This window comes from Lissotriton vulgaris, chromosome 1_1, assembly GCF_964263255.1.
Source record: "Lissotriton vulgaris chromosome 1_1, aLisVul1.2, whole genome shotgun sequence".
Taxonomy (NCBI): Eukaryota; Metazoa; Chordata; class Amphibia; order Caudata; family Salamandridae; genus Lissotriton; species Lissotriton vulgaris.
Genome location: NC_141685.1, coordinates 1,799,127,171 through 1,799,199,259, shown reverse-complemented (window position 1 = coordinate 1,799,199,259; position 72,089 = coordinate 1,799,127,171). Strand labels below are relative to the sequence as shown.

At 41.8% G+C, this 72,089-nt stretch overlaps 1 protein-coding gene and 1 long non-coding RNA gene across 3 annotated transcripts; both read left to right on the top strand.

The window, feature by feature from the left end:
* The first annotated feature begins 32,231 nt into the window (after positions 1-32,231).
* Positions 32,232-61,640, top strand: LOC147751225 (uncharacterized). 2 transcript variants are annotated; one of them, XR_015299962.1, is made up of 6 exons: positions 32,232-32,694; positions 33,377-33,477; positions 34,512-34,603; positions 35,727-35,800; positions 45,085-45,144; positions 61,368-61,640. It is a non-coding gene; the product is annotated as an uncharacterized LOC147751225 (long non-coding RNA). The 2 variants fall into 2 exon arrangements; XR_015299961.1 differs by lacking the exon at positions 32,232-32,694 and having other exon boundaries at positions 33,300-33,477.
* Positions 61,641-61,661: 21 nt separating this feature from the next.
* LOC147751224 (uncharacterized) lies at positions 61,662-64,401 on the top strand. Its single transcript, XM_086938026.1, has 3 exons — positions 61,662-61,805; positions 62,601-62,816; positions 64,144-64,401. Exons 1-3 carry the CDS (start codon positions 61,662-61,664, stop codon positions 64,399-64,401), a joined length of 618 nt encoding a protein of 205 aa, XP_086794152.1.
* The last annotated feature ends 7,688 nt before the right edge of the window (positions 64,402-72,089 follow it).

The following is a 72,089-nucleotide window of genomic DNA, read 5'->3' as shown; positions in this document are numbered from 1 at the left end:
GGTTTCAGAGCCAACCACAGCACCGAGACCGCCCTCATCGCAGCAACAGACGACATCCGAGCCCTGCTCGACAAAGGGGAAACAGCGGCACTCATCCTCCAGGACCTCTCTGCAGCGTTCGACACTGTCTGCCACCGCACACTAGTTCAGCGCCTCAGCAACATCGGCATCCAAGAAAAGGCACTGGAATGGATCATCTCGTTCCCCGCTGGAAGAACACAGAGTCCGCCTCCCCCCGTTTCGTTCCAAGGCTACCGAAGTCATCTGCGGCGTCCCGCAAGGATCCTCAATCAGCCCCACCCTCTTCAACATCTACATGAGACCTCTTGCAGCCATCGCACGCCAACACAACCTCAACATCATCTCCTACGCCGACGACACCCAGCTGATCCTCTCCCTCACCAGAGACCCCGACACCGCCAGAGCCAACCTGCACGAAGGGATGAAAGACGACGCAGACTGGATGAAGAACAGCCGCCTGAAACTGAACTCAGACAAGACGGAAGTCCTCATCCTGGGACCATCACCCTCCACCTGGGACGACTCCTGGTGGCCCCTCGCCCTGGGCACTGCACCCAAGCCAACAGACCACGCACGCAACCTGGGCTTCATCCTGGACTCCTCACTCTCGATGACCAGACAAGTCAACGCAGTCTCCTCATCATGCTTTCACACCCTGCGCATGCTTCGCAAGATCTTCCGATGGATCCCGACCGAAACCAGGAAGACGGTCACCCAAGCACTCGTCACCAGCCGACTGGACTACGGTAACACCCTCTATGCCGGAACCACAGCCAAGCTACAGAAAAGACTCCAATGCATCCAGAACGCCTCCGCCTGACTCATCCTGGACATCCCCTGACGCAGCCACATCTCCGGCCACCTGAGAGACCTGCACTGGCTCCCCGTCAACAAGAGGATCACGTTCCGGCTCCTCACCCACGCACACAAGTCTCTCCATGACCTGGGCGCCAAGTACCTCAACGACCGCCTAACCTTCTACACGCCCACCTCCAGCTACGGTCTACCAGCCACGCATCCGGAGAGCCACCGCCGGAGGAAGATCCTTCTCCTACCTGGCAGCCAAGACATGGAACTCCCTCCCCATCCACCTTCGGCTGACCCAGGACCACCTCGCCTTCAGGAAGCAACTCAAGACCTGGCTGTTCGAGCAGTAGCGGACCCTTTCCCCCAAGCGCCTTGAAACCCTTCCGGGTGAGTAGTGCGCTATACAAGTGGTATGATTGATTGATTGATTGATTGAGAACTTAAAGAACGTCTGCCTCTCGTGTTTGTAATTTATATTCTTGGTCACCAGCACGTAGGAGTACACGCCGTTGGCAACTGTCTTGCTGATGAAGCGGCAAAAACAGCTGTAGCGACATATGTAGTAGCAGTAGTTACAGGTTCTTAAAGTAAGATTGATGATGACATCTAGGCAGCCATTACTGCAACAGAGAAGGGAGGTAATTACCCTAGAGGTTTCCCTTCTAAATACTCTTATAACTTAAGTCCTGATAAACTTCCCTATGTGAGAATTAACGACGTTGATGACAGATTGATTCTCAATGTGGACGGCAGACTTTCCTTGATAACAGCCACTCATGGGGGGCATGGCCTCGGCTCATGCTGGCATTTCAGTGCCTGTCTCAATCTTACAGCAGTGTTACTGGTGGCACGGATTTTACAAACAAACGTGTGATTATGTCCTTCGTTGTGACATTTGCCAGCAGATCAAACCTTCAACTGCTGTGCTCCTGCACCAGACACAGTTGTACATATCTAATAAACCACTTGGGTTTGTTTATTTAGATCACTGCGGTCCTTTCTCCTCAGATACTGCGCATAAGTACATCTTAGTTTAGTTGCAGTGGATTCATGCACATGCTTTATTTGGCTCTGGCCACAACATAGTGCTGATGCTCGAACTGTCGTAAGGGATTTGTGTGCCTTTGTGGGAATTTTTGCATGTGGCACCCTTCACTTGAACCGGGGTCCAACGTTCGCCTCTAAGGCGTACAATGATGCCATGGGTTCATTGAGGGCCCAGGTAAAATTTTCATCTCCATACAGACATGAGGGTGCTAGCGTTGTGGAGCAAATGAACCGTGACTTAAAGCAGTCCTTGACAGCTAGGGTTTTAGGTACTGGCATAAACTGGCTGGCCCATCACTGTAGCGTTCAACGTGCACTTAATAATCTCCCTGGAAGGTCTCTGGGTGGGCGGACCCCATACGAAATGCTCTTTGGCATCAAAATGTTTGCTCCAGACCGTGATGGTCTAGACATGGCAGCGTCCGCACCTTTGACGTAGAAGATCATTCTGCTGTATTAAAGAACCTACAAAAGACTTGAGACAGTCTTGCAAAGGAACATTTGCCCTCCACAACTGTGTTGTCTGGCTACCCCGAGACGGTGACCTGGTCCGTGAAAAGGTGGAGAACAAGAAGGAGTTTGGCCCCTCTTATCGTGCACCAGTTCCTGTGCTTGGCGTGCAGGGTCCAAGAACAGTCATTTTATCCCCACTTCCTGGTCGCAAGGAAAACAGGTACATCTCCATTGACAATGTCAAATTACAGCGAGTGGCCGATTCTTCTTAGTATGACTCCAGCGGTCTCTTGTCCAGCAATGCCGAGAAAGTCTGTTTTGGCTCCGGCGTGTACCAACAGGCCTGACTTTGTAGTTACTAAACCTTTATTGATTCTACAGGCTGGTGATCCCCTTGATGATACTGAGTATACTTACCCCACAGATGTGTTGTTGCCTGGTGTACTCACAGACACTGCTAATCAGTCACGTTTTTCATTTGACACAGACTCTACAACGTCAAAGTCCCCTTCAAAAGTTTCTATTTTTGCTGTTTGGTTTCAAAGACATTTCTTGATATCCCCTTGGACTTACATTTGGTTGGTGCTTTTTTCAATTTTTGTATTCATGTCAGTTGGATTTGTAGTTGTATTTTTCTATCTTGTTAATGGACACCCCGCTCCCGCCTCCCAGCTGCTCCCCCTCCCACTCCACCCCTCCCACTATGCCATTTATGGCGGAGTCCGCGCGTGCGTGCAGCGTTCACTCGCAGCGTGCGTGCTCTTTGCGCGCCGATAGCGCCAAGGGCAAGCCCATCTGCTCCCGACCGCGCCCAGCGCCAGGACCCCTGGCCCCCGCAGATGCCAGCCCACCCACCGCACCCACGACGCCGCCACACTCAACGCACGCAACACCGGCCGGATCCCCGGCTGCTACCGAGCCACCCCAAGACGCACACACAGACCCTTCACCTGCCAATCCTGCAAATTCTCATGCATCAGGACCCATACCCCACCCGCCATGCCGAGCACCAACAGCAACCACCTGAAGTGCATCCTGCTCAACACCCGCTCCGTCCACAGACACGCCGTGGAACTCTGGAACCTGCTCGACACCACATCTCCAGACGTCGTCTTCCTCACGAAAACATGGATGAACGCCTCCTCAGCGCCCAACATCGCCATCGCCATCCCGGACGGATACAAGATCACCCGGAAGGACCGCGTCAACCAGACAGGCGGAGGCATCGCCATCGTCCACAAGAACACCATCTGTATCACGACCAACTCCAATGACACCCTCTCAGCCACTGAACATCTTAACTTCCAGATACACACCGACCCCAAGACCACACTCAGAGGCACCCTCCTCTACAGACCCCCAGGACCTCGCACACAATTCAGCGAAGACATCGCAGACTTCATCAGCCCGCACGCCCTCGCCTCCTCCGACTACATACTCCAAGGGGACCTCAACTTCCACCTGGAGAACAAGCAACTGGTGAACACCCCCACCCACTACGCCGGACACACGCTGGACCCAATCTTCTCCTCCAGCAAGTAGATCTCCTTCAGCCACTCCACCGGACTCCACTGGAAAGACCACAGCTGCGTCCACTTTAGCTTCAGAAGAACCACGATCACCACCACCAGCAACAGGTTCCCCGCAGGAACTGGAACAAGATCACCGCCGACCAGCTCACCACATCTCTGAACCGGAACCCTCCTGCCAGCTCAACGGACCCCAACCAAGCAGCCAACAACCTCGCACAGTGGATCACCAACTTTGCTGACGACCTCGCACCCCTGAAAAACCATCCCAGCAGGCCCAGCAGCAAGAAAGCCTCCTGGTTCAACGATGACCTAAAAAAATCCAAGAAGAACTGCTGCACCCTCGAGAAAGTCTGGCGCAAAGACCTGACCACAGACAACATGACCGCCCTCAAGCACGCCTCCCGCAAACACCACCAGCTGATCCACACCACCAAGAAGACAGCATTCAAGGAACGACTAGACCACAACTCACACAACAGCAAGGAACTCTTCAGCATCGTCAAAGAGCTCTCCGACCCCAGCGCAGGAAATAACGACATCACTCCCTCACAAGACCTCTGCGACTCTCTCGCCTCGTTCTTCCACAGCAAGATTGCCGACATACACAACAGCTTCGGAGCACAGACCACGCACCCAACCACCAAACCGACGCGCCCCACCAGCACCCTCCGTGCCTGGACCCCGGTCAGCACCGAAGACACCATCCACACGATGAACACCATTCACTCCGGATCACCAACCGACCCATGCCCCCACCACATCTTCAACAAGGCCGACTCCGTCATCGCACCACAACTCCGGGACATCATCAACTGCTCCTTCAACACCGCCACCTTCCCAAAGAGCTGGAAGCATGCCGAACTCAGCGCCCTCCTGAAGAAACCATCAGCAGACCCCACCGACCTCAAGAACTACAGCCCCATGTCGCTCCTCCCTTTTCCTGCCAAAGTCATTGAGAAGACCATCAACAGTCAGCTTGCAGCCTTCCTCGAGACGAACGGATCCCTCGACCACTCGCAGTCCGGCTTCCGAGCCAACCACAGCACCGAGACCGCCCTCATCGCAGCCACTGACAACATCCGAGCCCTGCTCGACAACAGGGAAACAGCTGCCCTCATCCTCCTGGACCTCTCCGCAGTGTTCGATACTGTCTGCCACTGCACCCTAGTACAGCGCCTCAGCAACATCGGAATCCAAGAGAAGGCACTAGAGTGGATCATCTCGTTCCTCGCCGGAAGAACCCAGAGAGTCCGCCTCCCCCGGTTCAGATCCGAGGCCACTGAAGTCATCTGCGGCATACCACAAGGATCATCACTCAGCCCCACCCTCTTCAACATCTACATGAGCCCCCTCGCATGCCATCGCTCGCCAACACAACCTCAACATCATCTCCTATGCCGACGACACCCAGCTGATCCTCTCCCTCACTAGCGACCCAGCCACCGCCAGAACCAACCTACACGAAGGGATAAAAGATGTAGGCGAGTGGATGATGTACAGCCGCCTGAAACTGAACTCAGACAAGACAGAAGTCCTCATCCTTGGACCATCCCACTCTGCCTGGGACGACTCCTGGTGGCTCCCTGCCCTGGGCAGGGCACCCAAACCAACGGACCACACATGCAACCTGGGCTTCATCCTGGACTCCTCCCTCTCGATGACCAGACAAGTCAACGCCGTCTCATCTTCATGTTTTAACATCCTACGCATGCTCCCACAGATCTTCTGATGGATCCCCACCGAAACCAGGAAGACGGTAACCCAAGCTCTCGTCACCAGCCGACTGGACTACGGAAACACCCTCTACACCGGAACCACAGCAAAACTACAGAAAAGACTCCAACGCATCCAGAACGCCTCCGCACGACTCATCCTGGACATCCCCCGACACAGCCACATCTCTGGACACTTGAGAGACCTGCACTGGCTCCCCATCAGTAAGAGAATCACGTTCCGACCCTCACCCACGCACACAAGCCCTCCACAACCTGGGCCCCAGGTACCTCAACAACCGCCTGACCTTCTACACTCCCACACGTCAGCCACGATCGACCAGCCATGCCCTCGCCGTCGCCCCACGCATCCGAAGAGCCACCATGAGAGGAAGATCCTTCTCCTACCTGGCAGCCAAGACTTGGAACTCCCTCCCCATCCACCTCCGTCTGACCCAAGATCACCTCTCCTTCAGGAAGCAACTCAAGACCTGGCTGTTCGATCAGTAGCAGACCCCCCTCCCCAAGCGACTTGAGACCCTCCAGGTGAGTAGTGTGCTATATAAATGCCTTGATTGATTGATTGATTAATTATGTTAAAGAAAGATCTACAATTCAGTTAATTGATGGAACTTTGGCACCCCACTCATCTCACAGAATGAAAAGGGACCTGACTTTTATCAACATCACAGCCTGGCCTGTATTAGATGGGATTGTGTGTGATGCTGTCAAATTTCAGATTCACTGCCCTACAGAGGTTATAAATGTCCGCAATGTACTTCGTGCTTCAATGGGGGATTTTGTAAAACAAAACATACGCTCTGACGATTGGGATGACCAAGCCATAGAGGCATTTTTTTCTGATTTGAAATATTATGCTGCTTTTGATGCTGAAGATTTTTAATTAGATTCGGCTATTTATGCAGACTTATTCTGCTACCAACACTATGGTAATCATGTTCTGCATAAAGCAAACACATTTAGAAATGTGGTTAATTATACACAATGGGAACATTGTCCAGCCCCACTTGATGGCAGCTCAAGAACTCTTTTGGAAAAGTTTAATTATTTTACTGATTTTAATCAAACTAATCCTGACACATTTTATTTTAGGATGACTGCTAAGTCCTCTTCCAAAGTTAGACTCACACACACAAAATGATTGTATTCAAAGTCCTTTATCGGTCAATTAGCTATAGGGGGATATGAGCTGTGGAAAGATACTATTGATCCTAAATCTGCTTGGGATTCCAAAAATTGACAAGTACAGGGCACAGCACTATATGTTGTTTTTGAATTTGACTATTTCACAAATGATTTGCTTTTGATTGGCTACAACTAAATAATTAAATGTTTCTTCTGTTCCTGATTTGGGGGACTATCCTGCATTGAACAATCACATCAATAGGTCCATTAATAAGTTGCAGTCCCTGTTACTAAATTACTCATTTAATATTTCTAGTTTGGATCCTGAAGGTTGGTTATTATGGCATAAAATGTCAGATTCATGCCAACATTGTGTTATGGGTCTGCCCCCTGGCTATACACAAGTTGGAGTGGATCCCCGTTTTTAAACCACATTTTGTTACTACCTATTCAGTAGGCAAGTTATGTCAGAACTGGCTTAAACATTCCACTTTAGCGTCAGTTAAACTTTATTTTTCCAAATTGTCTGACGAGGTTGATTTGAAAGACTTTGTTAAAGGCCCTGTTGGAGGCAGGTCAAAAAGATGGGTGTATGCTGTTTACAACAAAGTTTGGAAACTGTCTCAAATTGAGGTTGCTTCTAGATTAAAGGTTATTGATCAAGCCAATTTAGAAAAAGTGCATGCAGTCATTTAAAATAGCATTAATACTCTTTCTTCCCGAATGTATACATTAGATAATATTGTTTCATCTGTTGTTGATATTGTTCAGGATGAAGTGTCTGTTTTATACCATGGTAAAAATCAATTACGTTTAAGGGTGGGCGTAGTTCGCGAAGTAGCGCTACGCAAAGCTACGCGAAGTGCACTTCGCACTACGCGAACTTCACGTAGCACTACGCGAGCTATGTAGTAGCATGTTCGCACTGTGCAAGATGCGTTTTCAATGATTGCACAGTGCGGACAAGCATCCGCACTGTGCCATCATTGAAAATGGCATCTTGCACAGTGCGAGCTGTAGTTTTCTGCTGCTCGAGAAGATTTTTACTCGAGCGGCAGCTTTCTCAACGTGAACTGGTAGTTTCTCATTGCGAGCTGTTGCGAGCATGCGCAACCACTCGCAATGAGAAACCTGACCTCCCCGCGTTGAGAATCTCGCCGGGATGTCATTTTGCTTGCTCGCGGTCGCGAACATGACGTTGAGGACCTCGAACAAGCAAAAAATGACCGCTGCACTACGCTACGCTGCACTACGCGTGTTCGCACTGTGCTACGTGCAGCTCGCGTAGTGCGAAATTGCGCAAACTACGCGAGCGTAGCGTAGTGCTTCGCCCAGGGTTAATTACGTTCCATTATGCAGTTTGCATGGGACTACAAGAACACATCATTTTTACAGTTTAATTTGACTGAAAAACAACAATTTATGTCTATGAATGATGCTGAATATTCACTTTTGCATATTGAAAAGTTGGAACTTTTACCTTTTTCTGTTGCCAAGTCCAATGCAGCCGTATGGCTTATTCATGGGTTAATAACATTGCCTTTTCACCTGTTTAAATTCAGTTCATGCATGAAACACTATGCTATAGGCAGATTTGAACCATTGGGAACTGCCTATCTCCAGGAAGTTTGGTCTCTACCATTTACCTCTAGGTGCCTGAGGGAAGGTAAAGAGGTTTATATAAAGGGAGAAGAGTGCTTTCTACACCTGATCACTCACTGGTTTGCAAGAACATCCAATTGCACCGCTTGTGTAACAAGCAGGCACTGAATTTAGAATGCATTTTAAAGGGTAATCCAGTCCCAGATATAACACCAACATTCACGATGCTAGCTAAAGGTAGCTATTTAATTTTAAATAATGAAGATTTCTGGTGTATGCTGGCAGGGATTCCGTACATTGTGACCGTCTTTCAACGTGTAGTCTGCTGTAAGAATGTGCTTTTCCCGCCTCCGCATGGGAAGGTCGATGTTTCCATCTGGCCTTCCATTCCGACCTTGAAAGCAGAGTTCAACAAGATGAGTCATAGAAGTTGCCCCTACTTTATCCCATGAAACATTTGTCCTTCACATGGCAAACACCTGCACTGAGGTGCATGCGCTTTAAAATACTGATCTTCCACTGCATTTCAGCGCTTTGATTCACACTATATTCAATGCCTCGTTGACCACAGGCTTGGCTCCTTTTTTTAAAGTTGTAAGCTCTGGCCTTGTGACTTCATTCCAAGCTATATTTGGTATGATACCGGCATTTTTTCATTCTATTTTTTCCAGCCTCTTCGGCGGTTTACCGTTAATTCTCGCCTTGGCTGCCAGTTTACGCCTGTTAATTTGCTTGCTCAAAAATGGCTGCACAGTCTGTGTCACAAGACAACCTGTCCTGGCTGCTACAGCTTCGTAACCGGATGCTTGAATACTATGGAACGCTACTTCTGGTCACCTTGAGTGTAGATTGTCCTTTCGGTTTTCCTACTTTACATGCATGCAACCTGTTTTCCATTGCATGGATTGGTGTTTTGAATGGGCTCTGGATTTGTGTCTCTGCAATACCTACTGATGAGCTTCTTAGTATCTCATGAGTTAGACTGTTCTGGTATCGGGATTATGGCCTTTGCAGCAGCACATGGAGTTCTAAGGAATTGGAACATATGGGCTGCAGCCCATGACTTTCTGGCACGCAGTTATCTCGAAGAACACCCAAATTGTCCTCTGATGGTGCTAAAAGGCTCTGGCTGTCAACGAACATGTATGTTCCTTCACGTTATTGAATTGGATGGCTGAAATGTTTTCTGATGATAACAGTGACTTCCTCTTGGAGGGAGTTACAAATTACTGTGCCTATACGCTGTTGGATTGATTTGGCATTTGTCCACCTGCACAGCGGTCTATGCGCCAACAATTTTTACAGTTTTTTCCTAACAAATGTGGGGTAGTATACTCACCCTTATTGTTTTTTTCAATTTTTTAAGGCTATTCTGAAATGAATACTCCAAATTATACATTTTGGCAAATTTGAACTTAATTAGGTCTCACTCAAACTTGAACTCTGCGTTCCTAAATTTCCTTCCTTCTTGTACGTGTTCCGATCAGGGGAGGGTGTAGTGAAGGCAAGGCCGTGCGTGCACACATTGCTATGTTATCATAAGCTTGTTAGAAGTTTAAACACCATTTTGCCTTTTTTGTGGCACACAACACTGCATGTAACTGTTGTTGAAAGTTAGAATTCTTGAATTTCTTCAAATGAGATCTGCTTGTTTTTAACATCCCTAGACTTACATCACGACCTCAGTCTGTACAGTGCGTGCTGAAGCCTCCAAGGTTATCATAACAATGTAAGCTGTTATTCGGGCCGATCGGCCCACGCTCAAGACACAACATTCACACAGCTGCAGCTAACTGAAATTCTAGTGCCTTTAATAGTGCGCTGCTTGCATGATTAGGTCCCTTGTAGAAAATCCTTTTCCAGAGAGAGAAATCTTTTGTTGATCCTGATGTGATTCACTTCTGCTGATCTTAGAGGTATGGGGTTCCCCATTCAAGCCTAAGAGACCTTCTAAAACCTAATTCCTAGCTGGGGAGGGTGGTACACAAGACACTATAGAACATGTTTCTACTATCATTATAATATGATTTCTCCCTTTGTGTTTTATGGAATTGTAACAATGCTGATCGTATTACTTTTAATTATATGACTGCTTATATTAGCAAAAATACTGCATCTTAGAGCACGTGGTTAAAATAAACATTTTAAACTTTTCTGTGTCTCTATTTACTCACATTATGCAATGGTATGATAATACCAAGTGCTCTGGATTCCCACCATTCCTGAGAGTACCCGAAGTTGCATGTTCTGGGTTGTCTAATCATTGATATCTTCGCTATAGGAGGGAGAGCAAATTAGACACTGATGCTAGTTGGTTAGGGGCTCTGGGTACTGAGGTGAGTTTTTTGGTACACCGCAATTCACTGAGGTTCTGGGTATCTGTGCACAGTTTTGTCTATGAGCAGAATCCCCGCAACAAAACGTCTTCCGTTTTCAGTTTGCTGGCACTGTAACTTACATTATGGTTCACTATGGCATATGCTTTATGATTGTCTGTCTGTTTTTAAATTTTGGAATGAAGTTTGGATTATTATAAAAATGATATTTAATATTCAGGAAGATGTTTCATTCAAAATAATAATTAGCAAATCAGTTGTTCTTTCACAAAAAGTAAATGAATTAGAAGGTAAACTTTTCACCTTTTATTGTCAGCGGCTTTAAAATCCATTACAACATGTTGGAAAGATGTGTCATTACTGTCTGTTCACGCTTGGTGGTCTTGGGTTATATTTACTAGAGAAGAGGAGCTCAATTATCTTTACATGGTATTAATCATAATTTTATCTCATATCATTCTTTTTTGGAAACCTGTTGATATTTATTTATTTTCCTAAATATGTATAATTTCAATTTTCTACTGTTTTGTATAGTAATCCAGTGTTTTAAGTTTTAGTAACTCTCTTTCGTTACTAGTATAAAACATTTATAGTTACTCCCTTTCCCTCCTCCTCTTTTCTGTTTTATACATATTATATATTATTTTCATTGTTTACCTATTGCAATGAAATTGATTTTTTCAGGATTTCTCTAATACTATTGGGTATTTATTCAGTAATATTTGTTGTATGGTTTCTTGTTATTGTTGATTTATTATAAAAATTAAATAAACTATTTTGAACAAAGAAAGAGACAGTTCCATTATCTCTCAAGATGGAGGACTGTCCGTCGGCGGAACATGAGTCCTTTGCCATTGGTCCCGTGTCCACCATCGATGAACACCACTCTGTCAACAATGGTGTGGCAGACATTTGAATTTCTCCACAATCAGAGTTGGATAGATGGACCCTCATGATCGAGGACAGCAATGAAAGACAGGGGTTTTGATAGCAAACACGTATGCCAACACACCTGAACATAATTTATTGAACAACAACACTGTTTGCTGACTCTACAAAATACACTCCTCAAACCAGGCAAACCATTTACCATTCAGAAGCAGACCTTCGTCTTTTCTTTTTTAAACAATGTCTGGAAGAAGACAACTCAGGTTCCCTGTAAATGAGTTAACTGACAAGTGGACACGATAATTAGCGTTGAGCTACTGTTTTGTGGAGCACTGGTGCATACAACCATGAGCTAGAGAAATTAAATGTGGGCCCAATTTGTGGAAAAGGTGAATGCTGTTTCCAACACCAGACACATACAGGAGGAAATTCACATGTGGTGGAATGACCTGCAGGGAACAGTCTGTTCCCTCTCTTCGGAGGCACACCAAAAACTGTTTGGGAACTGGTGGTCGTTCCCCAAGTCCTCTCAACTCAATGCCCTATAAGGAGAAAGTGATCTTCATATTCCACAACGAAGTCATTGTGTGAATCCCAGGCAGAGTGGAGACTGGGAAGTACAAACATTACTTCTCACATGATATCTAATTCACTCTCTCTGTAATCACACACTCTTTAATATCAAAGTAAGCCTCTACACAAATGACAATCAGTTCATTCAAGTATGCTACCTGATGTCTGTCAAAAAACGTATATTCTTTATGTATTCATAATCTCAAATACACACACTCTGGCACACTTTTCTCATTAACACAGCTCATATAGGAAACACTATCAAACAGGTGCCATCTCACATTTGAACATCAAATCACCCTTTCCATATGTATGAACAAGATCTAGCAAGTTACTTATAATAATGTACACTCTACCCACTCTTATCAGATTCACACAACACACAGTATCTTTCTTAAACTGATGATTTATAAAAAAACAAATACTTTTCAATAATATACATTTCAACAGATAAATAAATACATGTCTCCCAGACTACAATGTTTCAGTACTCATTTTGGAAATTACAAATCATTCGATTTTCTGAATTTATTTTTATTATTTTTTCAAATGTTTGTACAGACAAAACAGAATTTAAATTATACCTAAAATTCAGGGAAATGTGTAGTTGAGTCATGATGAAATGTAGTTATTTTGACTAATAAGTATCACTCCACTCTTGTTTACATTATCATTTACAGCTTCAATACCGTGAAGATGACTTTAGGTGTGTCTCACTTTTGTCATAAATAGAGAATGTTAGTGTTCTAGATGTTCATTGTTACACTGTGGGAAGCTGCTGTTGTTTACTAGGGATTTAACTCACTGACTGCTGCTGGTGTTGGAAGTACATGTTTCAATCTGCCTGTCAGATTTATTATGGAAATGGATGAGGATGATCTTTAAGGACTCATGAAAAATGCGTCCTCATTTTAGCTTTCAAGAGTACTAACCATCATTTCTATGACAAAAGGAACACCCTCATTTTCATAATTTCTGAAGGAAATGCTTAAAGGTTTACAGATTTGATACCATCAAAATAGCTTTGGGTGTGTCACAGCTTTGCCATGAGTACAGACTGTTAGTTGTTCACTAGAACACATTGGAAAGATGCAGTGGAAAACTGTGGGAATCAACTGACAATTGTGATGTAAGTGCATGTTTTCACTTTGGGAGCACCTTCCATAACCTCTATGAGAAAACTATGACAAAAAAACTATTTTCTTTCAACCATGGTTCATCAAATGCCTACTGAGGGTCAGCCTTTTTACAGAATGAAATCACTTTGGAATAGACCGCAATTCTGGCGGGGGAAGATTATGGATTGACGCCGTACTGGAAAGCAAGCCAGCTGAAGTCTCCCGCATTTCAGGCAGTGAAAGATTGGAAACTGGCCATGACTTGAGGAGATGGAGAAGGGGAATCTAAGAGAGACTTAAAGATTTTTTTAAACGGTGAAACAAAAGATCTGCAGATGGATGTTAACGGCGCTGGTGATCGGCGCTCCGTGGCTGCTTCATATCTCCCGGGCCGCTTGCTTGTCAGTGAGGAGGTGAGGTTCAGTCAGCGGCTGGTTAGGGCTGCTGGCCACGGTGATTCTTTCTTAAGGCAGTAACATGGCCCCAACAAAGACAGCAGCAAGAGGTGCACGTGTAATTCGTTCACCGGTAAATGCTGGAGGAGGCTTGGCGGCAGCCACCGGCATGGAAGAATCCTCAGCAGCAACTCATAGCGTGGCTACCCTCTTTGGGACTTTGAAAGTGGGTAAGCCCATGCTAAAGCTACTGCATTCAGACAAGGCTGCTGACTCACTATTAACTGACAGATTGTAGGGGCAACCTGCGGGGGACATGATAGCAGAGGTATTCTTGGGGGCAATTTCAACCACTCAAGCTAACGGAGTGGAGAGACAGAAGGAGCTACAGAATGCAGAGATTGGCAAACCTAAACTTGAACTTGAACACAGCTTGGTTTGTCAAGGAGATACAAATGGGATGATATGTTACAAAGTGCAGAGGATAAAATGAATCAGACCGATTTCACAGCCAAGAATGGAAACATTATAGCTGATGGCTTTAATCCAAGTATTAGTGATTGTCAAACAGAGACTATTACTAACAAAGGATGCACAAAACCTACAAGGACTCTGAAGAAAACAGTATAAATCTCCGGCATACAACAACATACTGCCAATGTGGTGCACAGTAAGGCAGCTCAGAGGGTAGTCCTCTTCAAAAGTGGGTGCAAGCGAAGGGGGAAGTCAAGGCGATATTATCTCGGCTGTCAGGTGCAGGACTTATGGATAACGCCGGAATAAGTTACCCAACTGCGACCAGCCTGGGGTCTCTCAATGTACAGACTCCCAGTCCTGGATCTAGCCCTGGAGTAAAGAATGCATCAGCTATAGTTTCTTCTATCAATGGGAACAATGAGGTGATGGAAAAACAACAAAATCCTTTAGACACAAGAGATGGTAGGGAACAAGTACTTTTCTCTAATTCTGCAGGCCTTACAAGATCAGCAGATGGAAGCACAAGAGCATTACGCACAGGCCAGAGTGGATAATGTTAATATGCAACAAGCAATTAGGGATGTCACAGCCAAGATGGGGGCAATAACAAATGATATATCTGAATTACAACAAAGAGTCACAGACACAGAAGAAGTAATCACTTCAGTAGCCAGCTCATTGCAATCACATGACACACAGCTAAGTGCCCTGCAGTCAAAAGCAGAAGATATGGAGAATTGGCAACGCCGTAATAACCAAAGGGTATTCAGAGTACTTGAGGGTCAGGCGGCTGAGACACCGGGCATTTGTAGTCCAGCTATTTCAAAAGGCTTTCCCTGATCTTGCAGATTGAGACTGGAACTGCCAGCTACAACGCGTGCACAGACTACCAATGGGGGGCTTAAGCAGGGGAGCTCTGATCTGTTGTGTTGTGTACATGATCTGGCGCCAGGACGCCCCTTTGCTGGGGCAGCTGTTGCGCCTAATAAATGTTATTAACAGAACATAACATAACTCTATACCCCCGACCGCTGCTGATATTTTTTTGTCATTTTCTACTGAGGAAAGCTATATCTCTGAAAGCCCGCTCCAGCTCTCCGGTGAATGCAGATTCTTTGTCTATTTTTATGAGATCCGATCTATGCAGAGCCACTATAGATAGACGCTGGAGACTAAGACCGCAAATAGACCCGCTAAAAGCTGAAGGGGTGCACATTTTTCTACAAGAGCCTGCATGGTTAAAGGTTGTCCAAGGAGGGCAATCTCACTTTTTTCATACTGAGCAGGAGGCAAAGCAAGCATTATATAGATGGTAGTCAGAGGCTGTAGCCACAAAGACCTAGAGACAGTCTGTCTGCAGGCAGGCATGGAGCTAGTTATACACGCAGGGCAATTGCTGCTATGGACTTTTTGATATGTTTCATCATGTTCATTGGTTGTCTGTTTGTATTTACCATTTTTATCTCTTCTTTCTTTTATTTCCTAGCTATCTAAAGTACAGGGTTATGGTGGTGTGTGGGGGTCAATGAAGGTGGATGCATTTCCACTGCTGCCCATTCAACGGCTGCGTACAAAGAGGGTATATTCCTCTGGTACAATACAGGCGGGGTGGGCACGCAGAGAAGGGGGTGGAGGGGGAGGCGGAGGGAGCAGGTTAAAAAAACATGTGTCAGAAGGAATACAATGAAACACAGAGAAAGAGTGACATCAGATGTGAACAGGGAAGGCAGAAAATCAAATGGAGGGAATAAATACAACAAGTGGGAGGGGAGAAAGATTTTGGCATATACAAACTTAAGAGGCATAAATTGTATCTATTATGTTGCAGATAAGATGTATGGCTTGGAGCGTAGCTGGCCTGAATAATGGAATAAAGAGACAACTTGTTAGGGAAGGATTGAAAATGCAGAGACCTCAGATTGTGTTACTCACAGAGACACACTTAGCTTATAAGGATCATGGCTTACTCAGACATTTGGTGTATCAGACAATTAAATGTACGACACAGAATGCCTCTATAAGGGGGACAGCTATATTAGTGGATAAAAAGTTTGACTACAGAACCATTAAGGCTTTAGCTGATCAATGGGGGATATGGGCACTAGCGCATTTGGCGATAAAGGGAATGAAATATATTTTTTGCATAGTATATGGGCCTAATGTTGATGAACCTATGATTTTTGATTTCTTAAATATAGAATTGTTGGACTGGAAAGGGGTTTGTCTGATTCTGGGGGATTTTAATTGTGTAATGGATTACTCCATTGACTCAACGAACAGAGCAGCTACTACAAGAATGGGGAAAGTCAGATCCACAATACTAGAAATAGGGCAAATACATGGTTTAAAGGACGCATGGCGACAACTTTATCCAATTATCCCTGGATATACATATTATTTTGCCCTGCACAAGCAGTATTCTAGAATTGACATGGCATAGGAATCATAGAAAATCATGGATTCGGCAGATATAGAAGTGGGTCCCAGAACAACTTCTGACCATAATCCCATTTTGCTATCTTTTAAAATTGAAGTGGGTCATAATTCAGTTAGGGCGTTACTTGCTTACATATAGAAAGTACGTAGCTGCTGCTTATAAACAGCTTGAAGATTTTTTTATAGGTAATACAGAGACAGCTTCTCCCATATTGGTATGGGTTGCCACGAAGGCATTTATAAGTGGGGTTACCCAACAGTATATTTTACAACAGAATAAGGAGCGGGACAATTCAAATATAACAGCTATGCAAATATCACTAGCGGCTGAGATACAACATGCAGAAGAGGTCCAACAGCGATCTAGTGACCAAAATAAATTGTATATGTCTTTGGTAAATGCAAGGATAGTCATGAGTCGTTCATTAAGAGAGAAATTTGCTGTGAGTTTTAATAAGATGCGGTTCTCACAAAATGAATATGGTGAACGAATCGGGAAAGTTCTAGCTCATCAAATAGCTGACAGCAGGGCAAAAACTAGGATAAAGACTATAATGGGGACAAATGGAATATTACTTACATCACTGCAGGCAATTCTCGGAGTTCTATAAAAAATTATTTTCGATGCTGAAAAGGCTTTTGATAGAGTGGCCTGGAGGTATCTGTGGGCCACACTTATAGCCTTTGAATTTGGAGGGAAATTTTGTAAATGGGTACGAGCTCTGAATAATACACCTCAGGCAAAACTGCTTAATCTAGGCTTACAATCTGCACCTTTCTTTATATATGGTACACAGACAAAATATCGAGTTTTAAATTTCGATATACAATTATATCGAAGTTTAAATATCGATGGGACATAATATAGAAGGTAAGTAATATCGACAGTCTTAATATCGATATTAGTATGATATTAGTAATATCGAAGTTTTAAATATCGATGCCAATAATATCGAAATAAATAATTTCGATGTTACTAATATCAATTTTTAAATAAATTTTGTGTATATTATATTGTATTTATTATGTTTTATTATTTATTTTTAATGTAATTTAATTAAATATTGTCTTTTAATACTGTAGCGGGTTGTGTGTTTATAGGGGAATAGGGTGGGAAGTAATTTAATTATGTTAAATTAATTATTAATTAGTAGGAATTATTAATTAATTAATTGAGAATTCATTTTTAATTAATTTTAATTAATTGATTAATTGATTAATATGTTCTGTAGCGGGTTATGGGTTTATAGGGGAATAGGGTGGAAGTAATTTAATAATAATTAATTAATTAATATATGTTTGTAAATATTTTTAATTAATAATTAATTGGTAATTAATTAATATTAATTAGTTAATTAATTAATATAATTTTGTCCATATTTTTAATTATTAATTAGTTGGTAATTAATTAATATTAATTCGTTAATTACATTAATTAGAGTAATTTTTTTATATATATAATTTTTTGTTATTCTTAATTAATTAATTGGGAAAAAAGAATATTAATTAATAAATTAAATTAATTACAGCTAATGTGCTAATATATTTACTTTATTGTTATTGTTAATTAATAATTGATTGGTAATTAAATAATAATAATTAATTTTGGGTAAAGGAGTATTTTTAGGGTTCAGGGTCAGTTTTCAGTTTTTGGGTAAAGGGGTATTTTTAGGGTTCAGGGTCAGTTTTCAGTTCTTGGGTAAAGGGGTATTTTTTGGGTTCAGGGTCAGTTTTCAGTTCTTGGGTAAAGGGGTATTTTTAGGGTTCAGGGTCAGTTTTCAGTTTTTGGGTAAAGGGGTATTTTTAGGGTTCAGGGTCAGTTTTCAGTTTTTAGGTAAAGGGGTATTTTTAGGGTTCAGGGTCAGTTTTCAGTTCTTGGGTAAAGGGGTATTTTTTGGGTTCAGGGTCAGTTTTCAGTTCTTGGGTAAAGGGGTATTTTTTGGGTTCAGGGTCAGTTTTCAGTTTTTGGGTAAAGGGGTATTTTTAGGGTTCAGGGTCAGTTTTCGGTTTTTGGCTAAAGGGGTATTTTTAGGGTTCAGGGTCAGTTTGGGGTTTTTGGGGTACAGGGATATTTTTAGGGTTCAGGGTCAGTTTTGGGTTTTTGGGGTACAGGCGTACAGGGTAAAAATTAAATAAATGTAAATTAAATCAATTAAATGAAATTAAAAAAAATAAAATTACATTAAATTATTAAGTGTTTAATTTATTTTAAATGTATATGTATTAGTTTTAATTTTTTAATTATGTTTTAATATTTTTATTTAATGTTTGTAAAATTATATGTATTTTAAAATTATTTTTACATTATTATTGATACGTGTAAAAAACGATATTTTTAATTTCGATATTTTTGTACTACGATATTAATTTTTCGATATTTTTGTACTTACCTTTATGAAGATATGATTTCGATATTTTTGATTTCGATATTTTTGTGCCGATAATTTTGTATGTAGATATTTTGTCTGTCAATATTATGTCAGACATTCTTTATATATAGCTGCACTAGATAAGGATGCATTTATGCCCCCTGTTGTTTGCTCTTTATATTGAGCCATTCATCCGAGCCCTACATTTTAACACACAAATTGCACCACAGGTATCAAGAGAAAGTCAGCTAAAGGTAACTGCTTGCGCAGACGATGTAGCAGTTTTTACTACTGACCCAGAAGCAGTGATTAGCTGTGTAGAAGTGGAAGCAAGAAAATGTGGTCTTCTGTCAGGCGACAAGCTGAATATTCAAAAAACGCAAATGATTCTTAATTTTCACCCTGCTAGACATAGCATGAGTGTGTTCAGTAGCTACATATCTGGGGGTGCGTATCTCAGTGCAGATTGACCATATACACATCCTGAATAATGAGCCTCTGTTAGAAAGGACGACTAAAAGATTGAAAAGCTTGCACAAGCTACCTATTGGTTTAATAGGGAGGTGTAATATCATCAAAATGGAGGTATTTTCTAAGTTTTTATACCTGTTTCAATCAATTCCTCTCCTTGTTTCTAATGTTTTCTTTAGGAAATTAGAAGGTGCATTGGGTAGTTTTATTTGGGGCTACAAAAAAGCAAGACGTGCAATAGATTTATTGAAACATCCATATAATAAAGGTGTCCTGGGGTTCCCACATTTTAAAATGTATTTTCGGGCCGAATTTGCGAGTCGTCTTCACAGCCTTTTGGATTCTGATAACCAAGACTTCTTCCACCAATTGGTTTTGGGACCTGAATGTCGAATGTTTTGTGTAAAACTAACAACCCCAATTATTATAAACAGATCAGGTTTAAGACTATTAGAGACCATGTGAATATATGGCAAACCTTGTCTGTTAAATTCAATCTGTAATTTTTTCATGATAAACTACCATCATGGGGTAATCCCATGTTACCAAAGGTGTTCCATGACACTGCCAGCAGGCGATGGACAAGGTATGAGGTGAACTGTATGGCTGTATTTGATTGAGGACATTTGAGAACTTGCAACTTCTTTATAAGCTCCGGGATAAGATGTATTTTAAGTATCTCCAAATTAGAGATCATCTAGCAGGATGTATCAGTGTCTTAGCAACTTTAGACAGAATGGGTTTCAAAAGTTAGTGGCAAGATGGGCTAAGACTCTGGGGATAAATGTTGCTCCTAAAACTATTAAGCGGGCATTAGGAATGGTAGAAGAATCAGTTCATTTTGTTAACTTAAGATTGCAGCAAATTCGCACAATCTGCATGCTTTATTATACCCCAGAGAAGATTGCTAGTTGGGCTGGGGGTGTCGGAGAGGATAGGAAAAAATCCCCTAAATGCGGATGTACTCTGCAGACATAGTGCATATGTTTGCTACCTGCCCAGAGCTGAAGGTATTTTGGCAGCTGATAGCTCAGGTGCTAAGACAACGAACAGGGGCAGATTTCACTCCCACAGTCATGGAAATCATGTTGGGCTATGAGGAAGAGAGCCAAGGTTTGAAGCGACTCATCACAATCTTACTGGTTGTTCACAATCTTACTGGTTGCCGCCTGACTCACCATCGCTAGGGCTTGGATATCTCCAAAACCTTCAACCATAAGTGAAGGGTGGGTTATAGCAAGGGAAACGTACGAAATGGAAAAAGCACTAGCTCGAGTGAGAGGAACTCGCTCTATGGTAAACCTGGACACTATATGGAGACCCTTGGAATTAGATATTTAAAGTGAAGCGATGAGATTGGCATTGGCATTGTCATGCACGTTTTTTATGTTTTATATGTTTTGACCATCCTTAATAATGAAACATTTGTCTTCTTTATTTCTGGAATGAGGTTTACTTGCTGACAATAAAAAATATATATATATAAAAAAAAAGGAACGTACCACAATTCCTAAAATTATACTGGTACCACCAATAAATGATTTATGTTGTGACTAAAGTAATATATCGACTCCTTTTTGGGACCTTCAATGCTTTGCATACACTACAATGCATTTCAATAGGGACCATGTCACTGAGTCCTGTAATGTTGTTCATGTGATGGTCAGCCAATCAAGGGAGAGAGTCCTTTGGAACCCCCTTCCAAATGCCTCTTAGGGTCTGTGTTTACTCATCTTGCCCCAGACATATTTTGTAATTCATTTTCATTATGCAGGGACCATATCCTGGGTCCTTGAAAGACTGCCACAACATATTGCTCATGTTGTGGCTAGCCAAGCAGGATAGACTATCCTCCTTTAAAGTGTTGAATCAGAGCATATGTGGACACCAAAAGTCCAGTTCACTATCTTTTTTACCACTTCATGACCACCGCATGCACCGCTTTAAATATAAATGATTGGACAAATTTATAAAATTTACAAAAAAGCACACTTTCAGAGTATAGTTCTAACTTTTTTCCAACATTTTCCAACTTTTAAATATTTCAGTTCAGCATTTTTTTTGTATCAATTCCCATAATTTCCCATGGAAATTAAACTTGACAAAACCTTACTCTTTGTTGGTTTTGAGAAAATATTTTTAGCAGTAGAATGCCTAAAAAACTAAGAATATCAAATCTGTTGATACACAGTGTCATACATTGTATATAGTTAACATGAAAGTTGGCTTTGACAATCTTACAAACAGGGTTGAGGAGGCACAACAAATTATTGCTGAGAATTTCAAGCAACTTAGAGATGCTGTATCAAATTACTGAAAAACAGACTGGTGATTTATTTGAGTATTTTCCATCAATCTCTTGGGTTAGAAATGAATGTGTCATGGCACCTTTTTAGGTCGAAGGCCTAAAAGGCTGCGCTTGCGCAGTCTTAGGCCGGAGATTTAATGAGTCTGAGTAGCGGTGAATGTCCCGCCTCCGTGCCCCCTCTCTCCTTCATTGGCTGGCTTCCTAAACGGAGGCCAGCCATTGGAGGAGAGATGCGTCACTCCAAACAAGCTCCGTCCTTTTCGGATTTGGGGGCGTAATTTTTGATGTTCTTTAGACAGTGACGTTGCCTGTCACTCAGAACATCAAAAACACGCCCCCAAGTCCGAAATTTGCCGAAGGATCCTAAATGCCATTTTCCCTTGATCGTCTCTGCGAGAAGTCGCTGTTACAAAGCTCTTTGAACGGGTGAGTCTTTTGTTTTTTATCCCATTTTGTTTTTTTAGGCTAATCTTATGTTTTTTATCTCATTTGTAGGTCCAACATGGCCCGTGGCGTCTTCCTGCAGCGATGTGCACCGCTGTGCACGGAGCGCTTCAGACGGGTATGTATGTTGGTGTTTTTTCCGTGTAAAAGTAAGCCATTTTGTTTTTTTAGGCTAATCTTATGTTTTTTATCTCATTTGTAGGTCCAACATGGCCCGTGGCGTCTTCCTGCAGCGATGTGCACCGCTGTGGACGGAGCGCTTCAGACGGGTATGTATGTTGCTGTTGTTTCCGTGTAAAAGTAAGCCATTTTGTTTTTTTAGGCTAATCTTATGTTTTTTATCTCATTTGTAGGTCCAACATGGCCCGTGGCGTCTTCCTGCAGCGATGTGCACCGCTGTGGACGGAGCGCTTCAGACGGGTATGTATGTTGCTGTTGTTTCCGTGTAAAAGTAAGCCATTTTGTTTTTTTAGGCTAATCTTATGTTTCTTATCTCTTTTGTAGGTCCAACATGGCCCGTGGCGTCTTCCTGCAGCGATGTGCACCGCTGTGCACGGAGCGCTTCAGACGGGTATGTATGTTGCTGTTGTTTCCGTCTAAAAGTAAGCCATTTTGTTTTTTTAGGCTAATCTTATGTTTTTTATCTCATTTGTAGGTCCAACATGGCCCGTGGCGTCTTCCTGCAGCGATGTGCACCGCTGTGCACGGAGCGCTTCAGACGGGTATGTATGTTGGTGTTTTTTCCGTGTAAAAGTAAGCCATTTTGTTTTTTTAGGCTAATCTTATGTTTTTTATCTCATTTGTAGGTCCAACATGGCCCGTGGCGTCTTCCTGCAGCGATGTGCACCGCTGTGGACGGAGCGCTTCAGACGGGTATGTATGTTGCTGTTGTTTCCGTGTAAAAGTAAGCCATTTTGTTTTTTTAGGCTAATCTTATGTTTTTTATCTCATTTGTAGGTCCAACATGGCCCGTGGCGTCTTCCTGCAGCGATGTGCACCGCTGTGGACGGAGCGCTTCAGACGGGTATGTATGTTGCTGTTGTTTCCGTGTAAAAGTAAGCCATTTTGTTTTTTTAGGCTAATCTTATGTTTCTTATCTCTTTTGTAGGTCCAACATGGCCCGTGGCGTCTTCCTGCAGCGATGTGCACCGCTGTGCACGGAGCGCTTCAGACGGGTATGTATGTTGCTGTTGTTTCCGTCTAAAAGTAAGCCATTTTGTTTTTTTAGGCTAATCTTATGTTTTTTATCTCATTTGTAGGTCCAACATGGCCCGTGGCGTCTTCCTGCAGCGATGTGCACCGCTGTGCACGGAGCGCTTCAGACGGGTATGTATGTTGGTGTTTTTTCCGTGTAAAAGTAAGCCATTTTGTTTTTTTAGGCTAATGTTACGTTTTTTATCTCATTTGTAGGTCCAACATGGCCCGTGGCGTCTTCCTGCAGCGATGTGCACCGCTGTGGACGGAGCGCTTCAGACGGGTATGTATGTTGCTGTTGTTTCCGTGTAAAAGTAAGCCATTTTGTTTTTTTAGGCTAATCTTATTTTTTTTATCTCATTTGTAGGTCCAACATGGCCCGTGGCGTCTTCCTGCAGCGATGTGCACCGCTGTGCACGGAGTGGTTCCGACCCGCGGCTCTTTTGCAGATTGAGGTGAGCTATCTTTTCAATGTTAATAATCTTATGTTTCTTATCTTTTTTGTAGGTCCAACATGGCCCGTGGCGTCTTCCTGCAGCGATGTGCACCGCTGTGCACGGAGCGCTTCAGACGGGTATGTATGTTGCTGTTGTTTCCGTGTAAAAGTAAGCCATTTTGTTTTTTTAGGCTAATCTTATGTTTCTTATCTCTTTTGTAGGTCCAACATGGCCCGTGGCGTCTTCCTGCAGCGATGTGCACCGCTGTGCACGGAGCGCTTCAGACGGGTATGTATGTTGGTGTTTTTTCCGTGTAAAAGTAAGCCATTTTGTTTTTTTAGGCTAATCTTATTTTTTTTATCTCATTTGTAGGTCCAACATGGCCCGTGGCGTCTTCCTGCAGCTATGTGCACCGCTGTGCACGGAGTGGTTCCGACCCGCGGCTCTTTTGCAGATTGAGGTGAGCTATCTTTTCAATTTTAATAATCTTATGTTTCTTATCTTTTTTGTAGGTCCAACATGGCCCGTGGCGTCTTCCTGCAGCGATGTGCACCGCTGTGCACGGAGTGGTTCCGACCCGCGGCTCTTTTGCAGATTGAGGTGAGCTATCTTTTTAATGTTAATAATCTTATGTTTCTTATCTTTTTTGTAGGTCCAACATGGCCCGTGGTGTCTTCCTGCAGCGATGTGCACCGCTGTGCATGGAGTGGTTCCGACCCGCGGCTCTTTTGCAGATTGAGGTGAGCTATCTTTTCAATGTTAATAATCTTATGTTTCTTATCTTTTTTGTAGGTCCAACATGGCCCGTGGCGTCTTCCTGCAGCGATGTGCACCGCTGTGCACGGAGTGGTTCCGACCCGCGGCTCTTTTGCAGATTGAGGTGAGCTATCTTTTCAATGTTAATAATCTTATGTTTCTTATCTTTTTTGTAGGTCCAACATGGCCCGTGGCGTCTTCCTGCAGCGATGTGCACCGCTGTGCACGGAGTGGTTCCGACCCGCGGCTCTTTTGCAGATTGAGGTGAGCTATCTTTTCAATGTTAATAATCTTATGTTTCTTATCTTTTTTGTAGGTCCAACATGGCCCGTGGCGTCTTCCTGCAGCGATGTGCACCGCTGTGCACGGAGTGGTTCCGACCCGCGGCTCTTTTGCAGATTGAGGTGAGCTATCTTTTTAATGTTAATAATCTTATGTTTCTTATCTTTTTTGTAGGTCCAACATGGCCCGTGGTGTCTTCCTGCAGCGATGTGCACCGCTGTGCACGGAGTGGTTCCGACCCGCGGCTCTTTTGCAGATTGAGGTGAGCTATCTTTTCAATGTTAATAATCTTCTGTTTCTTATCTTTTTTGTAGGTCCAACATGGCCCGTGGTGTCTTCCTGCAGCGATGTGCACCGCTGTGCACGGAGTGGTTCCGACCCGCGGCTCTTTTGCAGATTGAGGTGAGCTATCTTTTCAATGTTAATAATCTTATGTTTCTTATCTTTTTTGTAGGTCCAACATGGCCCGTGGCGTCTTCCTGCAGCGATGTGCACCGCTGTGCACGGAGTGGTTCCGACCCGCGGCTCTTTTGCAGATTAAGGTGAGCTATCTTTTCAATGTTAATAATCTTATGTTTCTTATCTTTTTTGTAGGTCCAACATGGCCCGTGGCGTCTTCCTGCAGCGATGTGCACCGCTGTGCACGGAGTGGTTCCGACCCGCGGCTCTTTTGCAGATTGAGGTGAGCTATCTTTTCAATGTTAATAATCTTATGTTTCTTATCTTTTTTGTAGGTCCAACATGGCCCGTGGCGTCTTCCTGCAGCGATGTGCACCGCTGTGCACGGAGTGGTTCCGACCCGCGGCTCCTGCGACAGAAAAGTAAGTTATTTCTCTAAAAATATTTTTATCTCCCTTTTTTTATGATATTGATATTTATTGTATTGCCTAATAGCTGTCATTTAATTTGTAAAAAAAATGTTTGCGATATTTACATTTTTTATTTCTTTGACGAAAGTGCTATTAATAATTGAATAGGGGGAGTACTTGATTTTAATACGGCATGGGCGGGGCACGTTTATTCACGTTAACGTCATTTCCCGATCTCGTCTGGAAAGTTCGACAGGTAAGCGAGCAACTTTTGTCTGTTGATGTAATGTATTAATTATTTATTGTTACATCTACGGTTTTCATTTACAGGTAAGCCAGGTTTGTTTGTTTTTTACGGTTCATCTTATGTTTCCGTCGAGACTAAGCGAGCAACTTTTGTCTGTTGATGTAATGTATTCATTATTTATTGTTACATCTACCGTTTCCATTTACAGGTAAGCCATGTTTTTTTTTTTTTAGGCTCATTTTATGTTTTTATCTTTTTTCTAGCTCCAACATGGTCCGTGGAGACTCCCTGCAGCCGCACGCAGTTTTTCAGACAGGTATGTATGTTTTTTTTTGTTTAGCATCCAAGTAAGGCATCTTTTTATAGTAGCTAATGTTATGTTTTTTCTCTTATGTTTAGGTATAACATGGTTGATGTATGTTATTGTTGTTTTCCTTTACAGGTGGCATCTTTTTATAGTAGCTAATGTTATGTTTTTTCTCTTATGTTTAGGTATAACATGGTTGATGTATGTTATTGTTGTTTTCCTTTACAGGTAAACCAGTTTTTGTTTCTTCGGCTAATCTTATGTTTCTTTTCTTTTTTCTATGTTTAACATGGTCCCTGGATTCTTCCTGCAGCCATGTGCACCGGTAAGCACGGAGTAATTCCGATCCGAGGCTCCTGCGACATACAGGTACGTTATTACAGGTACGTTATTTGTTTAGAAATATTTGTATCTACCTTTTCATTATATTGTGTGTTATTTATTGTATTAAATGATAACTGTTATTTCATTTGGCAAAAATGTTTTTGCGATATTTCTACTGTATTTGTTTGACGAAAGTGCGATTAATAAATGAATACGGGGAGTACTTGATTTTAATACGGCATGGGCGGGGCACGTTGCGTTAACGTCATTTCCTGATATCTTCTCGAAAGTCCTACAGGTAAGAGAGCAACTTTTGTCTGATGTCATGTTTAACATATTTTTAGTTAGATGTACTGTTTTCCTTTACAGGTAACCCAGGTTTAGTTTTTGAGGCTAATTTTATGTTTTTTTTCTTTTTTCTAGGTCCTACATGGCCCGTGACGTCACCCTGCAGGGATGTGCACCGCTGTGCACGGAGTTGTTCCGATCCGAGGCTCTTTTGCAGTTTGAGGTCAGCTATATTTTCTATTGCAATAATCTTATGTTTGTTTCTGTCTTTTGTAGGTTCCACATGGTCCGTGGCGTCTCCCTGCAGACAGGTATGTATGTTTTTGGTTTTTTTAGCATCCAAGTAAGGCATCTTTGTATTGTAGCTAATGTTATGTTTTTTCTCTTATGTTTAGGTCTAACATGGTCAATGTATGTTGTTGTTGTTTTCCTTTACAAGTAAGCCAGGTTTGTTTTTTTAGGCTAATGTTATGTTTCTTTTCTTTTTTCTAGGTCTAACATGGCCGGTGGCGTCGCCCTGCAGCGATGTGCACCGCTGTGCATGGAGCGGTTTCGATCCGAGGCTCCTGCGACATAAAATGCTGTTGTTTCCGTGTAAAAGTAAGCCATTTTTTTTTTTTTGGCTAATCTTATGTTTTTTATCGTTTTTGTAGGTCCAACATGGCCCGTGGCGTCTTCCTGCAGCGATGTGCACCGCTGTGCACGGAGTGGTTCCGACCCGCGGCTCCTGCGACAGAAAAGTACGTTATTTCTTTAATAATATTTTTATCTCCCTTTTTTTATGATATTGTTATTTATTGTATTGCCTAATACCTGTCATTTAATTTGTTAAAAAAAATGTTTGCGATATTTACATTTTTTATTTCTTTGACGAAAGTGCTATTAATAATTGAATAGGGGGAGTACTTGATTTTAATACGGCATGGGCGGGGCACGTTTATTCACGTTAACGTCATTTCCCGATCTCGTCTGGAAAGTTCGACAGGTAAGCGAGCAACTTTTGTCTGTTGATGTAATGTATTAATTATTTATTGTTACATCTACGGTTTTCATTTACAGGTAAGCCAGGTTTGTTTGATTTTTAGGGTTCATCTTATGTTTCCGTCGAGACTAAGCGAGCAACTTTTGTCTGTTGATGTAATGTATTAATTATTTATTGTTACATCTACCGTTTCCATTTACAGGTAAGCCATGTTTTTTTTTTTTAGGCTCATTTTATGTTTTTATCTTTTTTCTAGCTCCAACATGGTCCGTGGAGACTCCCTGCAGCCGCACGCAGTTTTTCAGACAGGTATGTATGTTTTTTTTTGTTTAGCATCCAAGTAAGGCATCTTTTTATAGTAGCTAATGTTATGTTTTTTCTCTTATGTTTAGGTATAACATGGTTGATGTATGTTATTGTTGTTTTCCTTTACAGGTAAACCAGTTTTTGTTTCTTAGGCTAATCTTATGTTTCTTTTCTTTTTTCTATGTTTAACATGGTCCCTGGATTCTTCCTGCAGCCATGTGCACCGCTAAGCACGGAGTAATTCCGATCCGAGGCTCCTGCGACATACAGGTACGTTATTACAGGTACGTTATTTGTTTAGAAATATTTGTATCTACCTTTTCATTATATTGTGTGTTATTTATTGTATTAAATGATAACTGTTATTTCATTTGGTAAAAATGTTTTTGCGATATTTCTACTTTATTTGTTTGACGAAAGTGCGATTAATAAATGAATACGGGGAGTACTTGATTTTAATACGGCATGGGCGTGGCACGTTGCGTTAACGTCATTTCCTGATATATTCTCGAAAGTCCTACAGGTAAGAGAGCAACTTTTGTCTGATGTCATGTTTAACATATTTTTAGTTAGATGTACTGTTTTCCTTTACAGGTAACCCAGGTTTAGTTTTTTCGGCTAATTTTATGTTTTTTTTCTTTTTTCTAGGTCCTACATGGCCCGTGACGTCACCCTGCAGGGATGTGCACCGCTGTGCACGGAGTTGTTCCGATCCGAGGCTCTTTTGCAGTTTGAGGTCAGCTATATTTTCTATTGCAATAATCTTATGTTTGTTTCTGTCTTTTGTAGGTTCCACATGGTCCGTGGCGTCTCCCTGCAGACAGGTATGTATGTTTTTGTTTTTTTTAGGATCCAAGTAAGGCATCTTTGTATTGTAGCTAATGTTATGTTTTTTCTCTTATGTTTAGGTCTAACATGGTCAATGTATGTTGTTGTTGTTTTCCTTTACAAGTAAGCCAGGTTTGTTTTTTTAGGCTAATGTTATGTTTCTTTTCTTTTTTCTAGGTCTAACATGGCCGGTGGCGTCGCCCTGCAGCGATGTGCACCGCTGTGCACGGAGCGGTTTCGATCCGAGGCTCCTGCGACATAAAATGCTGTTGTTTCCGTGTAAAAGTAAGCCATTTTGTTTTTTTAGGCTAATCTTATGTTTTTTATCTTTTTTGTAGGTCCAACATGGCCCGTGGCGTCTTCCTGCAGCGATGTGCACCGCTGTGCACGGAGTGGTTCCGACCCGCGGCTCGTTTGCAGATTGAGGTGAGCTATCTATTCAATTTTAATAATCTTATGTTTCTTATCTTTTTTGTAGGTCCAACATGGCCCGTGGCGTCTTCCTGCAGCGATGTGCACCGCTGTGCACGGAGTGGTTCCGACCCGCGGCTCTTTGCAGATTGAGGTGAGCTATCTTTTCAATGTTAATAATCTTATGTTTCTTTTTTTTTTTGTAGGTCCAACAAGGCCCGTGGCGTTTCCCTGCAGCCGATTGCACCACTGTGGACGAAGCTGTTCAGACGGGTATGTATGTTGCTGTTGTTTCCGTGTAAAAGTAAGCCATTTTGTTTATTTAGTCTAAAGTTATGTTTCTTATCTTTTTTGTAGGTCCAACATGGGCGTCTTAATGTAAGCCATTTTGTTTATTTAGGCTAAAGTTATGTTTCTTTTCTTTTTTGTAGGTCCAACATGGCCCGTGGCGTCTTCCTGCAGCGATGTGCACCGCTGTGCACGGAGTGGTTCCGACCCGCGGCTCTTTTGCAGATTGAGGTGAGCTATCTTTTCAATGTTAATAATCTTATGTTTCTTATCTTTTTTGTAGGTCCAACATGGCCCGTGGCGTCTTCCTGCAGCGATGTGCACCGCTGTGCACGGAGTGGTTCCGACCCGCGGCTCTTTTGCAGATTGAGGTGAGCTATCTTTTCAATGTTAATAATCTTATGTTTCTTATCTTTTTTGTAGGTCCAACATGGCCCGTGGCGTCTTCCTGCAGCGATGTGCACCGCTGTGCACGGGGTGGTTCCGACCCGCGGCTCTTTGCAGATTGAGGTGAGCTATCTTTTCAATGTTAATAATCTTATGTTTCTTATCTTTTTTGTAGGTCCAACAAGGCCCGTGGCGTTTCCCTGCAGCCGATTGCACCACTGTGGACGAAGCTGTTCAGACGGGTATGTATGTTGCTGTTTTTTCCGTGTAAAAGTAAGCCATTTTGTTTATTTAGGCTAAAGTTATGTTTCTTATCTTTTTTGTAGGTCCAACATGGGCGTCTTAATGTAAGCCATTTTGTTTATTTAGGCTAAAGTTATGTTTCTTATCTTTTTTGTAGGTCCAACATGGGCGTCTTAATGTAAGCCATTTTGTTTATTTAGGCTAAAGTTATGTTTCTTATCTTTTTTGTAGGTCCAACATGGCCCGTGGCGTCTTCCTGCAGCGATGTGCACCGCTGTGCACGGAGTGGTTCCGACCCGCGGCTCTTTTGCAGATTGAGGTGAGCTATCTTTTCAATGTTAATAATCTTATGTTTCTTATCTTTTTTGTAGGTCCAACATGGCCCGTGGCGTCTTCCTGCAGCGATGTGCACCGCTGTGCACGGAGTGGTTCCGACCCGCGGCTCTTTTGCAGATTGAGGTGAGCTATCTTTTCAATGTTAATAATCTTATGTTTCTTATCTTTTTTGTAGGTCCAACATGGCCCGTGGCGTCTTCCTGCAGCGATGTGCACCGCTGTGCACGGGGTGGTTCCGACCCGCGGCTCTTTGCAGATTGAGGTGAGCTATCTTTTCAATGTTAATAATCTTATGTTTCTTATCTTTTTTGTAGGTCCAACAAGGCCCGTGGCGTTTCCCTGCAGCCGATTGCACCACTGTGGATGAAGCTGTTCAGACGGGTATGTATGTTGCTGTTGTTTCCGTGTAAAAGTAAGCCATTTTGTTTATTTTGCCTAATGTTATGTTTCTTATCTTTTTTGTAGGTCCAACATGGCCCGTGTCGTCTTCCTGCAGCGATGTGCACCGCTGTGCACGGAGTGGTTCCGACCCGCGGCTCTTTTGCAGATTGAGGTGAGCTATCTTTTCAATGTTAATAATCTTATGTTTCTTATCTTTTTTGTAGGTCCAACATGGCCCGTGGCGTCTTCCTGCAGCGATGTGCACCGCTGTGCACGGGGTGGTTCCGACCCGCGGCTCTTTGCAGATTGAGGTGAGCTATCTTTTCAATGTTAATAATCTTATGTTTCTTATCTTTTTTGTAGGTCCAACAAGGCCCGTGGCGTTTCCCTGCAGCCGATTGCACCACTGTGGACGAAGCTGTTCAGACGGGTATGTATGTTGCTGTTGTTTCCGTGTAAAAGTAAGCCATTTTGTTTATTTTGCCTAATGTTATGTTTCTTATCTTTTTTGTAGGTCCAACATGGCCCGTGTCGTCTTCCTGCAGCGATGTGCACCGCTGTGCACGGAGTGGTTACGACCCGCGTCTCCTGCGACAGAAAAGTAAGTTATTTCTTTAAAAATATTTTTATCTCCCTTTTTTTTATGATATTGTTATTTATTGTATTGCCTAATAGCTGTCATTTAAATTGTAAAAAAAATGTTTGCGATATTCACATTTTTTATTTGTTTGACGAAAGTGCTATTAATAATTGAATAGGGGGAGTACTTGATTTTAATACGGCATGGGCGGGGCACGTTTATTCACGTTAACGTCATTTCCCGATCTCGTCTGGAAAGTTCTACAGGTAAGCGAGCAACTTTAGTCTGTTGATGTAATGTATTAATTATTTTGTGTTACATCTACGGTTTTCATTTACAGGTAAGCCAGGTTTGTTTGTTTTTTACGGTTCATCTTATGTTTCCGCCGAGACTAAGAGAGCAACTTTTGTCTGTTGATGTAATGTTTTAAATATTTTTAGTTAGATGTACTGTTTTCCTTTACAGGTAAACAAGGTTTACTTTGTTTGTAGGCTAATATTATTTTATCTTTTTTCTAGGTCCAACATGGCCCGTGACGTCACCCTGCAGCGATGTGCACCGCTGTGCACGTAGTAGTTCCTATTCGAGGCTTATTTGCAGTTTGAGGTCAGCTATCTTTTCTATTGTAGTAATCTTATTTTTTTTCTGTCTTTTGTAGGTTCCACATGGTCCGTGGCGTGTCCCTGCAGACAGGTATGTATGTAATTTCCCGATATCTTCACTGAAGTTTGCGCAGGTGTCGTCCTGGTATTTGGGTCCTGTACTCTAGTTTTGCCTTAAGTATCTGATGTTTTCTGATCTTTGCCTCTTGTTTTTAACTTTTTTTTTTCTAGGTCCAACATGGCTCGTGGCGTCTCCCTTTTTCACGTTAACGTAATTTCCCGATATCTTCACTGATGTTTGCGCGATGTCGTCCTGGTATTCGGGTCCTGTACTAGTTTTGCCTTAAGTAGCTGATGTTTTCTGATCTTTACCTCTTGTTTTTAAAAATGTATATGTATGCACTGTCCATGTTCTGTTTGTGTTTGTCTGATTTATACACCCCACTGACTGTGCTGCTACGATCGACAGGTAAGTGATATATTTTAATACATTTATGCACTGTTCATGTTTTATTTGTGTAACGATTGTCTAATTTCTACAGTTCACTGAATTTACTGCTACGATTGACAGGTTAGGTGCAGAGCGCCATATTAGTAATATAAAAGAAAAATATTTTGCCACAATTTGTAGTATCATTAATTTGTGAGCTACTGTTTCAAATTATATGCCTACTGTTATGCTTGCAAGTTTACGTTAACGTTTTGTTAACACGCTTGCATGCAACTGCGTTTTTATTTTATTAAATTTTACACTGCACTTGCGTATTGGTTTTAATGCACGCACGACTTTGTAGTAACTGCCCAGACTACTTGGTGCCACTTTAATTCTTTTGGGAGGGTGGGACCTGTCTCTTGCATCCGCGCGCGTTCACACTCAATTCACATGTAATTGCCACATCTTGACTCGCAATAAGATACACTTCTTTCCAGACTGTCCTTTGTTTGCTAGAAGGAAGCACCGCACCCAAACATTAACATACGGCTACAGGGCAACGTCAACACTACATGTGGTCTTCTTTTGGTATTTAATTCAAGCAACTGACAGGCCTTCGCGTATACTTAACACAGAATTCGCACCTCTGCACTCACAATGGAATACACTTCTTGCCAGACAGTCCTTTGTTTGCTCGAAGGAAGCACCGCACCCAAACATTAACAGACGGCTACAGGGCAACATCTTACCTATTTGCTGTTTTTCAACACTACATGTGGTTTCTTTTGTTATTTAATTCAAGCAACGACACTTTTTTTAGCTTTCGCACTATTTAAAACAGACGAGCGGACTTTCGGGACAGTTCTTGGGAAAAAGCCCGACGGTATACTTCGAGAGCTGATCGATCTCTAACTAAAAACTGTAAGTAACTGCTTTCATTAAGAAAAAGAGAATGCTTTACTTTTAACGTTTTAAATTTATTTACAAAAAATAATTCAATTAGTATATTTGTCTAAATTTTATAACTTTTACTTCTAGAATTTACGTGCACATGGCTTTTTAATAAACACTTTAAAGCATTTTAGAATATTTTTTGTCGGGAAACTTTCAACATCATGCAACTTTTGCCATATCTCATGTTCTTTAGTAGCTGCAGTGTAAGAAATGAGTGTATTTAAAAGATCTTATCATTTGTAGCAACTCCATAAAGAGTACTATCAGTGTTTGTCAAAGCATTAACAGTAAATAGCCATGCGGGAAAGAGCCCTGTCGCGTAGCTGTGGAGAGCGGGAGGGGGCATGCTGTAACCCCGGACTCTACGTAAAGCACCCGTCTCCTCGTGTGCCGTCTGTCATCATCAGTGTCCTGGGGTAACTTTTACTTTGTTTGTAAAAGCATTAACAGTAAATAGCCATGCGGGAAAGAGCCCTGTCGCGTAGCTGGGGAGAGCGGGAGGGGGCATGCTGTAACCCCGGACTCTACGTAAAGCACCCGTCTCCTCGTGTGCCGTCTGTCATCATCAGTGTCCTGGGGTAACTTTTACTTTAACAAACAGATGACATTCTCTTGTGCGAAACAACTGCTCTTCCTGTAAAAATGCCCATTTGTATTCAGTAGTATAACTCAATGACATGCTGGGTAAACTTTTGGAAATAAGCCGAAAGTAATAATATTGGTAAAGTAATAGCGCATTATTACAAACCATCCGTTTGTTAACAGATTGCACACCAAATCGTGTCTCGTTTGTGAGGGGCCACGAACGCTCATGCTACCTTACCTTGCTCGCGCATCCCCTATCTGCTTCGGGACTGTCTCCGGGGCTGACCACCTCCATAGCGCCCCTCTCCAGCGCGTCTCAGAGGCACAGGGCACATACATGCTGTTTTTGTACATTACACATGCTCATCTTTTTTTGGATTAATTAAAGTAATTGACATTATTTCTTCCTTTCGCAGTATTTGAAGCACACGAGCGAACATTCAGAATATTTTATAAAAAGAAGCTAGGCCGTATACTTCAAGAGCTCATCTCTCAATTTTACAGAACTGTAAGTAACTTCATACAATGGAAAGACAGTAATGCTTTGTTTTGCATTTTGGGCCTTTTTAACTTCACTTACATTTGTTTACGAGGAATGTAACGCTGTCATACCTTTAGCTTTTATTTGTCAAATTTACGCGCACTCTGTAATTTTTAAAACACTATCTTGTACTTTTAGATAATTTGTCCATTGCACCATCACTCACTGCTGCACTCTCTTCAGCCTCTCTGCACTATCACTCACTGCTGCACTCTCTCCTCAGTCTAAGTGTAACATCCCTTCATTCTCTCCTCAGCCTCTCCCTGCACGGTCCCTTCAATGTTGCCCTCTCTGCTCAGACTCCCGCATCCAGGCTGCACCCATGACTCATCCACTGCACCATCACTCACTGTTGCACTCTCTCCTCAGCCTCTCCCTGCACGGTCCCTTTACTGTTGCACTCTCTACTCGGCCTCTCCCTGCACGGTCCCTTCACTGCTGCCCTCTCTGCTCAGACCCCCTCATCCAGGCTGCACCCATGACTCATCCACTGCACCTTCACTCACTGTTGCACTCTCTCCTCAGCCTCTCCCTGCACGGTCCCTTCACTGTTGCACTCTTTCCTCAGACCCCCCTCATCCAGGCTGCACCCATGACTCATCCACTGCACCATTACTCACTGTTGCACTCTCTCCTCAGCCTCTCCCTGCACGGTCCCTTTACTGTTGCACTCTCTCCTCAGAGTCTCCCTGCCCTGTCCCTTCACTGATGCACTCTGTAATTTGTAAAACTCTGTCTAGCACATTTCGTTAATTTGTTGTAAAAAGCGTTCATTATAATGAAACTGTTGCCGTATCGAATGCTCTTTGGTAGCTGCAGTGTTTAGACGGAGTGTATTTCAAAGACCTTATCCCTCGTATAAACTCTTTAAATAGCAGCACTAGTGTTCGCAAAAACAGCCTGTAGCTTTGCTGTCAGTAGAGGGGGGGCGGGGGGGGGGGGGGTTGGGGGAAGAGGTCGGAGGATGCGGTAGCTACAGACTCCTTACGTAAAGCATCCGTCTCCTCGTGCGCTGTCTGCCCAATGCCACACTTCTTGAATTATTTTATTCAAGTAACTGACATTATTTTTTCTTTCCTTGTATTTCAAGCATTCGAGCGACCTTTTCTCGAGTGGTAACCAGGCAGTATATTTCGAGAGCTGATATATCTCTGTTGCAGAACTGTAAGTAATTTTATACATTAAAAATAAGACAATGCTTGACTTTTAAGGGTTTACCTTTTTTAACTTTACTTATATTTTGACTTACGATATATGTAACAATGTTATACCTTTACATTTTAATTGCAAAATATACGTGCACCTTTTAATTTATTACACACTTTCGAGCACATTTCAATACTTTGTTTACTACGTTTGACATCCTCAACCTCTCCCTCCACCGTCCCTTCACTGCTGCAATCGCTCCTCAGCCTCTCCATGCATACTCTCCTCAACGTATACAAATGTTATCTGAATGAACGGAAAAGTGATGCAACTTTTGCTATATCTCATGTTCTTTAGTAGCTGCAGTGTAAGAAATGAGTGTATTTAAAAGATCTTATTTGTAGTAACTCCATAAAGAGTACTACCAGTGTTTGTAAAAGCATTAACAATAAATAGCCATGCGGGAAAGAGCCCTGTCGCGTAGCTGGGGAGAGCGGGAGGGGGCATGCTGTAACCCCGGACTCTACGTAAAGCACCCGTCTCCTCGTGTGCCGTCTGTCATCATCAGTGTCGTGGGGTAACTTTTACTTTAACAAACAGATGACATTCTCTTGTGCGAAACAACTGCTCTTCCTGTAAAAATGCCCATTTGTATTCAGTAGTCTAACTCTGTGACATGCTGGGTAAACTTTTGGAAATAAGCCGAAAGTAAGAATATTAGTAAAGTAATAGCGCATTATTACAATCCATCCGTTTGTCGACAGATTGCACACCAAATCGTGTCTCGTTTGTGACGGACCACGCACGCTCGAGCACATTTCAATACTTTGTTTAGTACATTTGACATCCTCAACCTCTCCCTCCACCGTCCCTTCACTGCTGCAATCGCTCCTCAGCCTCTCCATGCATACTCTCCTCAACGTCTCACTGGATCATCCCTTCAATGCTGCACTCTCTCTTCTGCCTCTTACTGCAACATCTCTTCATTCTCTCCTCAGCTTCTTCCTGCACGGTCCCTTCACTGTTGCACTCTCTCCTCAGCCTCTCCCTGCACGGTCCCTTCACTGAAGCCCTCTCTGCTCAGACCCCCTCATCAAAGCTGCACCCATGACTCATCCACTGCACCATCACTCACTGTTGCACTCTCTCCTCAGCCTCTCCCTGCACGGTCCCTTCACTGTTGCACTTTCTCCTCAGCCTCTCCCTGCACGGTCCTTTCACTGCTGCCCTCTCTGCTCAGACTCCCGCATCCAGCCAGCACGTCTGACTCATCCACTGCACCATCACTCACTGTTGCACTCTCTCCTCAGCCTCTCCCTGCCCGGTCCCTTCACTGTTGCACTCTCTCCTCAGCCTCTCCCTGCACGGACCTTTCACTGCTGCCCTCTCTGCTCAGACTCCCGCATCCAGCCAGCACGTCTGACTCATCCACTGCACCATCACTCACTGTTGCACTCTCTCCTCAGCCTCTCCCTGCACGGTCCCTTCACTGTTGCACTCTCTCCTCAGCCTCTCCCTGCACGGACCTTTCACTGCTGCCCTCTCTGCTCAGACTCCCGCATCCAGCCAGCACGTCTGACTCATCCACTGCACCATCACTCACTGTTGCACTCTCTCCTCAGCCTCTCCCTGCACGGTCCCTTCACTGTTGCACTCTCTCCTCAGCCTCTCCCTGCACGGACCTTTCACTGCTGCCCTCTCTGCTCAGACTCCCGCATCCAGCCAGCACGTCTGACTCATCCACTGCACCATCACTCACTGTTGCACTCTCTCCTCAGCCTCTCCCTGCACGGTATCTTCACTGTTGCCCTCTCTGCTCAGACCCCCGCATCCAGGCTGCACCTCTGATTTATCCACTGCACCATCACTCACTGCTGCACTCTCTCCTCAACATCTCAATGGACCATACCTTTACTGCAGCACTCTCTATATTATGATCTCTGTAATATGCTCTCTGTATTAAACTCTCTGTACAACACTCTCTGTACAATGCTCTCTATACCACACTCTCTGGACTACGCTCTCTGGACTACGCTCTCTGTAGAATGCTATCTGTACATACACCCTCTGTACTACATACACCCTCTATACTATATACACCCTCTATACTACATACACACTCTATACTACATACACCCTCTATACTACATACACTCTCTGTACATACAATCTTCATACACGATCTCTAAAACACACTCTGATACACATGATATGTATTACGCTCTGTTATCTATGCTCTCTGTATTATACTCTCTGTGTTATGCTCTATGTGTTATGCTCTGTCTTACGCTCTCTGTTTTACGCTCTCTGTTTCTTACACTCTGTTTAGCACACTGTTTATACACGCTCTCTAACATATACTCTGTTACACATTATATATATATCACGCTCTGTTATCTATGCTTTATGTATTATGCTTTCTGTGTTAGGCTCTCTGTGTTATGGTCTCTATCTTGCGCTCTTTGGTTCTTACACTCTGTTCCTTACGCCCTTTTCGTACGCTCTGTTTCTTACTCTGTTTCTTTCTCTGTTTCTTACTCAGTTACTTACGCTCTGTTTCTTACGCTCTGTTTCTTACGCTCTGTTTCTTACTCTCTGTTTCTTACTCTCTGTTTCTTACTCTCTGTTTCTTACTCTCTGTTTCTTACTCTCTGTGTATTACTCTCTGTGTATTACGCTCTGTGTATTACGCTCTGTGTATTACGCTCTGTGTATTACGCTCTGTGCATTACGCTCTGTGCATTACGCTCTGTGCATTACGCTCTGTGCATTACGCTCTGTGCATTACGCTCTGTGCATTACGCTCTGTGCATTACGCTCTCTGCATGACGCTCTCTGTATTACGCTCTCTGTACCACATTCTCTGTACTACATTGTAAGAGTAGTTCAGAGAGTGTGTTGCAAAGAACATGGTACAGAAAGCGTGGTGCAGGAAGCGTGGTGCATAAAGCGTGGTGCATAAAGCGTGGTGCATAAAGCGTGGTGCATAAAGCGTGGTGCATAAAGCGTGGTGCATAAAGCGTGGTGCATAAAGCGTGGTGCAGAGAGTCTGGTGCAGAGAGCATGATGCAAAAAGTATAATGCAGAGAGTATGGTGCACTATAAGTTGGCAATCGCTGATGATGATAAAGTGAGTGCAGGTGAGAACCAATCTGCAAACTCCAATTGGGTTGCTTACCTGAGGCATTGCCAACTTTTTCACATCTTTTCACTTTCTATACATTCTGTCTGGCGCTCTCTGTCTGGCGCTCTCTGTCTGGCGCTCTCTGTCTGGCGCTCTCTGTCTGGCGCTCTCTGTCTGGCGCTCTCTCTTTGGCGCTCTCTGTCTGGCGCTCTGTCTCTTACGCTCACCCTCTGTACTACATACACCCTCTGTACTACATACACCCTCTGTACTACATACACCCTCTACTACATACACCCTCTGTACTACATAACACTCTGTACATACACTCTGTACATACACTCTGTACATACACTCTGTACATACACTCTGTACATACACTCTGTACATACACTCTGTACATACACTCTTTAACACACTCTCTGTACTATACTCTCTGTACCACACTCTCTGTAATACATAATCTCTTTACATACTCTCTATACACACTTCCTATATTACTCGCTCAGCATTATGCTCTCTTTAATTTATTACACACTTTCTAGCACATTTCAATACTTTGTTGTAGAGTAAGTTTGACATCCTCAACCTCTCCTTCCACCGTCCCTTCAATGCTGCAATCGCTCCTCTGCTTCTCTTTGCACCGTCCTTTCAATAATGCACTCTCTACTCACCTTCTCCCTGCACCGTCCCTTCACTAATGCACTCTCTGCTCAGCTACCCATTGCATTGTCCCTTCACTGCTGCACTCTCATCAACTTCTCACTGCATCATCCCTCCACTGTGGTGCTCAGAGCATAAGGCAAAGAGCATAGTGCAGAGAGCGTTGTACAGAGATCTAGAGAGAATAAAGATAACATTTGCCAAATTGAAAAGATAACTTTTCACAAACTGTACAAAAACAGCATATCGAAACAACTTCATGCACAGTAGTGCATATCGCTGCAGGAAGACACCACGGGCCATGTTGGACCTACAAATGAGATAAAAAACATAAGATTAGCCTAAAAAAACAAAATGGCTTACTTTTACACGGAAACAACAGCAACATACATACCCGTCTGAAGCGCTCCGTGCACAGCGGTGCACATCGCTGCAGGAAGACGCCACGGGCCATGTTGGACCTACAAAAAAGATAAGAAACATAAGATTATTAAAATTGAAAAGATAGCTCACCTCAATCTGCAAAAGAGCCGGGGATCAGAACAACTCAGTGAATAGTGGTGCACATCGCTGCAGGGAGATGCACGGGCGATGTTGGACCTAGAAAAACGAAAATATACCTTTTCCAAATAAATTTGAAAAGAAACAAAAAACATACATACCGTTCAAAGGAGTACTAAGCAACTTCTTTCAGAGAGGGTCAGAGCAAAATGGCCTTTACATATCTACAGCCATTTTCAGAGTTCGGTATGTGCTGGGTCTGTGCTTTTGTTGTTCTGAGCAACACATAACGACACTCACTGTCTAAAGAACAGCAAAACTTAAAGGCCCCCAAATACACTCTCTATTATGATCTCTGTATTATGCTCTCTGTATTAAACTCTCTGTACCACACTCTCTGTACAATGCTCTCGAGACTACGCTCTCTGGACTACGCTCTCTGGACTACGCTATCTTGACTACGCTCTCTGTACAATGCTATCTGTACAATGCTATCTGTACATAGACCCGCTGTAGTACATACACCCTCTATACTACATACACACTCTATACTACATACACCCTCTATACTACATACACCCTCTATACTACATACACTCTCTGTACATACAATCTTCATACACGATCTCTAAAACACACTCTGATACACTTGATATGTATTACGCTCTGTTATCTATGCTCTCTGTATTATACTCTCTGTGTTATGCTCTATGTGTTATGCTCTGTCTTACGCTCTCTGTTTCTTACACTCTGTTTAGCACACTGTTTATACACGCTCTCTAACATATACTCTGTTACACATTATATATATATCACGCTCTGTTATCTATGCTTTATGTATTATGCTTTCTGTGTTAAGCTCTCTGTGTTATGGTCTCTATCTTGCGCTCTTTGTTTCTTAAACTCTGTTCCTTACGACCTTTTCTTACGCTCTGTTTCTTACTCTGTTTCTTACTCTGTTTCTTACTCTGTTTCTTACTCTGTTTCTTACTCTGTTTCTTACTCTGAGTTTCTTACTCTCAGTTTCTTACGCTCTGTTTCTTACTCTCTGTTTCTTACTGTGTTTCTTACTCTGTTTCTTACTCTCTGTTTCTTACTCTCTGTTTCTTACTCTCTGTGTATTATGCTCTGTGTATTATGCTCTGTGTATTACGCTCTCTGCATTACGCTCTGTGCATTACGCTCTGTGCATTACGCTCTGTGCATTACGCTCTCTGCATTACGCTCTCTGCATGACACTCTCTGTATTACGCTCTCTGTACCACATTCTCTGTACTACATTGTAAGAGTAGTTCAGAGAGTGTGTTGCAAAGAACATGGTACAGAAAGCGTGGTGCAGGAAGCGTGGTGCATAAAGCGTGGTGCATAAAGCGTGGTGCAGAAAGCGTGGTGCAGAGGACTGGTGCAGAGAGCATGATGCAAAAAGTATAATGCAGAGAGTATGGTGCACTATAAGTTGGCAATCGCTGATGATGATAAAGTGAGTGCAGGTGAGAACCAATCTGCAAACTCCAATTGGGTTGCTTACGTGAGGCATTGCCAACTTTTTCACATCTTTTCACTTTCTATACATTCTGTCTGGCACTCTCTGTCTGGCGCTCTCTATCTGGCACTCTCTGTCTGACACTCTCTGTCTGGCGCTCTCTGTCTGGCACTCTCTGTTTGGCACTCTCTGTCTGGCGCTCTGTCTCTTACGCTCACCCTCTGTACTACATACACCCTCTGTACTACATACACCCTCTGTACTACATACACCCTCTGTACTACATACACCCTCTGTACTACATACACCCTCTGTACTACATACACCCTCTGTACTACATACACTCTGTACATACACTCTGTACATACACTCTGTACATACACTCTTTAACACACTCTCTGTACCATACTCTCTGTACCACACTCTCTGTAACACACAATCTCTTTACATACTCTCTGTACACACTTCCTATATTACTCGCTCAGCATTATGCTCTCTTTAATTTATTACACACTTTCTAGCACATTTCAATACTTTGTTGTAGAGTACGCTTGACATCCTCAACCTCTCCTTCCACCGTGCCTTCATTGCTGCAATCGCTCCTCTGCTTCTCTTTGCACCGTCCTTTCAATAATGCACTCTCTACTCACCTTCTCCCTGCACCGTACATTCACTAATGCACTCTCTGCTCAGCTACCCATTGCATTGTCCCTTCACTGCTGCACTCTCATCAACTTCTCACTGCATCATCCCTCCACTGTGGTGCTCAGAGCATAAGGCAAAAAGCATAGTGCAGAGAGCGTTGTACAGAGATCTAGAGAGAATAAACATAACATTAGCCAAATTGAAAAGATAACTTTTCACAAACTGTACAAAAACAGCATATCGAAACAACTTCATGCACAGTAGTGCATATCGCTGCAGGAAGACACCACGGGCCATGTTGGACCTACAAAAAAGATAACAAACATAAGATTAGCCTAAAAAAACAAACATGGCTTACCTCTGAACGAAAACAACAACATACATACCCGTCTCAACAGCTTCGTGCACAGTGGTGCACACAGCTGCAGGGAGACGCCACGGGCCATGTTGGATCTACAAAAAGACAAAAAAAAAATAAGATTATTGCAAAAGAAAAGATAGCTTACCTCAAACTGCAAAAGAGCCGCGGATCTGAACAACTCAGTGAATAGTGGTGCACATCGCTGCAGTGAGATGCACGGGCGATGTTGGACCTAGAAATACGAAAATATACCTTTTCCAAAAAATTAGTAAACAAAAAAAAACATACGTACCGTTCAAAGGAGTACTGAGCAACTTCTTTCAGAGAGGGTCAGAGCAAAATGGCCTTTACAGATCTACAGCTATTTTCAGAGTTCGGTATGTGCTGGGTCTGTGCTTTGGTTGTTCTGAGCAACACATAACGACACTCACTGTCTAAAGAACAGCAAAACTTAAAGGCCCCCAAATACACTCTCTATTATGATCTCTGTATTATGCTCTCTGTATTAAACTCTCTGTACCACACTCTCTGTACAATGCTCTCTGGACTACGCTCTCTGGACTACGCTCTCTGTACAATGCTATCTGTACAATGCTATCTGTACATAGACCCGCTGTAGTACATACACACTCTATACTACATACACACTCTATACTACATACACCCTCTATACTACATACACTCTCTGTACATACAATCTTCATACACGATCTCTAAAACACACTCTGATACACATGATATGTATTACGCTCTGTTATCTATGCTCTCTGTATTATACTCTCTGTGTTATGCTCTATGTGTTCTGCTCTGTCTTACGCTCTCTGTTTCTTACACTCTGTTTAGCACACTGTTTATACACGCTCTCTAACATATACTCTGTTACACATTATATATATATCACGCTCTGTTATATATGCTTTATGTATTATGCTTTCTGTGTTACGCTCTCTGTGTTATGGTCTCTATCTAGTGCTCTTTGTTTCTTACACTCTGTTCCTTACGCCCTTTTCTTACGCTCTGTTTCTTACTCTGTTTCTTACTCTGTTTCTTACTCTGTTTCTTACTCTGTTTCTTACTCTGTTTCTTACTCTGTTTCTTACGCTCTGTTTCTTACTCTCTGTTTCTTACTGTGTTTCATACTCTGTTTCATACTCTGTTTCATACTCTGTTTCATACTCTGTTTCTTACTCTGTTTCTTACTCTCTGTTTCTTACTCTCTGTTTCTTACTCTCTTTTTCTTACTCTCTGTGTATTATGCTCTGTGTATTATGCTCTGTGTATTACGCTCTGTGCATTACGCTCTGTGCATTACGCTCTGTGCATTACACTCTGTGCATTACGCTCTGTGCATTACGCTCTGTGCATTACGCTCTCTGCATTACGCTCTCTGTATTACACTCTCTGTACCACATTCTCTGTACTACATTGTAAGAGTAGTTCAGAGAGTGTGTTGCAAAGAACATGGTACAGAAAGCGTGGTGCAGGAAGCGTGGTGCATAAAGCGTGGTGCATAAAGCGTGGTGCATAAAGCGTGGTGCAGAAAGCGTGGTGCAGAGAGTCTGGTGCAGAGAGCATGATGCAAAAAGTATAATGCAGAGAGTATTGTGCACTATAAGTTGGCAATCGCTGATGATGATAAAGTGAGTGCAGGTGAGAACCAATCTGCAAACTCCAATTGGGTTGCTTACGTGAGGCATTGCCAACTTTTTCACATCTTTTCACTTTCTATACATTCTCTGTCTGGCGCTCTCTGTCTGGCGCTCTCTGTCTGGCGCTCTCTGTCTGGCGCTCTCTGTCTGGCACTCTCTGTCTGGCGCTCTCTGTCTGGCGCTCTCTGTTTGGCACTCTCTGTTTGGCACTCTGTCTGGCGCTCTCTGTTTGGCACTCTCTGTTTGGCACTCTCTGTCTGGCGCTCTGTCTCTTACGCTCACCCTCTGTACTACATACACCCTCTGTTCTACATACACCCTCTGTTCTACATACACCCTCTGTACTACATACACCCTCTGTACTACATACACCCTCTGTACTACATACACCCTCTGTACTACATACACCCTCTGTACTACATACACCCTCTGTACTACATACACCCTCTGTACTACATACACTCTTTACATACACTCTTAACCACACTCTTAACCACACTCTCTGTACCATACTCTCTGTACCACACTCTCTCTAACACACAATCTCTTTACATACTCTCTGTACACACTTCCTATATTACTCTCTCAGTATTATGCTCTCACACTCTCTATACACACACACACAGTCTAACACGCTTTAAACGCACAAAATCTACACAACACTATTTACGACAATAAACTACACAATATTAAGTACATGCTTATCGAAAAACACTATAGTACAAATGCAACTCACTATTATTTATGACTTGCTCAAAAATACAAATACACTTTACTAAACACTTTCATTACCTTACCTTCTTTCTTGTAATACAATACATTAATAAATACTATTATTAAAAGTACTAACTAATGCATTTTTCTCATTTTTCATAGGTTGCCAATTATTCCTTACAAGATCACAAGTTGCTAATTGCGTGTCCAAACAACATCGAGGTAAAAGTACATAACTGTTTTTGTTTCTCTATCCACTTGTAACAGTAAAAAGACTTTTAACAACATCAAATAGTATAGATCTATAAACAAGATAACATAACTCATTTACTCTCTATATATACATATATATATATTACCTACTGGCGATAGCCAGTAGGTATATATAGTTAGGATTTTTTTCCTATGGGATTTTTGAAAATTCTATGTCGAATAACTTTGGCTTATGAGGACAGAATTGGCTGAAATTTTCTGGAAAATGGAACATTTTGTTTCTGAGCAGCCCCTGAAAATTTGGGGGGTTTTCGTCAAGGGGGGGCCGAGAAAAAAGGGGGGTCCCAAAACGTGTTTTTCCCATGCAATTTTCCATAGGGCGGTTGGCCTCACTTTTAGCCTGAACGGCTGAATGCATTTACACCAAACTTGGCAAAATTGTAGGGACTGGTAGCCCGATGTGCCTTTGCTATGTCTCAAGATATAGGCTCCAGTGGTTTTTACGAAAATTAACTTTGAAAAATATAAATTGGGCTACATTGGGCTATATATATGTTGGAGCCCAAATGTAGCCCAATGTAGCCCAATGTAGCCCAAAGATGGCCACCAGAGACAAAAAACCAAATGTAGCCCAAATATCAGCCAGATGTAGCCCAACTATAGCCCAATGACAGATTGTCCCAGAGTGTTCTAAAGAACAACTAGAGTGCTAACAGTCCTACTTATTACAAAGGTATGGCACACCTGAAGCCATCTTGATTGGAATAAAGTGGTAACTCTTTAAACATTTAATTTAAAAAGGAACAAAATGAGGGGGTTCATTTTGCCATAGAAAGTATGATTAGCGAATATATGACGAAATCCCGCATACCATCAGTCCGCAAAAAAAATCCTGCATGTACTATTAGGCCGCAAATTAAAATAACGAAAACTTTTAGAACGAATATGCCTTTAGCATACACTAAACAACTAAACTACCCTAAACCCTAAAACACTACCCCCAGCATGACCCTACACTACGCAAACACTACAACACTACCCTAAACCCTAAAACACTACCCCCAGCATGACCCTACACTACGCAAACACTACAACACTACCCTAAACCCTAAAACACTACCCTCAGCATGACCCTACACTACGCAAACACTACAACACTACCCAAAACCCTAAAACACTACCCCCCAGCATGACCCTACACTACGCAAACACTACAACACAACCCTAAACCCTAAAACACTACCCCAGCATGACCCTACACTACACAAACAGTACAACACTACCCTAAACCCTAAAACACTACCCCCAGCATGACCCTACACTACACAAACACTACAACACTACCCTAAACCCTAAAACACTACCCCCAGCATGACCCTACACTACACAAACACTACAACACTACCCTAAACCCTAAAACACTACCCCCAGCATGACCCTACACTACACAAACACTACAACACTACCCTAAACCCTAAAACACTACCCCCAGCATGACCCTACACTACGCAAACACTACAACACTACCCAAAACCCTAAAACACTACACCCCAGCATGACCCTACACTACGCAAACACTACAACACTACCCTAAACCCTAAAACACTACCCCCAGCATGACCCTACACTACGCAAACACTACAACACAACCCTAAACCCTAAAACACTACCCCCAGCATGACCCTACACTACGCAAACACTACAACACAACCCTAAACCCTAAAACACTACCCCCAGCATGACCCTACACTACGCAAACACTACAACACTAACCTAAATCCTAAAACACTACCCCCAGCATGACCCTACACTACGCAAACACTACAACACTACCCAAAACCCTACAACACTACACCCCAGCATGACCCTACACTACGCAAACACTACAACACTACCCTAAACCCTAAAACACTACCCCCAGCATGACCCTACACTACACAAACACTACAACACTACCCAAAACCCTAAAACACTACACCCCAGCATGACCCTACACTACGCAAACACTACAACACTACCCTAAACCCTAAAACACTACCCCAGCATGATCCTACACTACGCAAACACTACAACACTACCCTAAACCCTAAAACACTACCCCCAGCATGACCCTACACTACGCAAACACTACAACACTACCCTAAACCCTAAAACACTACCCCCCAGCATGACCCTACACTACGCAAACACTACAACACAACCCTAAACCCTAAAACACTACCCCAGCATGACCCTACACTACACAAACAGTACAACACTACCCTAAACCCTAAAACACTACCCCCAGCATGACCCTACACTACACAAACACTACAACACTACCCTAAACCCTAAAACACTACCCCCAGCATGACCCTACACTACACAAACACTACAACACTACCCTAAACCCTAAAACACTACCCCCAGCATGACCCTACACTACACAAACACTACAACACTACCCTAAACCCTAAAACACTACCCCCAGCATGACCCTACACTACGCAAACACTACAACACTACCCAAAACCCTAAAACACTACACCCCAGCATGACCCTACACTACGCAAACACTACAACACTACCCTAAACCCTAAAACACTACCCCCAGCATGACCCTACACTACGCAAACACTACAACACAACCCTAAACCCTAAAACACTACCCCCAGCATGACCCTACACTACGCAAACACTACAACACAACCCTAAACCCTAAAACACTACCCCCAGCATGACCCTACACTACGCAAACACTACAACACTACCCAAAACCCTAAAACACTACCCCCAGCATGACCCTACACTACGCAAACACTACAACACTACCCAAAACCCTAAAACACTACACCCCAGCATGACCCTACACTACGCAAACACTACAACACTACCCTAAACCCTAAAACACTACCCCAGCATGATCCTACACTACGCAAACACTACAACACTACCCTAAACCCTAAAACACTACCCCCAGCATGACCCTACACTACGCAAACACTACAACACTACCCTAAACCCTAAAACACTACCCCCAGCATGACCCTACACTACGCAAACACTACAACACTACCCTAAACCCTAAAACACTACCCCCAGCATGACCCTACACTACGCAAACACTACAACACTACCCTAAACCCTAAAACACTACCCCCCAGCATGACCCTACACTACGCACACACTACAACACTACCCAAAACCCTAAAACACTACCCCCAGCATGACCCTACACTACGCAAACACTACAACACTACCCTAAATCCTAAAACACTACCCCCAGCATGACACTACACTACGCAAACACTACAACACTACCCAAAACCCTAAAACAATACACCCCAGCATGACCCTACACTACGCAAACACTACAACACTACCCTAAACCCTAAAACACTACCCCCAGCATGACCCTACACTACGCAAACACTACAACACTACCCAAAACCCTAAAACACTACACCCCAGCATGACCCTACACTACGCAAACACTACAACACTACCCTAAACCCTAAAACACTACCCCCAGCATGACCCTACACTACGCAAACACTACAACACTACCCTAAAACACTACCCCAGCATGACCCTACACTACGCAAACACTACAACACTACCCAAAACCCTAAAACACTACCCCCAGCATGACCCTACACTACGCAAACACTACAACACTACCCAAAACCCTAAAACACTACCCCCCAGCATGACCCTACACTACGCAAACACTACAACACTACCCAAAACCCTAAAACACTACCCCCAGCATGACCCTACACTACGCAAACACTACAACACTACCCAAAACCCTAAAACACTACCCCCAGCATGACCCTACACTACGCAAACACTACAACACTACCCAAAACCCTAAAACACTACACCCCAGCATGACCCTACACTACGCAAACACTACAACACTACCCTAAACCCTAAAATACTACACCCCAGCATGACCCTACACTACGCAAACACTACAACACTACCCAAAACCCTAAAACACTACCCCCAGCATGACCCTACACTACGCAAACACTACAACACTATCCTAAACCCTAAAACACTACGCCCAGCATGACCCTACACTACGTAAACACTACAACACTACCCTAAACCCTAAAACACTAGCCCCAGCATGACCCTACACTACGCAAACACTACAACACAACCCTAAACCCTAAAACACTACCCCCAGCATGACCCTACACTACGCAAACACTACGACACTACCCTGAACCCTAAAACACTACCCCCAGCATGACCCTACACTACGCAAACACTACAACACAACCCTAAACCCTAAAACACTACCCCCAGCATGACCCTACACTAAACAACCACCACAACTCTACACTACACTAACACAACACTACACTACACAACACTACACTACACTACACAATCACTAACCCACGAAAAAATTAACACAAACCCACTTACCTCTCTCGTCATCGTGGTTTTCACAACGCAAATGCATTTACCATACATGCCTTTAAAACGTAATTCTTTGTAAAGGCATGCGCGATAAATGCACATGCGTTTTGAAAAAATGCGGGATAATGGTATGCGAGCTCAATGACCTTGCGGGATAATGGTATGCGGACTGAAAGTCTGCGGGATAAAAAATGCGGGAAAATGGCTGCAAACCATGATTAGCAGCAGACTTCCCTGGTGAGCACTAGCTTTACTACAGTGATCTAATGAGCAACTAGAGTGCTAACATTCAGAATTTATGGCAAATGTGTGACACATCTGAATGCCTTCTTGATAGAACCAAAGTAAACAAGCATTGAAAATGCAATAGATCTCGCCCTCGTTTAAGTTAAAGCCATTCTGTTTGTAATGAGGTGGCTTTTTAGCTTTGCTTTTATTAGTGTTTTTAAAACTTTCATGTAAATAACATGCATATGTATGCATATATGTATATGTATGCATGCATGTATATTTATATAGATATGCAGATTACATATGTTTATATATGTATATTACCTATTGGCGATAGCCAGTGGGTATATATAGTTAGGATTTTTTCTCTATGGGATTTCTGAAAATTCTATGTCTAATAACTTTGGCGTTTGTGGACGGAATTGGCTGAAATTTTCAGGAAAATGGCACATTTTTTTTCTGAGCAGCCCCTGAAAATTTGGTGGGGTTTCGTCAAGGGGGGGCCGAGAACAAAGGGGGGTCCCAAAACGCGTTTTTCCCATTCATTTTTCCATAGGGCGGTTGGACTCACTTTTAGCTCGAACGGCTGAATAGATTTACATGAAACTTGGCAAAATTGTAGATATGGTTTGCCCGACGTGCCTTTGCTATGTCTCAATATATGTGCTCCAGTGGATTTTGAGAAATTAACGTTTAAAAAAATATATATATCTGTGACAGCGCTCCGGTTAGCGCCCCGGTTCGCGTACCTGACGCGTAACGGAACTTCGCGAAGCGAATCTGATTGGCTCTCCGGTGTCTGTCAACATTCTAAACAAACCGGAGCGGCCGCCATCTTGTCTCTCGGTACGATCGAGAGACAAGATGTGGTGAAAAACGAAGGGGGAAATGAAGGAAAGGGGGCAAGGTAGACCACTCCTGACCCCCTAGGATTGATGAGGGGGATATTAAAGTGCCCCGCGGGGCAAAAAATTTTGCGATTTTACGCCGTAGAGGCGCGTCCCGGTACGCGAACCGGGCAGCTCACCGGGCAGCTAACCGGGCAGCTAACCGGCAGCGTAGCTGTCAACATTGTAAACAGTCCGGAGCGGCCGCCATCTTGTCTCTCGGTAGGTTCGAGAGACAAGATGTGGTGAAAAAAGAAGGGGGAAATGAAGGAAAGGGGGCAAGGTAAACCCCTCCTGACCCCCTAGGATTTATGAGGGGGATATTAAAGTCCCCCGCGATTTTTCGCAGTAGAGGCGCTTCCCGGTACGCTAACTGGGCAGCTAACCGGCAGCGTAACGGGAGTCCGCCATCTTGTGTTTTTGGAGCGTCCGGTTCGCGTACCGGATAGCGTCCCGGTAAGCGTAACAAGGGGAAAACCAAGAGAAACAGTAAAAAAAAAATTAAGGGAATAGATTTCCAGCAAACTTGGCAAAATTGTAGGGACTGTTTGTTTGATGTGCCTTTGCAAGGCCTCAAGATATGTGCACGTGTGGATTTTGTCTAATTAAGGTTAAAAAAAATATATATATCTGTAAGCGTGCTCCGGCACGCTTACGTTACGGGTTTTGTTTGCGCTGCAGAACCGATACGTCACGGTTATGCGACGCGTCATGAGGCGTCTCACGTGGCTACGTGATACGTCACGTAATAAAGAATATATTTTACAGCTATAGATATTAGCTTTTAAAAAACCAATGAAATTCACTGAAAAAACCATAGGTTATAGACCATATATAGTTAGGAATTTGCATTTACAAAACCTTGAAAATTCACTGAAAAAACCATAGGTTAGAGACCATATATAGTTAGCTGGACATTTTATTGACAAAAAAACAATGAAATTCCATATATAGTTAGTTGCACTAACTATATATCGCGCACCCGCAATCCACTGCTGATGATGTCACATATTACATCATTCATGACATGGTCAGTGACATCACTGATGACATCACTGATGACATCTCAAATGACATCACTGATGACATCACTGATGACATCTCAAATGACATCAGTGATGACATCATGACACACCAATACCAGTTACTACATACGCACTCACTGATTCCTACGTCTACACACACATTCACTCATTCACCCATACAATCACTCATACATACAGTCACTCATTATTACACTATCATATGCACTCATACACCTATGCAGACACTCACACACTGCCACTCATCCATGGAGTTACTCACACACCTAGTCAGTCCTGTAAAGAATCAATCACACTTCCATTTCCTCATCTATACAGTTAAACACAGAACACCATACTTCAGTGACATCACTGATGACATCACTGATGACATCTCAAATGACATCACTGATGACATCTCAAATGGCATCACTGATGACATCATGACACACCAATACCAGTTACTACATACGCACTCACTGATTCCTACGTCTACACACACATTCACTCATTCACCCATACAATCACTCATACATACAGTCACTCATTATTACAACACTATCATATGCACTCATACACCTAGTCAGTCCTGTGAAGAATCAATCACACTTCGATTTCCTCATCTATACAGTTAAACACAGAACACCATACTTTTCACACATATACTAACACATACTTACTCTCTTATACAATCACTGATACAAGTACACATTGATATGCACAGAGTCACACACCTCCCAGCCAGCCACACACACACTCAGTCTTCCATACATCCACTCATTCTTCAATATGTAAAACATATTTAAACTTTACAAAAACACACAGACACTAGATGATGTCATCAGTGATGTCATTTGAGATGTCATCAGTGATGTCATCAGTGATGTCATTTGAGATGTCATCAGTGATGTCATCAGTGATGTCACTGACCATGTCATGAATGATGTAATATGTGACATCATCAGCAGTGGATTGCGGGTGCGCGATATATAGTTAGTGCAACTAACTATATATGGAATTTCATTGGTTTTTTGTCAATAAAATGTCCAGCTAACTATATATGGTCTCTAACCTATGGTTTTTTCAGTGAATATATATATATATATATATATATATATAGAGATATATATGTGTGTGTGTGCATGTATATAGATATATTTATATATATATATATGTTTATAGAATAGCCTACTTAAAGTAAAAATAAAAATACTCTAGTATAAATAAAAGACCTAAATATTATAAAACTAATACTTACAAGATTACAAGGAAAAAAATTGGCTAGAAATTAAAAGCTATAAAAATAAATCTCATTAATAACTATAATATAAATATAGCAACTTGCCAGTAAACTGTAACTATATACAAATAGAACATAGTCAATATACTCTTTAGACAAGAGTTTAAGAAAACAAAATCAGTGTAGCAATAAATATGATCCAAATACTGCAAGCAGATTATCATCAGGGGCATTTAAGATTTTCAAGTAATTCAAGAGGGAGACAATGTTTACCAAATAGCACATTTGCTATTATACACAACTATAGCAAAGTTGCAAATACATGGACTAAAGAAGATTTACATCACATTATGGACTTAGGTGAAGCTTTATACACAGATATGCATTCAATTAATAGTCAAATACTTATGCATCCAGACGAATTGCCAAATTTTATACAACACAATAACACTATCTATGCACTTAAGCTTAAAGAACCATCATATGGAGACATATTGAAACATTTTGATCCATCAACACCAACATTAATAACAACATTAAAAGCTGCACTAGATTGCAACTCAGGTGTTTTACTTTGCATGGAAAAGTATGTTATTTCTATTATAAACAATAACAATTCATACTTTGTATTTGATTCACATAGCCGCGATAACACAGGAATGCCTCACCCAAATGGAACATGTATTACTATACAAATACCATTTGAAAATCTTCTAGACTACATAACTAAGCTTGCACATAGCATTAAAGGTCCAAATGATAATTGCGTGCCATATGAATTAACTCCTATAAATATAACTACTATTAAAAAAGATACGCTTCAAAAAGCAATAGTCAATAATGAACAAAATAGAAATTCTATACCAAGAAAATATATATATGTGCATTCTACTGAAGCATGTTCTAATTTTTTTACACACGCCTTTCAGACACGTATAGAAAGAGCAAAAAATATCATACGTGAAGCAAAATTCAGAACCTTTACTAATGTAGAACAGCCATCAACATCATTAGCTAATACTCTTAGTACAAGATCAGATACAAATGCATTTTTAACTCCTACAACACGTACAGAACTAACTACGACTAACAGCCATCACATAGATCCACCACAATATACTACTACACCACAGAATAATACTACAACTAACACATATGCTAGTATAGTTAGAAAAACACTTCACCAAAATAGCATAAACAAACATTTAGAAAAACAAACATCACAAGGTAATTTACATGCCAACACATATACAGATAGTAATGATCATGTTTATAAACGTATTCCTGTAAGTAATACAATAATAATTCCTGAAAATAGGGCCAATAGCATATTGACTAAAAGTCTAACAGACACAAATAGAGACCGAAATAATGATAATTTGGCACAAACTCCACAAAATATAGATACGGTTAATAGAACACAGGAGCATAAACAAAACACCATTGAAAACACATCTCAATAGTCACAATCTCTAACAATGAGTCTATTTGCTATACTACACAACTACTGTAAACCAGCATCTACTTGGGACACTTTAGATGTTAATTGTATAATGGATCTTGGAGATGCTTTATATACTGAAATGCACTCTCTTAATAACGATAATTGTGAACTACTACATAATTTACCTAATTACATAGTTCACAATAACATAATATATTCTACTAAGCTGAAAAAAAACTTTCAAGGTGAGATAAATGAAGAAAACAAAAGTAAAAATGCTAAATTAATGTCAGCATTAACTTCAACAATTAATTTAGAAAATGGTGTTTTAATCAGTATAGAAAATAATGCAATTTCTGTATTTAAAAATAACGATTCTTACTTTATATTTGATTCACATAGCCAAGATGAAAAAGCAATACCACATCCTAATGGAACATCTATTGCTATAGAAATAGAATCTATTAATCAACTTATCCAATACATCATAAAGTTACCTAATAAAGGAAGACTAACACATTCACAAAGTATTAGTTTACAATTAACTCCTGTTAAAATTATAACAATTAGCCGAAAATCCCTTAACGCAACACTAAAAAACAATAGCGATAATAAAATGAAGTCTAAAAAAAACATATATGTCCATACTACACAAGTATTGGTAAATGCATTAACACATATTACAACTACAAACATACAAGTCAGAAATACAAGTACAAACACAGTAAACAGCAATAGTCAAGCAAATGAAGAGCTTTTAACAACACACAGTAATGTCACTGCCGACATAACTAATAGCAATGACAATGTCATAATTGTATCATTTACACATAGTGATCAATTACAAACACAAACTAGTAGGCTACAGGCGCAAAAAAGTAACAGGAAAAGAAAGCATATACAAGAAGCAGAAAATTCAGATTACACTGATACTAATATAAGGTTAGAAACAACAACTGAAATAATAAGTAGATTCCATGCCCAAATAAGATATGGTCCGGAGTATGCTTGCACTATTTGCAATCAATTATGGCATAAACAGAATTTAGTCAAAACACACAGTATTACAAAGAAAGCAAAATTCTTAGAGTGTAACATTAGCAAATTCAAAACTGATGAGATATGTAAAACATGTTACACATATATCAATAGCAACAAAATACCCCCTTGTTCTTTTTATAATGGTATGACTTTTCCTAATATTCCAGCAGCTTTACAGTTGCATAATTTAGAAGAAAGATTAGTATCACCAAGAATACCTTTTTTACAAATTAGAGCACTACCACGTGGGTCCCAAAAATCTCTATCAGGTGCAGTAGTTAATGTACCTGCAGATGTTATGACAACTGTTACTGTTTTACCTAGGCAAGTTAATGATAACATGACGATTCCCATTAAATTAAAAAGAAAATTAAGTTACAAATCTTATACACATTTTGAGAATGTGAGACCTAATAAAGTTAAAAACGCTGCAATATATTTAGCAAGTACTAGCAATATGTTCAAAGAATATGGAGTCACCATTAATCCAGATTGGCAATATACACCAGCAAATATAACACCTTGTAATGACACTTCTGATACTAACGATACATCAGATTCTGAAGACAACATAGCAGCAGGGAATTTAGATACTATGTTAACGAATGAAACTATAACTACAGAAAATACTAATATTTTAAATTTAGCACCTGCAGAACATAACACACCAAGAGGTCTATATGAAGACATAGATTCTGAATATTTAGCTTTCCCTACAATATTTTGTGGCAAGCGAAGGCTAACAAATAAAGAAAGGCATGTACCAGTACATTACAGCACAATTTGTCAATGGGAATTAAGGAGTAATGATAAAAGAGTAGCAAAGTCTATAACTAATGTTTTCTTTAAATTGACTAAGTTGCGCATAAAGCAAATACATAGCAAAATATATATCTCCCTTAGGAAATACTTTAATAATGGCCATGTTATAACTGCAAAAGACATCAAACAAAAATTAGACAAAATTCTACAATTTAATGAGGGGTACAAAATACTTAAAACTGTACGTAGTTCACCACCATATTGGGAGCAATGCAAAAAAGATTTATTTGCTATGATCAGACAATTAGGGATACCAACTTTCTTTCTGACTTTATCAGCTGCTGAAACAAAATGGTATCATTTAATTAACATCTTATTGCGTAGTGAAAACCAAAAGGAATGTACAAAAGAAGAATTTCAAAATATGTCATGGGAAACAAAATGTGCATTAATACAACAAAATCCGATAACTTGTGCAAGACATTTTGACTTCCAAGTTAGAAAACTATTTAATTGTATACTATTACATGAAAGTAATCCAATCGGCAAAATAATAGATTACTTTTATAGAGTAGAATTCCAACAACGAGGATCCCCACATATACATGCCATAATATGGATCGAGAATGCCCCACAATATGAAACTTCTGAACTCAATAAAGTTATTACTTTTATCAATAAGTATGTAACATGTGCAAAAACTCAAGATCCAAATATAGAGTCATTATTACCGCTCCAAAAGCACGGCCATACAAAGAATTGTCGTATTAAACATAAAAGAACATGCAAATATCAGTACCCAAAATATCCAATGCCAGAAACGTATATATTAGAACAATTAGAGCTAGACAAAACAGATCAAGAACTCCTTCAGCAAATTGAACTAATACATCTAACGATGAACTCACAAGAATTTCAAAATTACACTTTTAGTCAGTTTTTAGATTCAATGCAACTAGATATAAAACAGTATCTTAAATGTATACAATCAATTATTGAAAAGAAAACTATTTTTCTACAAAGAACACCTGCTGAATGCTTTATTAATAACTACAATCCTACAATTTTACAAGCATGGCAAGCAAACATAGATATACAATACATCTTAGATGCATATGCCTGTGCTGTATATATTGTTTCATATATTAGTAAATCTCAACGTGGAATGAGCAAAATAATTGCACAAGCTGCAAAAGAAGTATATCACAATCCAAGTATAAAAGAACAACTCAAGCATATAGGTAACAAATTCTTAAACTGTACCGAGATAAGTGCACAAGAAGCTGCCTATCTCATACTTCAAATCCCTTTACGAAAAAGTTCGAGATCTTTTGTATTCATTAATACAAGCCCACAAGAAAAGAGGACATACCTATTAAAAGACATTGAGGCTATAAATTTATTGCCAGATACTTCTAATAACATTCAATATGAAAATATTATAGTAAAGTACAGCAAACGCCCTGAAATATTAGAAACATGTACATTAGCTGACTATGCATCTATGTATGATGTTAAAAAAAAAAAAAAAAAAAGACTAAAGAAACCGACCATGAAAATTTTCTTGCAGAAAATAACTTTTATAGCTCAGATGAGGAAGAACTTGAGATTAATCTGCAAAATGAAGAAATAGAAGTAGACTACGCAAAACGAAAAAAACAAAAAATAATTCGATATTGTAGATTTAACAAAAACAATGACTCCGAAAATTATTATAGAGAATTGATAATGCTTTATTACCCATGGAGAGTTGAACATCAAATAATTGGTCAGAAAGAAACATATTATGAACGCTATCTAGAAATTCAAAGCACAATTGACTATTATCATAATAAATATAATAAAACATTAACAACAAACGACAATGAAAATAGTACATTAGATCCATTACTTATACCTCCCACAGAAATAGAAAATGATGACAACATATGTCCAGAAATACAAGCTAATGAACAAATAATCTATGACTTATCATTCGATTTAGGAATTAGAAGTACAACTATTGAAGAAGAACAAACAAATAATTTAATACCAAATGAGCAATATAACAGTATAATGCAAAATCTTACCAATGAACAACTTAACTTTATATACCATCACTTACATTGGATCAAAACAAAAGATACACCCTGCTACACATTTTGTACAGGTGGTGCAGGAGTTGGTAAAAGCTTCCTTATTACTGCGCTTTACCAAACATTACTACGATACTACAATACTAAAGCAGGAGAAAATCCAGACAACATATATGTATTGCTTACAGCTCCAACGGGCAAAGCAGCACATAACATTCATGGTAAAACACTACATAGTACTTTTAAAATACCTGTTTCGCAAACACTAGATCACAAACCACTAACTCATGAGAACAGGAGCACACTACAAAACCAATTAATGCATCTAAAAATAGTAATAATTGATGAAATCTCAATGGTAGGAGCAAATATATTCAATTTCATACATAATAGACTACAAGAAATAAAAATGTCTAACCTCCCTTTTGGTGGTGTATCAATTTTAGCAATTGGAGATTTTTATCAATTAAAGCCAGTATTTGACCCATACATTTTTGAAACTTCTAAATATTCATACAGACCATTAAGTACTAATCTATGGCAAGAACATTTTAAGTTATTTGAGTTAACTAAAATAATGAGACAGCTCAATGACTTACCATTTGCTGAACTACTAAACAGATTACGAGAAGGAAAACAAACTACTGAAGATATAATACAGATACAAACACGAGAATTAGAACCACCAGAAAACATTATCAAAACTATACCTTACATAATGGGAACTAACAATGAAGTTAATAGCATTAATAGTGCAGTTTTATTGCAACATATACAACATTACCCAGTTTACACAGCAACAGCAGTAGATACAGTTGCATCTGACTTAACTGAAATTGTTAAAAAGAAAATTCTTAGTCAATTGCCTACAGACTCAACAAAAACAATGGGCCTGCCATTCGTTGTCCATATTGCCTTGAAATTAAGATATGATCTAACTAGCAATATTAATGTTAATGATGGATTAACTAATGGTGCTACAGGCATAGTTGAATTTGTAGAAACAATAAATAACACCCCTAATGTTATATGGATTCATTTTGATGATGAAAATGTTGGTAAATATACAAGGCAGGAAAATAAACACATATATAACACTAACATTTTGCCTACTTGGACACCAATACATGCTATATCGCGCCATTTCCAATTTACCAAAAAATTTATCACCATTATACGCAAACAATTTCCCCTACGACAATCATCTGCACGTACTATACATAGAACACAAGGAGCTACTATTGAACCACTTTACATACACTTTAACAATAGCAAAGTACATCATATGCATTATGTGGCTTTAAGCAGAGCAAAATCATTAGCTAACATATATATTAAAAACTTTAACCCTGACAAAATAGCTGTCCATGCTAAAGTACATGACGAAATGACAAGACTTCGAACAGATATGCTATTGCAAATATCTGTACCACAATTATGTAACTACAGCCAAATGTGTAATTTGATAGTGCAAAATATACGTTCACTGCAAAAGAATTACACAGCTATAAAAGCAGACACAAATCTAATGAATGCAGATATTCTTTGCTTCACTGAAATAAACACTACTAGACCAGCTGATAGCAATACTTTCTTAATAGAACAGTACCATCTATTAATATTTGACAAATTCCACCATCAAGTAACAAACCATGGCATAGCAATTTACTACAGGAAAAATATTTTTTTAATTCCTATATATGAAACACAACACGAAATTGACATTCTACATTTTACTCTGCAGCTTAATAATTGCAACTACTTATTTGTTATACTATACAAACCACCACATGTACACATACAAATACTATTACAAGTTTTAAGTACGATATTGAACTTTTACCCTAATTATAATTACTGCATAATGGGTGACTTCAACATAGATTTAACACAAACATCACAAAATGCTGACATACTGCGACAATATATGGTAAACGAATTCAAATGTGAACAGAAAGTAACAGAATATACAACTGACTACAAATCGACTTTAGATCATATCTATAGTAATGTAAACTTAAGTCACTATGGTATATTAGAGTCATATTATAGTGATCACAAAGCTTTATGGGTTGCAATTTAGTAAGCATGGTGTATATATATGGGTGTATAAATAGTTCGCTATCTTTATGTGGCTAAAGCAATATTTATGTTAAGTACTAACTCAGTGGCTTTCTATGGGTATATATGTAGCTCTGTATATGTGTTGATAGCTCTCTGTGTGTATGGCTGTCTCAGAATATGGAAGTTTATGGATGTATCAATATGTAGTGCTCTATATGTATGTCTGAGTGATACACTTTATCTGTGTGTGGTAGACTCTCTCTCTATATATACCTCACTCTCTCTCTCCCTATCACTTTCTCTCACTAACTCTCTCTCACTACATCACTCACTCTATCTCACACACTACTTGACTCGCTAACTAACTCATTCACTCTCTCTAACTCACTCTCTATCTCACTACTCAACTCTATCTAAATAACAGCAACACAATAACACTACTTCACTAACTCTCACTCAATAGCTCATTAAATAACTGTTGCTACATACATCACTCTCTTGCTACATCACTCTCTAACACACTATCTCACAACTTCACTCTCTACCTCACTACATCACTGTCTCTCACTACATCACTCTCTCTCAATTTCACTCTCACTACATCACTATATCACGCCTCGCTCTCTCTAAAGTTCAGTCAGTCAATAACTCACTAACATAATCACTATCTCACTAACACACAAATTCTATCTCTTTACCTCACTACATCACTCTCTCTCAATCTCACTTCATCAGATTCCCAATCTCTTTATCACACTAAATAACTCCCACTCTCTATCACTAACGCACTCTTATATCACTAACTCACAACATCACTCTCTGTTTATATCTCTACATTCCTAAGCATCACTACCTAACTCTTTCAATACTTCACTCTGTCTCTCACTACCTCACTCTCTATCTACCTAACTCTCTCTCACTACATAACTCTCTCTATTTAATAAGCCAGTTATATAATTTCATAGGTTACTTTATGTTACTTCAAGATAAAGTACAATGTATTCAACAGTTATATTCAAAATGGATACTCACAATTTATTCTCATTTCAGATGATTTCTATACAAGAAATTAAGATGGGCAAACAAGATGAGAGCAAACCTTATCAAAAGGCTATAAAAGCAAACATTGTAACATGTTCTCAAAAAACAAACTACCAAAATGCTAAGAAAGAAAACAAAATCTTATACCACCTTGCCCTAGCAGATGAAAGTGGTACAATAAAAGCAACATGCTATAATGACGATTTTTACAATCAAACAAAACAAGGACATGGAATTATTATAAGAAATTTTCTAGCAAAGAACAATGTTGTACTTTTAACGAAAAATACAAAAATATCAAGGATGATACCTTTAACGCTTACTAGTGATATTCTGGACGAAGCTAAAAATATACTAGAACCACCAGCTCCACCAGTATCACCGATTAAAACAATAAGACAAGCAAAATTAAGGACATTGATGAGCATAACAGGGACAATATCCGAGGTATGTTAAGAAGTACAACACCAACTCTATTCAAACATGCTCTCTGCACCACACGATCTGCCCCCACGCTCTCTGCCCCACGCTCTCTGCCCCCACGCTCACGCTCTCTGCCCCACGCTCTCTGCCCCCGCGCTCTCTGCCCCCGCGCTCTATGCCCACGCGCTCTCTGTTTCCGCGCTCTCTGCCCCCGCGGTCTATGCCCCCACGCTCTCTGCCCCCCCGCGCTCTCTGCCCCCCCGCTCTCTGCCCCCCGCTCTCTGCCCCCCCGCTCTCTGCCCCCCCGCTCTCTGCCCCCCCGCTCTCTGCCCCCGCGCTCTCTGCCCCTGCGCTCTCTGCCCCTGCGCTCTCTGCCCCTGCGCTCTCTGCCCCCGCGCTCTCTGCCCCCCGCGCTCTCTGCCCCCCCGCGCTCTCTGCCCCCCCGCGCTCTCTGCCCCCCGCGCTCTCTGCCCCCCGCGCTCTCTGCCCCCCCGCGCTCTCTGCCCCCCCGCGCTCTCTGCCCCCCGGGCTCTCTGCCCCCCCGCGCTCTCTGCCCCCCCGCTCTCTGCCCCCGCGCTCTCTGACACCACGCTCTCTGCCCCCACGCTTTCTCTTCAACACACTCTCTTCACAAAAAAATGTCTGCACCGCACTCTGTCTGCACCGCACTCTGTCTGCACCGCACTCTGTCTGCACCGCACTCTGTCTGCACCGCACTCTGTCTGCACCGCACTCTGTCTGCACCGCACTCTGTCTGCACCGCACTCTGTCGCCACTTACATCACTAATAAAAACTAATATTTACTTTATCTTTTACAGGAAGAAGAAACTAAAAACATTTTTGTGTCAGGACAAGAAACAAAATTAAAATCTATTACAGTTATAGACACAACAGACTCTGTCAAAATAACATTATGGAGAAATGCAACAGAATTCCCAATAACACTTGGAACGTATGTCAAAATGACACACTTAACTGTCCACGAGTTTAACAATGAGAAAATGTTAAATACTACGCGGAATACACATATAGAGGTAAGTACTACCCACACGCTCTGCCCCACACTCTCTGCCCACATGCTCTCTGCCCCCATGCACTCTGCCCCCACGCACTCTGCCCCCACACTCTCTGCCCCCACGCTCTCTGCCCCCACGCTCTCTGCCCCCACGCTATCTGCCCCCACGCTATCTGCCCCCACGCTATCTGCCCCCACGCTTTCTGCCCCCACGGCTCTCTGCCCCCACGCTCTCTGCCCCCGCGCTCTCTGCCCCCACGCGCTCTGCACCACGCTCTCTACCCCAACAGCTCTCCTCAACGCTCTCTGCCCCCACACTCTCTGCCCCCACGCTCTCTGCACACACGCTCTCTGCCCCCCGCGCTCACTGCCCCCCGCTCTCTCTGCCCCCCACGCTCTCTGCCCCCCACGCTCTCTGCCCCCCCGCTCTCTGCCCCCACACTCTCTGCCCCCCGCGCTCTCTGCCCCCCGCACTCTCTGCCCCCCGCACTCTCTGCCCCCGCGCTCTGTGTATATGTAGATTTGAGTGCGTTTACCTGTATGTATGCAAAGCTCAATAAGTGGGTAGGTGTCTATGTGTGTTTCTTTAAGTGGCGCTATATGAGTATAATTAACTCTCTATGTCTATGTAGATGCCTCAATATGTATTTTACCTAAATCTATATCTTACAGCACTATCTATCACTACCGAACTCTCTCACTACCTCACTCTCTAACTCACTACATCACTCTCTATCTTACTACATCACAAATTCACTCTCTATCTATCTCACTACCTCACTTTCTCTTACTCTCTATCTCACTCCCTCACTTTCACTACATAACTCGCAATATACCACACTCACTCTTTAACTGTAGATCTGTATCTTACAGCACTATCTATCACATCACTCTCTCACTACATCACTCTCAATATCACTACATCACTCTCTATCTTACTACATCACAAATTCACTCTATCTCACTACATCACTTTATCTCTATATCACTACATCTTTATATTACTTTCTATCTCACTACATCACTTTCAACACCTCACTCAAAATACATCTCGCTCAGTCTCTTCAAATCACTCTCGCTCTCTCACTACATCAATAAATATAACTCAAAACTCCACGCAATTTATCTCACTACCTCACTATCCTACAACATCTATCTCGCCAAATATCACAACTACACAATCTACCACTAAATAAGTACATCACTCTCTCTCGCTCTCACTACCTCACTCTCTATCTTTAAAACTATCAGTTTCTATTTAACTTACCATCTGGACTACTACAATAACAGAATAATCACAATGCACACTATATGCCTCTATTAACAATTTTTTTTTTACTTTGCAGGTAATAGAACCACCTTTGGAAAAAATAAATATTACAATATATGGGATTGAAAATACGACGCAAGAAAAATGTACACTAACGGTACACATTCAAGACACTGAACTTTTAAAATCAATGGACATCGAAAATACTATTATAATGGACTACTTCGATATACCTACAGACGTAGAAGACTTTAGTGAAGCTCTCATGCTAAAATTACCAAAAAATGTCAATGTTATATTTAAAAATGGCTCCATTATTGAAATAATCGAATAAATTTACTAAAATGTAATTTAAAGTGAACACTAATGCAAACTTTAAAAAATGTAAATCAAACTCTATATAAATTCTAATTAATAAAAATTTTTAAACACTTTTCAGTACTAATTATTTACAAACAACAACAATGTATTTGATCTTCTGAAATATCAATGCATATTTACAAATAGTCTAGGATTACCTCTGTATGTGTAAGTCAGTAGCTATGTATATCCTCACTCTATCTCAAACTCTCACTTTCACTGCCTCATTCTCTTCCCATCACAACGTCACTCACTCTCTCTAATCTCACTCTATCAATATCACTAACTCACTCTTTCAACATCACTAATCCACTAAATATATATCACTAACTCACTACTCACACAATCAAAGACTCAATACCTCACTGACTAACACAATATCTATCTCACTACCTCACAAATACACTCTCTCTCTCTAACTCACTACTTCACTCACTCTATATCTCACTAATTCACTTTCAAAACATCTTTCACTACATCACTCTCTCTCAAGCTCACTACCTCACAATGTCACTCTCTGTTTCAATCTCACTACATATAACAACACTACACCTCACAAACTCACTCTTTAACTACCTCACTCTCTGTCACACACTACCTCACTCTATCTACCTCACTCTCACTACCTCACTATCTCCATTTGTATCACACAAAGACATTTTCACTGTTTCAATACATTACTCTATAGCTCACTACCACACAAACTCACTCACTGTTTACATCTCACTACTATAAAAGATTCCACTAGCTCAATACCAAAATCTAGCACAAACTGACTTTTTCCTTCTCTCACTACCTCACTCTCCATCTACATCTTTATCACTACATAAATCTGTCTACTACACTATATTTATCTCAGTACTTCACTACCTCACAACTTCTCTCTCAAAAAATATAACAAATTCACTCTCTCACTACTTCACTCTCTCACTATAACTCACTACATCAATAACTCTATCTCACTACCTCACTCTTTCTATCACAGTAACTCACTTCTACTCTCTCTATCACTACCTCCCTATCTCACTAAATCACAACATCCCTCTCTCTAAGTACCTCACTCTTTACTAACTCACTCTATCTCACTACATCACACTCTATCTACCTCACTCTCTCTCACTACCTCACTCTCTATTTCAATATCTCACTCTATCTTGCTACCTCACTCTCTCTCTGCTAATGCAATAAGTATCCCATATTTTGATTGAGAGGGGGGGGGGGAATGGACGCCCACGGATTGTCAGAAACTTTGATGTGTGCACATGGGGAGGGATTATATAACTGCAAATGTGTATTATAACTAAGGCATCTAATGTGCTGATGGCCATAGTGCCAACACAAGTGTTCATTGTTTTAATGGCAGTACAGTATTAACACAGGGCAGAACGTGCTGCACTAAGAAAACGTTTGCTACAACCTGAAATGAACATCATAAAATTCATGCCTCCAAAGTTTCGAGGCTAATATGCAAGTAGATCACCTAGGCTAGTCTTTTAATTTTCATTCAGGGTCTTGTAGTCCTAGTTTTCTATTATAAAAATCAGGGGAAAGCAAAAAAAATACGATCTATGTGCAACACATATGTAGACAGAAAAAATTGAAAATTCAGCCAAAAAAATAGAAAGAAGTTGCTAGGGAATGTCACTGCCTCATGATGCTTCAGTCAAATAAGTTTGGCTGCCTTTACAGCCCACTGTGACTATATTCTGTACAGGAAACAGCTACAAAAAAATGACCAGTGATATAAAATATTCAACTATTACTGTACTCCTTCCACCATCAATTGGATCAGTATGTTGCCAACTTTTCAGCTGTGCGCTATTTGGACAAGGTCTGTTAAACTGACATCATTTTATGATGTCTTCACACATTAATGGTGCCTAACAGTCGGAGGAGGGAAGGGAAAAATAAGTCTATGGTGTGTTTCAATCTCACTACATATAACAACACTACACCGCACAAACTCACTCTTTAACTACTTCACTCTCTCAGTCACTCACTACCTCACTCTATCTACCTCACTCTCACAACCTCACTATCTCTATTTGTATCACACTAAGACACTTTCACTCTATTTAACTACATCACTCTATATCTCACTAACACACAAACTCACTCACTGTTTACATCTCACTACCGTTAAAGACTCCACTAACTCAATACAGAACTCTTTCACGGACTCACTTTTTCCTTATCTCACTATTTCACTCTCTGTCTACCTCACTAAATAACTCAGTCTACTACACTATACTTATCTCAGTACTTCACTATCTCACAACTTCTCTCTCTAAAAATATAACAACTTCACTCTCTCACTACTTCACTCTCTCACTATAACTCACTACATCAATCACTATCTCACAACATCACTCTTTCTATGACAGTAACTCACTTTCAATCTCTCTATCACTACCTCCCTATCTCACTACATCACAACATCTCACTCTCTAACTACATCACTCTTTACTACCTCACACTCTATCTCACTACATCACTCGCTCTCACTACCTAACTCAATATTTCAATATCACACTCTATCTTGCTACCTAACTCGCTCTCTACTAATGCAATAAGTATCCCATATGGGGTTTTGGGGGGGGGGGTGATGGACGCCCACGTATTGTCATAAAGTTTGATGTGTGCACATAGGGAGGGGTTATATAACTACAAATGTGTGTTATGAGTAAGGCATATGCGCTTAAAAAGTTTCGAATAACATAACTCACTTTCACTCTCTTTCACTACCTCTCTCTCTCACTACATCACTCTATGCTTAGATCATTACCTCACAACATCCCTCTCCCTCCCTCACTCTTTCACTACCTCACTCTCCTATATACCTCACTCTCTCAAACTATCTCACTCTCTCTCTATTTCAATACCTCACTCTCTCTCTTTCACTACCTCACTCTCTCTCTGCTAATGCAATAGGTATCACATATGCAAAAAAAGCTAATGCCGATAAAAATGCCAATGCCATTTATTTAGGGATACAAAAAAAAAAAAATAAAGAGCAATACCAAAAGCTCTACATATAATATTGCCGAGACCATTGCATTGTAAATGCTTGTTTTCTTTATTATCTATATCTATATTACCTTTCTGGGTGAGATCCTGATAACTGCTGGGAAATACCTCCCAAAGATCAACGAGAGAGAAACTCCAGTGCCTCTTTATGCAGATTATGCTGTTCTCATTGCCTCCAGATTCTATTAGATGCTTTAAATAGTTTCTATGAATAGTTGAGGACTAAAGACAAATTGAACCAAGTCCTTTGTAATTAAATGCTACCCGAAATTAGCTAAGACCAACATTTTTTTACTTGGTGGGAAAGAAATTATGAAACCCCCATATTTTATGTATTTGCAAATTCCGATTAAAGGAGATTTCAACTGGAAATGTTTCCTTTTTAGGTTTTCTAAAAGACTGGGACACAAGCCATACATTCTTTGTATTTAAAAAAAAATACATGTCTGCCACCACATGTGGCGCAGGCTTATGGGGGTACATTAGTGGCAAATCTCTACAAATTCTGAAGAATAAGTTGAAAGAAGACTCCAGGCATTTCCACACTTAAACCTGACAGCCATCTGCCTAGAAGATGTTAGGCTTAACTATATAGAAGATCATATCAAGTTACAACCACTTTTGTTACAGCACATAATATGGCCCCAAGTATGTCAAACAATCTTACAGGATTGTCTGAAGCTGGACAATTGTTTAGACATCCCATGTTTTAGCGACTCCATCACCGACCTCGTCAGCACACACGCCCTCGCCTCCACAGACTACATCCTCGTCGGGGACCTAAACTCCCACCTCGAGAACAACAACAACACCAACTCCACTGCCCTGATCGACAACCTTCCCAACCTTGGACTCAAACAGCTTATCACAACATCCACCCACTCGGCCGGCTACACGCTTGATCCCATCTTCTCCCCAAGCCCCCACGTCTCCTTCAACCACATCACCAAACTCCACTGGACCGACCATCGCTGCATCCACTTCAACTTCCGGAAACCCACCACACACCACCGCACCCAACAGATGCCGTGCCGCCGCTGGAGCGAAGTCACTCAAGACCAGATGTCCACCACCCTTGCCCGGAGCCCATCCGCTGACTCGACCGAGCCCGCCGCCACCGCTCACAACCTCAGACAGTGGATGGACAACTGTGCCAACACCCCCGCCCGCTCAAGAAGCCCTCCAACATCCACACTAGAAAGAAAGCCGGCTGGTTCACTGAAGACCTCCAGACCTCCAAGCAAACTTGCAGAAAACACGAAAAAAACTGGATCCATGAACGAACACCGGAAAGCTACACAGCCCACAAGAACGCCGCCCGCAGACACCACCACCTCATCAGATCCGCCAAAAGGACCTACATCAAAAAAAGCCCAGATAAGAATGCACACAACAGCAAAGAGCTCTTCAACATCATGAAGGAACTATCCAAACCCAGCTCCAACACCAACAGCATCCCACCTTCACAAGACCTGTGCGACTGGCTGGCCACCTTCTTCCATTCCAAGATTGCAGACATCCACAACAGCTTCAATGCCGTGACCACCCCGGCAACCACTAAGAACCCCGCTCCCATGACCACCACCCTCACCAACCTCCTGCTCTCCTGGACCAACAACAACGAAGACGAGACCATCAAGATCATGAACACCGTCCACTCCGGATCCCCGACAGACCCTTGCCCAAACCACATCTTCAACAAAGCCAGCAGCATCATCGCACCCCATCTCCAGAAAACCATCAACATCTCCTTCGAGACAGCGACCTTCCCGGAGAGCTGAAAGCACGCAGAGATCAACGCCTTACTCAAGAAACCCAAGGCGGACCCCAAGGACCTCAAGAACTTCTGACCCATCTCCCTACTCACGTTCCAGGCAAAGGTAATCGAAAAGGCCGTCAACAAACAACTGACCAGCTTCCTTGATGAGAACAGCAACCTGGACCCGTCCCAGTCCGGGTTCCGCAGCAACTACAGCACCGAAACAGCCCTCCTCCCCGCCACCGATGACATCAGGGCCCTGCTAGACAACGAAGAAACCGCGGCCCTCATCCTCCTAGACCTGGCAGCCACCTTCGACACGGTCTGCCACCGCACGCTACGAACACGCCTCTACGATGCTGGAATCCAAGAGAAGGTCCTGGACTGGACCTCCTCCTTCCTCTCCGGCAGAACTCAGAGCATCCGCCTCCCCCTTCCGATCCAAAGCCACCTGGATCATCTGCAGCATACCCCAAGGCTCATACCTCAGCCCAACGTTGTTCAACATCTACATGGCACTGCTCGCCCATGTCGCAAAACAGCATGACCTCAACATCATCTCCTACGCCAACAACACCCAGCTGATCCTCACCAGTGACCCCCACACCGCCAAAACAAACCTCTACGAAGGAATGAAGGCTGTCGCCGACTTGATGAGGAGCAGCCAACTGAAGCTGAACTTGGACAAGACGGAGGTCCTCATCTGCGGATCCAACCCCTTGGCCTGGGACGACTCCTGGTGGCCGACCCAGGCCGACCGAACTGGGAACACCTCCAACACCCACCAATCATGCATGCAACCTAGGAGTCATCCTCGACTCCACTCTCTCCATGACGAAACAGGTCAAAGCTGTCTCCTCCTCCTGCTTCAACACCCTCCGCATGCTTCGCAGGATCTTCAAGTGGATCCCCACCAAAATGAGAAGGACGGTCACCCAGGCCCTCGTCAGCAGTAGACTGGACTACAGAAACGTCCTCTATGCAGGAGCCTCAGCCAAACGGCTGAAACGGCTCCAACGCATCCAGAATGCCTCTGCACGCCTGATCCTCGACATCCCTCACCACAGCCACATCACACCCCAACTGAGAGACCTGCACTGGCTCCCTGTCAACAAGAGGATAACCTTCAAACTTCTCACCCACGCACACAAGGCACTCCACAACACCGGACCAGCATATCTCAACCGCCGTCTCAGCCTCTACACCCTCACCCGCCAGCTCCGCTCTGCAGATCGCCCCCTCCCCACCATCCCCCACTTCCGAAGAGTGACCGCCGGCGGCAGATCATTCACCCACCTGGCCGCCAAGACATGGATCACCCTCCCCATCCTCCTACAGCAGACCGAAGACCTTCTGACCTTCAGAAGACTCCTCAAGACCTGGCTCTTCGAACAGTAGCAGCTCCCCCCTAGCGCCTTGAGACCCTTACGGGTAGGTAGTGCTCTTTACAAATGCTATGATTAATTGATTGATTGATGGCTTAAATACATTAAAACGAGTTTTCAAAAGCTTGGTGCCCAATATTTTATTTTAATCCAGACAGCTTGACAACTAATTCCTTAACCCAAACTGAAGCACTTTTTAATCAAAAAGCACGACGGTCATGGGCAGATGCTAGAGTGGAGGTTTAGAAACCATCCTCAGGCTTTTACCTGCACGCCCGGCACTTTATTAACAGGTTAGTGTAAATGAGAGACACAAGTTCCTTCTGACACAGTTTCGTTTCCATACTATACACTTCTGCTAGCTTTCCAAGTAAAAGGCACGTGTTTTTAGCATCTCCCTAGTTGTCGTTGTGAAGTTCCAGGAGAACAAAGCACTATATACTTTTTGCTTTTATGTACATTTTACACTGCAAAAAAATGCAGTTTCTTTGCCCTATACAATGAACACTTGAATCGAGATCTTACGTTGCAGCATTTGCTTATCTGCTATGTCTGGAAACCATTAATTATGCTCATTTAAATTACATATTAAGTTCTGTAAGGGCACAATCTTATTATTGAGTGATTTTCTCATCATAATGATGCCTCTTCATACCTGTTTTTAGCATTTTTGACAAATGTTTCTCTCATTTCATGAAATTTAATACTGTATTTGCTTTTTTTGTCCGAGCCAAATAAAGTATTTGATGGTAATGAAAAATGAAACAAACAAACTTAAAATGATGATATAGTTAGGTTACATACAAGGGGCTGGATGGTTGAAGATTTTGATTAGTGATTTCCAATTTGCAATTTTTTCACAATTGAAATTTAGAAATCAGTCATTCTAATGTATCATATTGACCATGTATAATTTTGCAACATTGTATGATTTGCATTCACAATTTATCAATTTCCTCATTCCTGACTAGCAAATCGGAATTTGGACATTGCTAAAATGCAAATGCCACTTAAAGAACACTTTGAGAACCTCATATTGAGGAAGTGTTTTCATAAGCTCCCTTGAGTGTTCTCAAGGAGAAATGAAGGCAGGTTGCATTTTTTTTGTTTCTTGGCTACATTTTGATCCTTTTTGGACCTACCTTTGCCAACCACGTTCCATCAGGAAACAGAAAAGGAAGCTGGAAGACACAAAAGAGAGGTGAAATTCAGTGAGAAAGAGCAGGAGATTTTCAGTTAAGGATGTGTGCTTCATCATGATGAGGTATTTGGCAAAAGCTCTTTCCAAATTGCTGATATCCACAAAAAAATATGGAAGGACATTCAAGACTAAATTATAGCCATTGACGAGATAAGGAATTGATGATACAATCTGCGTTCACTTACTAGAGAAAAGGTCACAACTTGACTCGCTTAGGCTCATAGAACAGGTGGGGGGCCCTCAACCCAGGCACCTCCATGACCTCTGGAAGAAATGAGTGAAAGCACCTT

Bases quoted from the DNA above. Each gene is read 5' to 3' on its own strand.
- LOC147751224 (XM_086938026.1), top strand. From the start codon at position 61,662: ATGATACCTTTAACGCTTACTAGTGATATTCTGGACGAAGCTAAAAAT. The intron at 61,806-62,600 runs GTATGTTAAGAA...TATCTTTTACAG, and splicing joins TAACAGGGACAATATCCGAG to GAAGAAGAAACTAAAAACAT. The intron at 62,817-64,143 runs GTAAGTACTACC...TTTACTTTGCAG, and splicing joins CGCGGAATACACATATAGAG to GTAATAGAACCACCTTTGGA.